This window comes from Diadema setosum, chromosome 12, assembly GCF_964275005.1.
Source record: "Diadema setosum chromosome 12, eeDiaSeto1, whole genome shotgun sequence".
NCBI lineage: Eukaryota > Metazoa > Echinodermata > Echinoidea > Diadematoida > Diadematidae > Diadema > Diadema setosum.
Genome location: NC_092696.1, coordinates 26,076,863 through 26,148,951, shown reverse-complemented (window position 1 = coordinate 26,148,951; position 72,089 = coordinate 26,076,863). Strand labels below are relative to the sequence as shown.

The 72,089-nt window shown below is 36.7% G+C and overlaps 2 protein-coding genes across 2 annotated transcripts in view; one reads left to right on the top strand and one right to left on the bottom strand.

Moving 5' to 3' along the window:
- The window catches only part of LOC140236156 (tumor protein p53-inducible protein 11-like), a 257,396-nt gene extending 246,880 nt beyond the window's left edge, over positions 1-10,516 (top strand). The window contains exons 3-8 of the mRNA XM_072316124.1: positions 3,385-3,478; positions 4,630-4,688; positions 5,388-5,436; positions 7,541-7,640; positions 8,889-8,990; positions 10,141-10,516. Of these exons, the coding sequence (XP_072172225.1) occupies positions 3,385-3,478; positions 4,630-4,688; positions 5,388-5,436; positions 7,541-7,640; positions 8,889-8,990; positions 10,141-10,325 (589 nt within the window). The 3' untranslated portion in view covers positions 10,326-10,516. The remainder of the gene's footprint in view (positions 1-3,384; positions 3,479-4,629; positions 4,689-5,387; positions 5,437-7,540; positions 7,641-8,888; positions 8,991-10,140) is intronic.
- A 10,613-nt stretch (positions 10,517-21,129) lies between these two features.
- Positions 21,130-47,850, bottom strand: LOC140236002 (uncharacterized protein C05D11.1-like). The gene is made up of 22 exons (XM_072315989.1): positions 47,687-47,850; positions 44,615-44,697; positions 42,523-42,681; positions 40,843-40,998; positions 40,018-40,194; positions 38,831-38,971; positions 38,031-38,141; positions 36,305-36,396; positions 35,036-35,213; positions 34,328-34,438; positions 33,505-33,648; positions 31,382-31,564; positions 30,496-30,598; positions 29,523-29,653; positions 28,586-28,766; positions 26,953-27,038; positions 25,909-26,060; positions 25,227-25,413; positions 24,559-24,702; positions 23,111-23,271; positions 22,382-22,534; positions 21,130-21,596 (listed from the first exon to the last, which is right to left on the bottom strand). Exons 1-22 carry the CDS (start codon positions 47,826-47,828, stop codon positions 21,545-21,547), a joined length of 3,027 nt encoding a protein of 1,008 aa, XP_072172090.1. The 5' UTR covers positions 47,829-47,850; the 3' UTR covers positions 21,130-21,544.
- Positions 47,851-72,089: the final 24,239 nt, after the last annotated feature.

The window sequence follows — 72,089 nt, the reverse complement described above, 5'->3', positions numbered from 1 at the left end:
AGACTGAGCTGAGCACTTACAGCTGAATAGAGGTGTCCCTTCTCACCCCACCCCAATTACACACACTCACACTTACACTAACCCCCCCCCCCCCCCCCACACACACACACACACACACATAAGACTTGCTTTTTATTTCTTTTTTTTCCCCTCTCCCTCTTTCTTGTTCTTTTTACCTCTGGCCGCCTTCTTTTTTTGTGTGTGTGTGTGTCCAAATGTATTTTTTCTACCCATCGAAGACTAGTCCCCAAGAATATACTCAGGTAGGTGTCTCTTGGAATTGCATGCTTTAGCAACATCAGCATGTACCCCGTGGGTTAATGTCTTTATCTTGAGTGTGGTGACATTTCATGCAGTCTTCTAGCCCATATATGTGACTACTTTATTTCAATACCAGCTTACAGTACTTGGCTATGTTTAGCTGATACATTTTGGCAAAAATTGGTTTATTATGTCATGGACATGTGTACAGGGGGAAAAATGTTTGACTTTTTCTTCAATCTATAATGTTTCTTTTTATAGTTACTCATAGTATTAAAACAAAATTGAAATTAGATACAAAATATCATGATCATGATATTAGGTTCTGCATACATTTCCTATTACTTTCTCTCCATGTAAGTTGGTTACATGGAGTTAACGCTCCCTTTATGTCATCAGTTCTGTATTGTTTTGATGAATCTGTGGCTAGAATTGAATTGTAAATTGAAAGGGTGCTGTGTGAAGTGGTGAGGGGGCATATGTTTACCCCCTTTAATTCTTCAGAAAAGGCCGATGCACAAAATAGATTGAGGAAATCTCTAACCAGCTGGTGACTAAAGGAGAAGAGAAGTAGACATGAAATTGCTTTGAGATTATGCACTCTTTATGTGCCGCATCGGATATTAAATCTGATTCAAGACTCTAGGAGGGAGGGGGGTGAGTGGGGAATAAAAATGCATATGTCGAAAGAAGGAAAGAGGCAGGTCCGAGGAGCATCTCAAGAAGGTAACCTGGAGGTATATTTGAGATGGCAAAGCGGATAAATCAATACCAGAAGGCAGATGTTGCATTCAATCATGCAGACTGTGAGATGTGGGCACTTGCCTTTGTCCCGCCTAGACAGATAACTTCTTATTCTTCTTATTTTGGAGAGAGAAAGAGAGGAGAGATAGATAATAGAGAGATAGAGGGGGGAGAGATAGATGGAGGAGAGAGAAAAAATGTTTTATTAAAACTTTTCCCCAATTTGTCTGCAGGAAGCTTCAAGCGATGTGTGTTGATCGAAGGAAGATGCGTTAATCTCACAGAACACTGAGGAATTGAAAAGCTATTCTGGGTGGATTCTTGAATTCTTTTCTACTATCCTGTTATCCTTTGTCATTATGGTAAACTTCCTAAAGGTATTCATACTTAGGCTCATCATTCAGTATAGTTATGATGACATGTTGTTATGTAACCTTAAAGCTTTAGAAAAAAAAAACAGTATGGCGTTCTGTCCGTATGTGAGTTTCACAAGAGAGCGGTTTAGAAACTAGGTTATGAAAGAGTGAGGTGTGAAAGCTAAAAGGAAATTTTCTCTGCTCACTATTGCAATAACTATATACAACAACACCAAATGTGACAGCATGTCTTTCTTTATTTTTCATCATAAATGTATAGTATACAGTTGTTCATCAAAGTATTAAAGCTTCATTGAGCAAACAATTTTTTTGTGTGTAACATAGGTGCAAGGTGTGTTATTTTTTTTCAGTTACCTATTGTTTTCAGTACTGTAAAGAATATTATGTGAATTTTAAAGCCTTTCATGTTCAAGACTTTGAAGTTTCAGCAAGATAAATTTTGTATAATGATCTAACAAATTGTCATCAAAATCCTCTGGTGATTCAAATATGACACTGGTGTATGAATTGATGATATCTTTCTATATCGTAGTGACTCCCAAATAAAATACTCAGTTGAAAAAAAAAAAAAGAGAATTTTCCATTGATTTTTCTCAAACCAGGTGGCAGTATCTTGCAAAATCTGGCACATTCCTTTTTTGAAACACTAATTGCTGCCTACCGGACTGGATTTCAAGCAAATTGAGTTTACTTTTTAATAGAGGGCTCTCACTTGCTACCTTTAAACCTATTAAGGGGATGCTTCTCCATTGATCCTCTTGGGAGAATCTCAGGTAATGGGGGAGCCCCGCCCCTCAAGTCATCCCTATTCTGATAGATGGATGAGGACTTTGGACAGCAGGTGCATCGTTTTACTGTGTGCTCCATTTTATTGACAGATTTATGCAATTGAAGATTTATGTAAAGCCATCAAGATGAGCTATACGATCATAAATTGCCAAAGAACAAGCATATTTTTTTTATCACATGACTGTTTGTGTTCTTCATTGTTCGTAGTAGAACATGAGCAATATTTAAACACAATACATTAATCCACATACTTGCACATATAAGGTGATAAAATGAAAGATCCTGATTGTCTCTCGTTATTTTGTTTTTTAACACATGAAGCAGCATATTTTGTTAGGCGATCAATATATACTTTATGCTTCATTCTTTTTGAAGAAAAAATCAAATACTTTGCTTCTACCAAAGCTCCCATTATCTTTATAACATCTGACCTGGGGTCATCCATAAGAAGCAATTTACTTGGTTCCTCTTTCATGATTGGGAATCAAGTAGGGAATACAATATTTTACTTATATGCGCTCACTCAAAAACACTCTCCATAGCATTCAATACACGTCTGCACCATGCATATGGGGCTGACGCATAATGCAGTCAGAAATTCATTAGTACTGTACGAGCTGAAATTTTCGCGGTGGTTTTATTTTCGCGAATTTCGCGAATCGCCTTTGAATCGCGAAAATAACAACACGCGAAAATAACAACGCGCAAATAACTAAGTTCAGTTAGACCCTCGCAACCGCGAAATTAACAACACGCGAAAATGTCCTCGAAGGACCAATTCGCGAAAATATCTGTACGCAAAAATTTCAGCTCGTACAGTATTCTTAAGTACTCTTCCTGATTTGTGTCAAATGTCACTGGAAATACTTCTTTTGACTTTTGATTAATTTCATGTTTTGGTTTTCTCTCTTTCCTTTCCCCCACTCCCTGTCTCAAAAATCATCTTTCTCTCCCTCTTCATTTCTATCTTTTTTTATTTCTTCTGTCAATCTTTTTGTCTGTATTTTCATATTCCATTCTCCAAAAATCTCTCTTTTTCTCATATTGATATATTTATCTATCAATCTCTCTATATATCCGTCTATTTATATATCTATCTTTCTATCTGTCAATCTATCTATCTATCTTTAATTCCCCTATCTACCTGCCTTCATTGCTGTCCTTCTGTCTATCTTCTTATCAATTGTTCTTTCTACCGCTGTCACTTCTGCAGGAAACAGAGTAGTGGGGACCTCCAAAGTCGCCTGAAGACGAGAAAACTCCTGGGGGTTGGAGAATGTGAAGATGGGTCCGTTCCCCTCTCAAAAGTGAGTCTTGTAGTAGTTTTATCTTGAAACCTGTAAAGTTGAATGTGTTAGCCTCACTGGATAACCTATCTAGATCTCATTTGATTGTTTGGAACATCTTGGCATACGTGAGGAGGCTGAGGAGACAAAAAGAAAACAGAAACTGTGGATCTTTATGTTGGAATACATGTGATTCCAATTGATTTAAAATGTCATCATCTGCATTCACGTGATTCCAATCATATGACTGTCACCATCTGCATTCATCCCAGGACAAAGTGTTTTACCCGTAAGAATGAATGCCATTGATTTCAGTTATATGAATGTCGAAACCTGCAGTCATCCCTGGACAAGATGTTTTACCCAAAATATCCCTGGATGAATGCCAGTGACTCCAGTTATAGGAATGCCACCAGCTGCCAGCAGCATTATCCGTGGGCAATAAGTTTTACCCATACTGTCCCTCTTGATACAGGTGTACAAATTGGCATTAGACAATGCCGGGGTATATAGACCAATGTTCAGTTATATTGTAGCATTGGTTCCAGTGACCTCAAGTTCTAAATCATCAAAGCAAAAGAGTTGTAAAAGCTAGAGATCGCTAACCTGTGTAATCCATCATGTTTTTGTTTTGTTTTTTATGCCTCCACCCAAAGGGTGCCAGAGGCATTATTTTTTTCTGTGTATGAGCTCCCTTGAATGTTTAAAAATGTCTTTCACTGCATCATAAAGGAACTATTCATCCACTGTCCATGACATTGCTCATGACAACTCTGTGTCTAAATATATTGTTTTTCTCAGATGGCCTTCATCTCCTCATGAGCAGATTTTAACTCTAATCAGGCTTATTACAGTACCAGGGTGTTATGGTAGACCAATGATAAGTGAAACTGTACTCGTATCATCATTATTCTATTATTTTTAGAATAGCAGTTATAATTATTGTAATGATGATGACAGTAATGATAAAAAATGTGACAACAAAACAATAAAGGTGATGATAATGATAGTAACCATTATTGTTAGCATTGTTATTGTTGTTATTGATGTTATTACCATCACTATTGAGAATGCACCATAATTTTTTTAGCCTATAATGCCGAGTCATGTACAAAAATTAGGATCATGAATGGTAAATCCCTTGAGACTTTCATCTGAAACTTATTTTACAGATCAGTCAAATTCTGGGAAGTGATGACCATTATCTCATCAATTTTCCTGCAGGTTTGAGGTAAGCTGTCCTCTGTCTATGAAGATTAATAATAGGAAAGAAAATGATAATATAGGAATTGCAGTGTAATTAATCATCACATTAATTTTGTATTTAGCATAAATGCTGACCCCTGTATCTGTACAATGTGGCAAAAATGTCAAATAAGATGTTTGTGAATTCATAGTTTTGAATTTAATTTCCTTTTTATTAGTGTTTTTATTTTGGGTTTTTTTTTTAAGTATTTACTTTTTTATGATCAATGACCAATCTCAAAGACATGATTACCCACCATCTTGCATATAAATATTAATGCCTTTTTGTTATTTGTTAAAGCTATGTTTCTTGAATGATCAACCGTCACACCATTTCTGAGTTACAATTTTGGAAATGAAATGGGACAAACTATAGTTTCTCAATACTTTATTGAGAAAATACTAATGAAACCACTATGGTTTCATTAGTATTTTGTTTGGGGGAGAGTAAATTGTTTTTTCTCCTTTTTTTTTTCTTTTCTTTTTTTTTTTTTGTAGTCTCTGTGTCAATTTTTCGGATAGTTCATTTGAAGTTTAGAGTCTGAAGGGTTTCACAGTACTAAACTCAGGACACTGCTGCTCCACAAATTCATTTGGCTTTCATGGTAATGTGTCACATATCATAATAAAAAAAAGACATTGTGCTTTAATTTCACTCTTTTTCTCTTTTTGTATTTGTCTTTAGGTTATGGCAAGTGACAACAGCTATTGTCTTCACATCTGTATCACTTTTGGTAAAGAGATGATGATATATGATGATGATATTTATGCATCTTTCTCTATCTCACCATATATAAGTATATATTTCTCACTTTATGTAATATCTTACTATATTCTTATGTGGCAATTGCCCCATGCCATCTCCATATATATTATATGATCTACAAGACACACAAAGAAAAAAAAAATACTACAAATTACTGGTCAGGAAGGAAGGGAAAACATTAAACTTTTGAAATTTGAACAAGTGCAAATTTCTTTCTCTTTTGACCATATCATATTTTCTGCTTGAATGTCTGCAACCTTGTCACCATAAATTTAGCATGGAACAGTGTTATGATTCAATTATTTATCTGGATGTTTGGGAATTCCAGCTCCATGTCTTCTGTATTCCTCAAAGTCAAAGGAGAGATGTAAGTTATCCAGACAAAACTAGATTTGGTCATATTACATTCCTTTGCCCTTGACCTGGGAGAACAGCTTAATTTTCTAATCTCACTAATGAAGTGTCCAGCTAGTACTGCATCCCGCCCATGCGGAACATAATTTGGCTGGCGTGCACAGCATGTGGGGGTGTTTTCGACACTAGAGATGTATCGTGTTTGGACACGACATTATAGGGTCATCGTTCTCCCACACTGCTCACCGGTGCGGGAATGTCTTTTCTACCGTGTAATCTGGGGTAATATTGCTGTGCAAGCACTGTATCCTGGGTATGCCTGACAGAAATGAAGTAGCAAGTTCAATTTGAAACATTGTTAGGAAAATGTGGCTTCTTGCTACTTAACCCTTTCCCTGTAGGGACTAGGTCAGTGTGTACAATGCTACGGGGCTTTCTGTACCAAATGGCACTCAAAAGGGCAGGAAGGATTAACAGTGTTTTCAATTTTACGAAATTTAAGCTGTATGGTCCCAAAGCTCGACCCAATGTCTCTGATATTTTACAGAAACTGAAGCTATAGAAACCAGTGCCCTTTAGAATGAATGTTGTAGGCTTCAAAATGATATGATATATGAGTCACTACATTGTAGATATGTCATCCATAGAAACATGTGAACTGTCATGGTTGAGCAGTTAGGACCCTACGGATAGGAGCTCATGCTTCCATGCATGCATGAGGTTCAAGTCTCAGCTTGGCAGGTTATAGTGCCCTTTTGCAAGGCACTGTACTGTATTCTCATTGTCGAGCCTTTCAGAGGAGACTCATTGAAAATCCTTCAGTCCCGTGTATAAGAGAGTCATACCCAATGCACATAAAAGAACCCACTTCACTGCTCTTGTAAAGAGCAAGTTGAAATCCCAGTGAAGTGGTCAAACACACGAAAATTGGCTGACGAACCTCAGTACTCGGGCAGTGAGGCCTATGGGTCGCTTACACTAAGTTGACTTATCACTGCCCTAGGTAGCAGGCTATGAGATTGCTAAAGGACAGGCAGCAAATAAAAAAGCAAATTAAACTCAAAATATTTTTATGTGAGGTAGAGATCAACTCATGATGATAATGAATATTTAAAGGCATAATTTACCATTTGCAGATGAAACAAAAATCCAGCATTAGTGCTTCAAAATAGTTCTAAAATGTAAGTTAGTTATAGAAACAACCAATGTAAAAATTTGAACCAGCATAATCACTGTTAAGTATTGTTAAATATACAAAATGTGAACAATAGTTATAATAAAGATGTTTCTAGACTAAACCTTCTATGGTTATGGTTTAATGAGAAAAATAGTGATATCTCCTTTATATTTTAGGCTTTATTGCAAAAATTTTATATGGTAGTATGTTTTGTGATACAACTGACCTACACATATGCGTCAAAAGTGATCTCTTGAACATTTTTTAAATCACTGCTCCCAAAGGTAAACAGGACCTTCAAGCAAGTGATCTGCCTTTGAAAAGTGCTTGAATGAAGAAATTTAAAAAGAGAGGGAGATGTGTGATGTGTGATTTCACTTTTAACACAAGTTGATGTAATTATTGTCACTACCACTATTTAAAGGGTTTTATCATATGCCTCTTGCTGTTTAATAGTCAAATAATGTTGAATTAAATCAATGTTTGGTGTAAACAAATCTCCCCTAATTTCCCGATCTTGCTTTGTTTTAATCTCCTGCAGTGCATATTTTTTCCTGTGAGTCTCTTCAATCTCCTCTTTGCCAGTGAGTGTGGCCGGGATGCAGTTCTACCTATTAGGCTCTTCGGAGCTGCCGTCACGTGTAAGTGGTAACGTGATTCCCCCGCTCGATTCCGATGCATGCGACACGCACGAACATCACTCATACACTCACAGAGACACACGCACATACAGACACACTCATACACACATGTAGTCTGGTTCACCCTATACTTCTGCAAGCACTCAACCCAAATACGTACCCCTTCCCCCCCCCCCCCCCCCCCCTCCCAACTAGAATGCATACACTGCTCCATCTTGCTCCTAATGAACAGAAGAAAAAAAACACACTCACACACTTACACAGGTACAGCACTTGCTTTTCCCCTCTCTCTCTCCCTCTCTCTCTCCCTCTCTCTCTCCCTCTCTCTCTCCCTCTCTCTCTCCCTCTCTCCTTCCCTCTCTCCTTTTCTCTCTCTTTCTCTCCTCATCTGGGGCCTTCCATGGAAACAGTAGTTGTGATGACAAATGGCACACACACACACACACACACACACCATTGCATTCATGTTTTATAGCGCACTGAGGTATATTAACAGATACTTATCACAAATGATATTCCTTTCCCCTTGAAGTTCAAAGTTTCTTGATATTCAGGTATTGTTGTTTTTTTTCCAACCCTGATATAGCAAAAAACAAAACAAAAACAAAGCTTTGATATCAGAACAAGTTTAACTACCAGCTGGTTCAAAGTAGTTTGATATAATTAGAGCCAACTGATGTATCAAGGAGTGCATGATATTCACTGTAAATATCTTTCCCATGCATCAATTAGGGAAATGTCTACAGAACATGACATTATAACACATGAAATTGTTAAATTTTCAAATTTGATAGAAAGTTTGTTGTGTACAATGTGGAATTCAAAATCAAAGTTGTACAGTATTATGTAAAGTTATAGACCCTTTGAAATTTGTCAGGTATTTTACTCCTGCCTGATACCATTAGGCCTAACTACAAAGTGATTTCTGATTTCAGTGTGTACTTCTTACTGAAACACCTTTCCCTTGCGAATCACAGAATAAACTGCGTAGATGATAATTATGTGGAAACCTAGCTTGCTTTACCATATGACTTAATCATTCCGGTATGAATAAAAGAATGTTAAATCTGAGACCTGTGAAAGATCTTGATAAAATTTTACAAGAACTTCAAAAGACAATGATTATAATAGTTGAAAGAGCCATAGCAACAGCTTGATAGTAGCCTGTCATCTCAGAGCTTTCTAAAATGCAGTTTGTTCGCAGTAATGTCATTTTCAATACATTTATCTTGATTCTTTACCCCCAAGGTCTTGCCTTGCTGTTTTGGAGTGCCGTGAAATCGGTCAGTCGATATGTCATCAGGTGGACGTTGCTGGCTGAAGTTCTCTACCTGTCAATTCAAGTAACTGGTGAGTAAAACTAGCCGTCTTGTCACAGGTGCCCTTCCACTGTAATGATTGCAATTAGAGGAGCAAGCAGGGGGGATAAGGGATATAAAGGGATAAGAACCGTCACTGGCTGTTGGGTGATAGTTAGTCTAGTGGATATGGCGCCTGTGTAGTAATCAGAAGATTGTTGATTCAAATCCAGTCTGATTATGTATGCCCATGATTTTTTAAATCATGACTGCTACTACTACTTCATCATCCATGCATATTAACACACAACATGGGGCACTCTGTCAGCCAGTTGCAATATAAACAACTTGATGCAAGAATTCAAACAGCAGGGTGTTACTAATGAGACTAGACAAGGCATCTCCAGCAAGAGCCGAGGCTTTTTATAGTGAAAGGGCCTCTTAATACTGACTTTTCTTTCTGAACTGTAAACATGTGGTAGCCAAAGTCTTGACCAATCAGCAGAGTGCTGTCTTAAGAACCCTGTACAAACACTATTGCATACAACTGCAGTGGGCAAATTGAGCAATTTCATTGGTCGAGATGACTCGCTGAATCATTCTGTGGCTGAATCTTTTGTGGTGAGCAGATTAGTCTTTCTCCTAGTCATGAAATGTAGTTAGAATTTCATACCTCAAAAGGCCCAATAGCACTAATGCACTAGGCTTTGGTTCCATAGCTCTTAATTCATAATTGCCCATGACATAATAATTAAGTAATAATAATTAACAGTGCTTATACATAAGACATAGTGCATATGTCCCTATATGCTCAAAAATGGAAAGATTGATATAGGCCTACTTCATAAACTGAACATAGCAAGGGCACATTTGCTTCTTTTTTGGTAGGTTAGATATTTATATAAATATTTTTTTGTTAAGTAGAATGATGACGGATGGTGTGTAATATTCATGCTTTTGTAATTTTGGTAAAATATGTGGTAATATTTTGTGCAATATATTTATATCAAACCAGCAGTTTTGATGTAGATGTTATGTATGACAGTTCAATGCGTTTTATTCAATTTGAATGTATTTTTATGTCATCGTAATGTATTTTAGCCTTTGGGCTACAAGATTGCAAGTTTGTTTGTTTTTTTATCAAATAAACCATTCTAATAATAATAATAGTAATATTTAATCTCACATCTCACCCCAAACAGTGATATGGTTTACACTCTGGGAGACCACATTCCTCTCCTTCACCTCTTTCCTCATCCTCGCTACCATGGCGATGGCCATCGTCATCAGCCTCTACTTCTACTGCACCCTGGCGGGCATCACCTTCAAGTCGCTCCTCAAGGGCAAGATGCTCTTCGCTGACTTCACCCAAGACAAGTTTGACTGATGGTCGGCAATGGGTCGCAGAGGCTCCGACAGAGAAGCAGCGAATTGAAAGTGAATTCAATGAATGGACTGGAAATTTTCCATTGGAGAAGAACTTCACCTCTCATTGTCATAGAAATAACTATTACTAGAACGTGCAGCCGATTTTTGTTCAAATTCCCTTTGCTGATCCTAGGTCGTGGTTCTAAGAGATGGGTAGCATCAGAATTTCTCTCACAGAATGCTGTTAGTCTGCAATGAACAATCATTCAATGCGAGATCTCTTTATTTCATTTTCAGAATCGTTCTAATCCCACAAGCCACTGCACTAAAGATGTTTGGCTGAAGTGAAATAAAATCATAGGGAAAAATAGAGACTAATAAACATTGATTATCCACCCATGCAGTGATCAAATGAGCAATTGTGATAATTTGCATTTTCATCTAATCAAAGTCTGTCATTTTAGTAGATTATTATTTTATTGGGATCTGCGTACTACAATATGTGCCCATTGATACCAATCAATTTAATCCAATAGCACACAATGAATAAAATCACATGTGCAGATTCATGAACATATGTGACCCGCTACAACAAAAGGATCCTAAAGTCGCTGACGGCTGAGCCGAGAAAATCGAGATTGAAGTCGCAGCATCAAAATTGGTCAAAGCAGTTGGATTTCTGTTTTTGGCATAATTTTGTAGTCTCATATGTTTTGTCTATCATCTGCCGAAATTTCGAAGCTAAATGATCAAAGGAAAGCCAAGAAATCAGCATTTTTCTGGCCCATGATTTTCCGACTTTCAATGTAAGAGAAACAAGTCCGAAGATTTGGTTTTAGCGCCCTAGCTAGACTCCGCCCCTAGCAACGAGGGAGTGATCTTATTGGTCAGTGCGTTGCATCCTGATTACTGATTGGTCGTGCGTAGACCGCCGGCGCTAAGCTTGAATGAATATCGCGGAGGTCGCTAGGAGCATGCCTTCTATTGTAAAGCGGTGAAAACTGATAGCGTCGGAAGGAAAACTTTGAAGGCGTTTTTCTCGAATCTCTGATTTCCTCAACCACTTGACATGCGCTGATAAATGTAGAAGAGTAAGGGAATAATGTCATGCCATTTTCAGAAAATTGTCTTCCCCCGACTTTCGGATCCTTTTGTTGTAGTTGGTCACATATAGAATTTAAAAAAAAAAAATGACAGACCTGTCCACAACAATTTGTTCATATTCCATGATTTCATTCATATTCCATGATTCCATTCATTTTATTCTCAGAGCTGTACGCACCTTCCAACACATCATCACCACACACACACACACACACACACACACACACACACACACACACACGAAATGGAGTAATGGAGATATAGTGTTCTATTAGATTTGACATATTTTGTTGGTATTAGTCTACATTCAATTGTATATTTAGTTATTGTTATTTCTTTTCAAAGTCCACACTATTGGTGTGTTTGTGTGCTCTCGTAAAGCACACCATGCCGTAACATACCCATGCCAGAGGATTTGCACTTTTCGAAATTATGTTTCACCCATCATAATACAAGAATGTAAGAATAGGGCATAGGGAAAACAAGAGGAAAGTGTAGAATATTGTGACAAAAGTCTTTAATGCATATTATTACTAATAGTAGCTGGGAAGATAAGTTATTAAAAATGCCTGCTACAATATGCCTTTTCCATTTTCTTTTTCTATTCAATAATACTTGACAAATTGTAAGTACATAATTGAGTTTTATGTCATACGTGTGTATGTCAAAACTCTGCTTGATTATGGTTAATTTTGCTGCAAATGACTTGTTTTCACCTCATGAGTTTGAAATCAATCTTAACGAACATTACATTTTTGTGCTACTGAAAAGCTAGGGCTGAGTGGAAAAATGCATATGATTACAATAATGGAAGGTTATTAATCAAATTTTCTGAAGAAAGATCAGAGTGCAAAGAAGATGGAGGAAAGTGTTCTATATTTCAAACTCTAAGTCAGTTTGAAATCTACGTCATCTTGAATTTCATATCGTCATGTGATGTTTTGCTCTATACACAAACGATTGTGCCTACAATGAACAAGACCACAAACAATATGACTCTCTACAGCGTATTGATGTACTGTGAGTATAGATTGTATGTAAAGTCATGCACCTGTTTAATTGGCTATATTTAAAGGTTCTTGAAAAGTATTTTAAAGAAATTGTTGAATGCTAATTTATTGAATGCTTCTTGCAATGAAAATGATTCATGTTGAAGATGTAAAAACAAATATGAGCCATTATTCTTTTCATTCAGATTGTTTGCTACTTCTTGCATTTCCTTTCGTAATTGCTTTATCTGAAAAGAGAAATTATTAAATGAGATGTTCTTTCTATCCTTGAAGTTATCTACTAAATCTATGATATGAGGTAATCTTCTCTGAAGCTTTTTTTTTTTTAAATATATATTTAGCTGTCCTATCTGTCCAGGTACTATGGGTTTGCAAGTAATATACCAATAGGTAGTAGTAGTATGGATTAATACATGATATTGATTTCATCTGTAATTGAATCGGCAACATTTAAACTGTCATAGAATGCACAGACATATATATGTCAATATGTCAAAAAACTCTTCAAGTTGCAGATATTTTCTCTTTTAAGGCCAGAAAAAGAAAGCATTTCAAAAGTGTTTGACCCAAGACTTTGATTAACAATGAATTTGAGAGTGACCTTATATTGAGCATATTCACCTTATATTGAGCATATTCACCAACAATTGGAAAAATGTCCCTGTTTTATCTTATGCTCTTTCACAACTTTCCTCATTAAATGAGGAAAGTTGTGAAAGTTTGGTTACATCCAGTTCTATTTGTTCTTAATTTCTCTCCTCTCCAATACAGAATTAATTTTCTAGAAATGATTTAAGGGATGGCATAGTATTGGTTGAGGTGAGGATTCGGCTTCTAACTTTTTACCAGATACTTAGAAACCATGTTATGAAATGTTAAAGAGCATACAATTCTAAGAGGAATTCAAAGTTTTTTGATAAAAATCAGTTTTGAAATGGCTAAGATATCCCAAAACAAAGTGAAACAAAATAAAAAGTGGGTCCCACCTTTTATTAGGATCACTCTGTTTTGGCTGTCTCAGCCATTTCAAAACCAATTTTCATCAAATAAAGTTAACATTGAATTCATCTTAGAATTACATGGCTCTTTCATATTTCATTTGTAAGAGGTTTCTCATTTTCTCACCAAGAAAAAAAAAATGTTAGAAAACTGAAGTTAGGTCTAACCAAAACTTTACGATCCCTTAACTGAACCCAATCTTACAAATGTTAAAAAGAGGTATGATTGATCAAATACTATCTCAGCCTGTCTTGTAACAGTGTATCCCATGAGCCACTCAAAGTATAACCAGCTTTGTAAAGTAACTCCTGTGCACATTCATTAGTGAGAAACTTGTCTTGAATTCATTCATGGAGAATGATTTTGTCAGTGTTGAAGGATACTTTACATTTTCATTTACCCTTCATATTTCATGAAAAACATGATTTGAAATTTGAAATTTCAAAAAGATGAAAGACTTGCTCCTGCCAAGCAGATTAAAAATTGATGAACTTTGTATGGGCTCATGTTAAGCAAGAAAGGAAAGAGATCCAAACAAAGTTTTTGAAAGGAAGAAGGATGAGTTTCAAAAGAAGAAGAAGAAGAAAAAGGAGAACTCACATGCCACCCATATCTATCATAACTCCTCAATTTTGTTGGGTTGTTTGTCCATGCTATTTATGTATTTTGTTCTGTAGGCTGTTACTTTTGCAAAGAAATGTTTTGAATTGTTATTTTTTAATTTTTATGCCTCCGCCACGAAGTGGTGCCGGAGGCATTATGTTTTCGGGTTGTCCGTCCGTCCGTCCTTCCGTCCGTCCGTCCGTCCGTCCGTCCTTCCTTCCGTCCGTCCGTCCGTCCGTCCTTCCGTCCGTCCGTAATGAATTTTGTGGACAAGGTAACTATCGAAACCTGTTGAGGTATCCTTATGAAACTTGGCATGTACGTGTATTAGGGGGTGAAGTTGTGCCTATCAACTTTTGGGTGCACATGCTCAAGGTCAAAGGTCAAAAGGTCAAGGTCAAATACATAAAATTTCACTATTTCCACCATATCTATTGAATGCCTGAAGATATTTTCTTGAAACTTAGTGTATACATGTATTACCCAATTAAGATTCTCTGGTGAAAGTTTGGGTCATGAGGTCAAAGGTCAAAAGGTCAGGGTCAAATACATAAAATTTCACTATTTCCACCATATCTATTGAATGCCTGAAGAGATTTTCTTGAAACTTAGTGTATACATGTATTACCCAATTAAGATTCTCTGGTGAAAGTTTGGGTCATGAGGTCAAAGGTCAAAGGTCAAAAGGTCAGGGTCAAATACATAAAATATTACTATTTCCACCATATCTATTGAATGCCTGAAGAGATTTTCTTGAAACTTAATGTATACATGTATTACCCAATTAAGATTCTCTGGTGAAAGTTTGGGTCATGAGGTCAAAGGTCAAAAGGTCAGGGTCAAATACATAAAATTTCACTATTTCCACCATATCTATTGAATGCCTGAAGATATTTTCTTGAAACTTAGTGTATACATGTATTACCCAATTAAGATTCTCTGGTGAAAGTTTGGGTCACGAGGTCAAAGTTCAAAGGTCAAAAGGTCAAGTAAAAATATTAAAACTTCTTTTTTTTCTCCGTACCTTGGAAAATTGTTCAAGGTATCTTCATGGAACATAGTATATACATGTACTGACTGGAAGTGATTATGTAGAGAATGTAGGGTTCATGGGGGTCAAAGGTCAGGGGTCAAAGGTCAAGTGCAAGACTTCAAAATTTTACTATTACCCTCATATTTATGCAATGCCAGCAGGGTTATTTTTTTACACTTGGTGTATGCGTGTGTAACCTAATAGAAATTCTCTGGAAAGTTTTTTTTTTTCTCTTTTTGCCTCAAAGGTCAAAAGGTCAAAGATCAAGTGAAAGTGCTGAACTAACTTTTTCCTCCATATCTCGGAAGTGAATCAAGTTACCTTGAAACTTAGTACATATTATGCATGTTCTACCTGAAAGTAATTATCTTATGAAATTTAGGGTGAAGGGCCAGATGAAAATGGTAACAATTTACTATTCATTTCAGAAATTGCACTTTTTCTCCACACCTGTACCTTGAAAATTACTCAATGCCTAAATGTATGAATGGGTCAAAGTCAAGTTAAAGTCCTTAAATCCCTAGATACATGCTCTCCTATTCATCCAATTAAACCTACGTCAAGGAAGGTGAACATTCAACACATTTGTGACAAACTTGTCATTCCAATATTTTGCCAATTTTGTGAAAATGTAATCACACAGTGTCCACATGTACTATCTAGACCTATTGGGAAAATCATGCATTATGGCGGAGGCATACCAGTCGCCAAAGCGACATTTCTAGTTTATAGATACCAAGAATACATGAAAGTCCTCATGCATTTCATAGCCTAGACAGCAAAAATTATGGAGATAATTGATATACGACATTATCTTCTTTTTTTTTTCTACAGATTAGTTACGTAATATAAATGTTGTCTGTGCTTTCTAAAATGATGCATTTACATGTCTGTGGATTCGTTTTCTCTGCACACTTTATTTATTTCTCGTACTTTTGTTGACATCACTTTGTAATCTAGACATGCCATCATTTGTATATGCCTGTAATGTTGTGTAGACCATCATGAACATTTGAAAACATTCTATCCTTCGGGACAATTTCCAGTTTTGTCTTTCGATATTATGTGTGAGTGTGTACATGTGTTTATGTGTGTGTGTGACAGACAGACAGAAATAATGTACAAAAATACAGCTGGCATATATAGCCCATCTTTACATTTCTTGAATAAGAAAAAAAGGCACCCATACTTCAAAGTCACTGTATAATTTTGTCATACATATCTACACAGTGCATCTTAAAATTACGAACACATCTTTGAAGTTTAAAGGGACTGTATAGTTATGGTTGAGACCTAACTTCAGGTTTCTAATAGTTTTAGGTGAGATGATTCAACATTTATTTATGATGAAAATATGTATTGGTTTTGTAATGGCTGAGATACCCCAAACGGAGTAATCCTCATAAAAGGTGGGACCCACCTTTTATTTTTTGTATATTTGCTTTGTTTACTTTGTTTTTGGATGTCTCTGCCATTCCAAAACCGATTTTCATCAAATAAACTTTGAATTCCTCTTAGAATGGTATGTTCAGTATTATTTCACAAGTAGTACCTTGTTATCTCACAATATTATAAAGTCAAAAGCCTAATCCTTATCTCAACCAATACTATACCATCCCTTTAACCCGTTCGGGATGGGCTGATTTTGCTACAACACATTTCCCATAGATCCCTGCCCGAGTATACTCGGGACTCGTCCTCAACGGGTTAAAGACATGTTTGTTGCATGGTGGCTTAGGTGGTTTCTGGTCCATCGAATCCCATCAGCCATTATTGTCAATATATTAATCCGTTGAGGACCCTCGAGTCCGGAGTATACTCGGGCAGGTGACTATGGGAAATGCGTGTTGTAGCAAAATCAGCCTGTCCTCAGTGGGTTAAAGATACACTGACCCAAGATTCGAGAGGGCGGTGTTGTATGTGGTTATCACTGCTGTCTTGTATCTTGTTTATGTAAAACTAGTTAATGTTAAAGTAAATGATGTGAATTCATTTTATTTGGATGATAGGAACATGTCACATGCAATAACAACCTCTGGAATTCTAGGCTGGTTTAACTTTCAGTATTTTATAAATTACTCCATTTAGGTTACTTTGTGGTTTCAGGTTATTGCATTCAATTTTTGGGTCCAATTGTCTTACAGATTTTCAAACAAGTTCCAATGCAAAAATGTATGACATATGCAGTAAAAAGTGACATCTCTAACAACCTTTACATATTACACACAAACACTCATGCACAAAGACAATCACACACACACACACACACACACACACACACACACCTGCACATGCCCATATAAAGAAGCTGCCACTTTCAGTACACAGAGCTAAGACACACTGACTGCACTTTCTAGTGAACATTTATTCAGAAAAAATGAAATAAATGTGCCCTCTCATTCATACAAGTGTAACAAATTAATGTTGACTAAACAAGTGGCGAGTGATGCATTTGACTAGTCATATTACATTGTTTCAGGCAACAACATGAGTCAAATTATCTAGAATTACAAAGTCCAATATTGAATGAGAGAGCGTACATAAGAGAAAAGAGAGAGAGAGAGATAGATAAGACAGATGGAAGAGAGAGAGAAATATATACATTGTATTTCAAGGTCCATCATAAAGTTGTAACAATCCCTAAAGACTTCATTGTTTTAGTATTGTCTAATGTCTTTTAATCCAATATTCTGATCTCTTCTCAACACACAGCCACAAGACTGCATCATCATTTGGGCTTGTACAGCTGATTTGTAACACTAACAAACAGACAAGGACTTTCCCTTTCAAAAAAAAATATATTACAAATGTGACCCTGCATCACAAAACCAACAAAAAGTCGCCAGACATGGATTTTTAGTTAAGGGCAGATTCTGAAAGGGCAGACTCTAAGCTTTAAAATGATGTACATTGTATAACTCAATTCATATGGCCTCCCCTAACCAATATAACTACTGGATAGAAAGCACACACTCTGGAAAATTGAGAAAAGAGGCTCTAAAGTGCAGAGTCTATTCAAGCGCTTAATCTGTACCAAGCCACCCTAGCTGTATGATAAAAGGGACAAAACACAGGATGTAAACTACTGGAGCAACAACAATGGAGGGATTATGAGATTAAGCTGAAATAAAGCATGCTCTATTAACACACACTGTCTATGATTAATGTCAACTTTCAAAGCAGTAACATTATCTCTTCAGAAGTTATTAGACTTGAAAGTAAAGTGTATGCAAAGGATTTCAAGAAATAAAAAAGGGCCTCTGAAACATACCTGATTATTCTACTCTCCCCCCAAAAATGGGTTGTGCAAAAACTGCTCAAAACACACTTTCCCATTCATGTTATGATCTCAAACTAAAGAATATATTGTAGAAGAAGGATAGCTTTTTCAGAAAATATTGAAAAACTCAAGATTGCTTCAGTTGACCCATTTCATCTTTTTTGAGTCCCCACATACAATCAAGGGGTGCGACTTTTTGTTCGGTTTGTGATGCACGGTCACAGATCAATAGCATTATGAATGGGAGACAAAAATAGGCAAATGATTCTACTCAAATACCTTTTGATAGCATTTGAGAGTAAAATAAAATGTGCTTGAAGATATTAAAGTTTTCAATATCTCATATGAAAGCAGTGCAGTGAAACTCAACAAGATTGATTTCAGTCAAAGTACACAAATTTCAAATTATGACCACCCTATAACAAAACAAAACAAAAATGATAAAGTGATAACATAGCCATTACAGCTGCCTTATAGTCTGAAAACTCTTCATTCAGCCATTCTGCAATCTTTCTTCTAAAATAAAATATCATCAATGTCACACTTTGTTAAAGTAAGGTCTTTTACAGTTTTTGTGGATCTGATTCTGTTGGATTTTTTCCCCCCTCCTTATTTCCAGCCCTAGAGGCTTAAACTTTCTTAAAGTAGCCTCTTTATTATAAAATATTCATAATTATCACAAATTATCAATGGAGCTGCTGATTGCTTTTCATTTTGTTTTGGTTTTACTTATTTCTCTTTTAGTAGGGCTTTCGTGGACTCTTGCATACGCCTGTAGGGCAGAAAATAAAGAGGGAAAACGTCTGACAGGAGAAATGGGTAAAGAAGAACCGTTAGAATACTTACTTACCCTCAGTGTTATGCCTCGAAACTGCAGGTTTTGATCCTTGGCTATATGGAAACCACAATTTTACCAAAAATGTGTACAATGTATTTCAAGGAGTATTAAGATATTACAACTTTAAGGAGTTTTGTGGTGGAGGGTCACATTTGCTTCATATCTGATATGCAGCTTTTACAGTTGGTCAATTCTCATGTTTTAAACACGATAAACTTATTTGGGGTGATTCTCTGAATATTAAAAAGCATAATTCAAATTGTCCAAGGAAATATATACACCATTCTATACTAAATGATAGACAATTATTAGAAATAACTTGAGCTCATGTTGGCTCATGATTGTACAACAATATTTGCATAGAGAGGGGAAAAAGAAGCAAGACTAACGTCAGGCACGTAGATTCAAATACACACACTTGATACAAACATGCATCTACCGTTACATCACAATCTGGTTGATAGCATTTCATACTTCTATGGAACAATAAACAAAAAACGACAACACCAACAAACTGAAAAAAAAGACAAAAATAACACTGTTGCAATAAGTATCACATTACTGCTAGTCAGACATGCTCTGCATTTCTCTTGAATACTCTTGCTACATGCAAGCATCCAAAATGAAAGAAATATGCTGCCTGGTTTATACCAAGGCACTACAAAGTTAACACACCAATGATATCTGGGTGGAAAACATTGCACATTCTCTGAAATCAGAAGTATTCTGTGTACAGTCAATATGACTCAAGTTTGTGCCATTACCACTACCTCACAATCACTGCTGTTCATCATAGTCATGTACTTTTCTCGTTTGTACCAAAAATACAAAGCGCAAGTTTAAACATGGGTCACGTATCATTTGAGTGACCTGCATAGCAGCAACATCAAGTCTAAAATATATTTATTTTTTCACCAAAGGTGCTGCCAAAACAGTCACAGATTGCTTGCTGCAACAATTGAAATGACTAGCAGACCTTATGAATGTAACATGACACAAAAATATCTGCTCCTATGTTTCCAAGAAATTGAAGTCTCATAGATAAGAAAACAAAAAGACATTCCTACTTTACAAAAGAAAAGGCCATTAAAGGGTAGTATACATATGAACACATCTCATTCAATTCAAATCCCACCTCAAAAGTGAACTTTGAAGACTTGCTTAAAAATCTTTCATGACCTTTGATCATATTCAAAGAGAGAAGGTTGATTGTAAATGAATCCTCAAAATGTGTCTTGAGGAATGAACACCAAGTACTCTCCACTTGCCATCTGTCCCAGGTAGTCATCAGCTCTCAATGCAAGCTATTAACCTCTAATCTCCTAGTTTAGAATTCTTAAAATGTTTGATACATGGCATACCCAATTTCCCTAAGTAGTGGGTTAATGAAGTGGAATAAATGGAAGATTCAAACCAATAAATAACTAATTGCAAGAAAGTTGAGTTGCAATTTTTTTGCAAATATCTAAACACAACTCGGAATCAATTGCAACTTTTTGTTGCAAGAAGAAAGCTTCCACTCAGCTGCAATTTGCAATTGATTTGGGGAATTTGCAATTGATCGCAACTTTTATGCAATGTCCCCTATGTCTCTTTAACTACAAAGTTGATTCCCACTGAAACTGTTTTGTGACTTGAATAGTGTACAATGCCAAACATCTAAGACTGCTGGAATACATTAACACCACTTTGCTACAGCTCGTCTGATTTGCTCAAACTTTAGATTACATGATACAAGATCTGTTTCTATGCTCTGACTTACAAGAGATACACTTCCACAATTACATTACTCGGAGCTATATGTACCCTCCTGCAGCCTTAACAGCTTCCTCTCCTTACAAATAAGGGTCAAACCTGTCTAGAGTGGCCACCTGTTTGCAACAATCTGTGTGGTCTTACCTCAGTGATGGTTTAATTTTTCTAGACTTCTGTGAAAACAAATGAGATGTCTTACAAAACATGTATGACTACTTTTCTTTGCTGTTGTAATTATACACAAAACAAACTCATACTATCTAATATGCTATTTAGGAAGTTAAATATTTCATTCTGTCACACATACATCAAACAAGATACTATTAACCCATTGAGGACGGACTGATTTTGTTATAACTGGCATTTCCCATGGACGCCTGCTCACGTATTCTCCAGACTCACCTTCAACAGGTTAAATCAAAGACAAAAATACCCTCTTATCATTCTACTTCTCTATTTATTCTTCATTCATCTCTATGCCAAACATTAGAAAAGAGTGGGAAAAAAAATGTATACACGATGAAAGAAAATAGAATGTTTTCGGCCAGATGTCTTTCACAGTCAGCCTGTTGTCATGGCGATGTACTGGATGACATCCTCATGGTTTGTTTGCCAGTTATTGCAGTCCCTCCTCCAGTGATGGCATCACAGAAAGTTCACGTCCAAATCTAAAATGAATAAATACATAGTATAGTGAGAAAATATAACTTTCAACAGTGACTAGAGCTTGGACCGTCTAATTAGATGTATGAGGATCTCCAGTTTCCTAGCGATTCCAAGACATTCATACATCCAGGAAACATACATACATTAATATATTACATACATACAACCAAATACTATTTGTAAGATGCCTTACCATCATCAGTTAGAGGGCAATGAGAATCCAGAAGCAAATATTTTGTACACGAAAGATAATTCACTGCTGGTTTAGCTTTACCAGGAGCACTGGGGGTTGATTTGTGCATAGATATGCATATCATCAACATAAATATGATATTCAATGCCATGACTCTAGAGGATGTCTTCAATAAGATGAATGGGATACACAGGACAGAAAGACACACACAATCATTCAATGTACTTTTTTTTTTTGTGTGCAATAACAGCATACAAACTTGTGTGCCAAACTTTAAAAACTAGAATGGTAATAGATCACACATCAGAGACATAAGTCATATTTTTGTTGTTGTTTTTAATATACATATAAGCTTCACTGAGAAATGTACACAAACATACACATACACAAATGTTTGAAGATGCAATGCTCAGAAATGTTTTCTCCACTGTTTCTATTATGGCTGTATGAAATTTCGTCTTCAAATGTCAACCCATAATAACGGGAGAGATGAGGCAAAATAACAAAATATATTTTGTCAATCAGTTTCAATAAAAACAACTCAACGCAAGATTTCATTTATTTAAATAATTCATCGGATTGAAGTAGACTTACTCCTTGAAGGCCTCTCGTATCTCGTCCACCTTTGATGGCTGGCAGCAGAGGGCGCACTTTGCCTTGCTGGGGTCAAAGAGAGGTCGGAAGTATGTCTCGCCTACCCGCATCAGGTCAGCCACTTTCACATCAGAGATTTTCTTCAACAGCTCCCTGGATATCACAGGAAAAAAAAAATATCCTTAAATATGAAACAACTAACAGACATGCAAAGGCTTAATTACTGTTGAATTTTTGTTTGTGTAATTCATTTGTAGACATATTTTTTTGGTATCATGAAACACATTTACAGTGACATTATCATAGAAAACAAAATGGTTGAAAACCTGGTTTGAGTGGACACTGTACGACCTGATTTCGCCATGAACAAACTTGAAACTACCATCATTGATGTACTAACTCACAGTATCAACTTAACTCTATCACTTCTTTTCTAGGGAAGAAGACTTTAAAGATTCCTTAATTTTGGTGGGGACATGGTGCCCATTTGAACAAACTGACATCCTATGCTCCTAGGCGTGCTACCTGCCAAGTTTGATGAAAATTGGTAATGGGATTTTCAAGAAAAAAATGAAAATGTAAAAAGTTCATACACAATGGACAACTGATGACGGACGATGAACGCCGAAACGCCGGACGAAAAGCGATCGCAATAGCTCACTTGAGCCATCAGCTCGGGTGAGCTAAAAACCGTGACATCATCACTTCCATACTCTATGAGAGGCTCACCTGTTGTAGCTCTGACCTACGCCCCGGAAGTAGTTCAGGAGTGATTCGTTGGAGGTAGATGCCACTGTCTCCTCTCTCTCAATGACCTCATAAAGGACACTACTGATGGCCGCCTCCAGCTGGTCACTAGTGAACTCAGTCTTGCCATTCAAGTACCCCTCCTGCAGTGTGAATTAACATTTGTGGCTTTTTTAACCTGCTGAGGACGAGTTCCACGTATACTCATGCAAGTGTCTATGGGAAAGACGTGTCATAGCAAAATCAATGCTCAGTGCATGGAGAGAATGCATTACAATATCTACATTACAGGTCATGGTCTAAATGTTAATCTACAGGAACAATGTAGGCAGAATGATGTTATAAGTTAAGGCAAGATACCTTCCACACATCAAACTGAAATTAAGTGCATTTGAAGCCCTTCCAACCCCTCTTTGAAAAAGAAAAAAAGGAAAAATAAGAGCTAGAAGAGCACTCGGACACCGCAGACCTCCGCCAAGCAGCTCATTTCCACCCATACACACATGCTGAAAATTGCCAAAGTTTCAGATATAGAAGCCTTTTGTTTACCTAATCAGCTTCCAGTTGCGCGGCGCCTCACCCGAGCAGAGCACGCACTCTAGTGCGTGTATGTAAGCTTCAATTACGCACAGCTTGAACTCCCAAGTTTACTGACCCTTTCTGCCAAATGAAAAAAAATAAATAAATAAAAAACCCTTCAAAATTATCTGATCACACCCAAATTTGATTATCTGTTCCTTGAGCCACTATCAATTGTTCCTGCAAACTTCATTCAAACTCGTTCACAACATTTTGAGATATTTTGCCTATAGACAAACGAACGCCAATAAAAACAAAACCTCCTTGGCGGTGATAATAGAGGGGGAACTTTTTGCCCCTTCACAAGGTCATCATCAAAAAAGGGGGAACTGTTTAATCCTTTTACAAGCCCATCACAAAAATAGAAGAAACTGTTAAATCCCTTTTTAAACCCCCCCCCCCCTCAAAAAAAAAAGAGGAAGCTGTAATACCCTTCTTCAAGCCCATTTTAAGAATGAGAGGAACTGCGAGTTCCCTTTTCAAGTCCACCATGAAAACAGAAGGAAATGCTTCATTCCTTTTTCTAATCCCATCCGGTAAAAAAAAGGACAAACCAGAAGGAACTATCACACCCTTTTTCAAGCTCACCACAAGAATGAGAGGATCAGTTAGACACCCTTCAAGATTATTTTTTTTTTCAAAAAGAAAAAAGAGGGAACTGTTATCGTGTTTAAGGACCACGACAATAATAGAGGAAACTGTTTTACCCCTTTTCAATTCCACCACAAGACTGGGAGGATCAGTTAGACCCCCTTTCAAGCCCATCACAAACACAAAAGGAACTGTTTTGTCCTTTAGGGGTCTTTACAAGCCCATCACAGAGCCAGGGGGGACCTTCTTCCTAAGCTTACCACAATCTCTTTAGCCTGCCTGTAGGCACTGACCACATGGGTACACTTGAAGAGCTGGAAGTAGAGCAAGCCCTCTTCCGGCCTGACATACATCCGGTAGTGGTAGGCGAAGCCCAGGCCTCGGATCTGACGCCACATTGGGCCCTATGAAGCAAACATAAAAATTTTCATTTAACCCTTCTTATTCTAGATTCTTGATATCCTCATACACTTCTTTACAGGGTTCATAAGATTGTTACTGGTAATAGGTTAATATGTCAAAGTTGCAATATTGTATAAGATCCTGCAAGCATATCAGTAAGAATGAAACAAAACAAAAACCCCTCAACTACATGTACCTACCCATGGTCCTTCCATCCACAGCCCAACTTCCAACAACCCTCCTAAACTACAGACAGTACAAAGGAAACAATTAAAATCACAGATTTAGAGTTGGATTCAACCATAAGTTTGGGATTGCTGAGTACACAATTTACAAAATGTGAGTAATCCTAAAGGCTGACGATGTCAAAACTTGAAGCTGACATTAATGCTTCCAGCAGCTCACAATTTGACTCAAATTTTGCTGGGTGACATGTTACAAATTATTTTACATTGTTGTAAAATTTGATGTAAATTGATGAATTGGAACAAAACTGCACTAGTGCCACAAAGAGTAAGAGCCTTACCTCAAGGGCACACAGACATTCCATGTAGACCATGATGGCTGGTAGATCTGGGTGGAGGAAACTATCCACACAGGGGGCAGTCTGGACAAAGAAAGCAGACTCCACTGACCCCACACCAACAATCTGACCGAGGGGCTTGGACGATGACTCATCCAGCAGTTTGTTGGCCCAGGTGACTTGCTTGGCACTGTCAAGTTGAAAGTGAATATTAAAAAAATTAGCATCAAAACTATCATTTCTAGTTTTTAAAATCTGAGCCCCATGGTCCTGCATGCTTCCAGTGTTCAAAGGTCTTTGAGACCTTCAAACACATTGCAAGTCATTGCAATGCGAGGCTTACTTCAAATGCCTCAATAAGTGAAATCTTTGATTGACTTGGTTCGGTTCACCACATTCAATTTTTCAGAAAGGAGGTGGTGTTAAATTAATAATTCTGATTTAGTTTTAAGCAGAATATTTGTTAAAGATATCATGATATGACAAAGTAATTTTCAAGTAATACTTTTTTTTCTCTCTTCTTCTCTGATTTTTTTTTTTCCTTCATCCATTAGAACATTGTTCTACAGCTCAGACAGAAAAGTTTAACATTTTCAATCACACCACCAAATATATCAACCTGTGTCTACACATGAACGTCATTACTGGGTTTGGGCAGGAGGGGGAGACTAAGATGGCAATGCACCTTTTGGTGTCTGCCGACACTCCTTTCTGGATGAAGCTCTGTTGCCATGGGGCCTGAGGCGTCGGAAGATCCTTCACGTTGGCCGTCATGTGAATGCGCAGGTTGGACGGTGATGTGAGGAGATCGCGAAGCTTGTTGAACTGCTTGGTGACCTACAAACACATGTGAATGGATTTGACAACATGACACTTTCAAACCAGGATATACGTGATTTTCTGGTTTTGCTTGGTGTGGTAGTTAGGTTTTCTGAGCAGCCAAGATGACAATATACTACTTTTATACATGTGTGAATAAATAGAGATTCTTGGGGATGGAAGACGACTCATTTAATACACATCAAGAACTTGGCCTTCATTATGCTAAAAATGATCTTTAATGTCCAGCGAAGTACTTCAACTAAAACAAAAGTCATACAGGATGATACAATCCAGGTGTGAACATGTGATCATGGTCACCAAACTTTACAAAGTTAGGTGATCTTCCTTACAAGCCTTCGGGCAAGTGAGGGCAATAGTCTTTGTCCTAGACTGTCATGTTAATTCATATCCAGACATCAAATTTTCTATAATACTGTTTGAAGAGATGTATGGTACTTTTGTTTGGTATCCATTCAGGGCAGTCTTAACACTGAACACATAGAGGGTGCTACAATTATAATCAAACAAGGTACTGAGTACCTCTGAACTATGCAGTTAACATAGAACTATGTCATTAAACTGGAAGGAAAAGAATCATGCAACAATATGAAGCATACACATGGTAATATACCAGTATTATGTGGTAAAAAAGAAGGCTAAAGCAAGAAAACACAACAGAGCTCATTAAAAAAAAAAAAAAAAAAAATTTGCATACCATATCTGGAGGATCCAAATTCGTGAGATAATTATCAAGTACTACGAGGGAATCTATTGATTTCTTGGATAGTTCATAGAAAGAAATTAAAGTTAAAGACTTTGAGATCTACACTCACAATCAATGAAAGAAACATGGTTACAACTCTGATCTGAAACTAGAAGTATTAACAAAATAAGGACCAGGACCTACTTCTGTTTGGTCTTCATCCAGTTTCTTCATGAGCTGAGTGAGGAAGCCATGCTGACGGATCATACTTGACACATGGTGATTACTCTCTGTAAAGGTTGAAGACAATTTGGTTGATAGTTTGGATCTATCGTTCAATCGCTGAATAATGGTAATGATAGAATGTAATGCCAAAAAAATAATGATGGAATTAATATGAAAACAAGAACAATCATTTTGAGAGAAACTGTCATTACATTGTTTAAAGGGGTTTACCACACTACACAGCACTTATCATGTGGTTTTCAAAAGCCGTTTACTGGTATGATTACCATTTCCCTCCAACTACATGTAGGTACCCTGAAAAATAACTACATGTAGGTACCCTGAAAAATACCTCATCCAACGGGTATGTGGGACTATTATGTTTGTTCATGTTCTACTTCTTTGGTTTGGGTGGTTGTTTTGTTTTGTCTTGTTATCTTTTAGTTCAATTGCAAGAAGTGTTGTCCAAAACTTGATGTTCACATATTGGTTTCTCAATGACGATTTGTCCTAGGATCATTTCCAGAATCCAAGTTTTATCATGAATTTTTCTCTTCCATGCATGACAAACGTGACAAGAGTGCAGTAAAAATTGGGGAGGAGGTAATTTCATTGAACAGCCCTAAAGAGCTAACAGGAGTGCAATCTTTTTGGCTAAATCAGAGAACAAAACAATTAATCTTTGCACATTCAGCATTTTTTTTAACATCCATGGAACAAAAGATAAAAGAATAATACAGACTGCACAAGAAGAACATCTATCAAACAAAAATTAGATTATTTCAAACAATAAACAATCAAACTTATATAAAGTAGTCTTTTCTCATATGTGACCGTGCATCACAAAACGAACAAAAAGTCACACACAGTGATTTTTTGTAAGGACGGAGAATAGGTGAAATGGGTCAACCTAACTAATCTTGAGTTTTTCATATTTTCTGAAAAAGCAAGTCTTTTTCTATACTATATTAAAATTTGGAATCATAAAACAAACAGGAACTTGTTATTTCAGCAGTTTTCCTTGAACACTTTTAGGTGGAATAGTGTGATTAGTTGTTTCTCATGGAACCCTCTTCCCATTTCTAAAAAAAAACTCTGTCCATACACTTCACTTTCAACTCCAATATCTTTGGAAAGAATGATGATACTACAATGAAAGTTGGCATTAATCATGTACAGAATGTGCTAATGAAGCATACCCAATTTCAGCTTAATCTAATCATCCCTTCATTGTTGTTGCTCCAGTGGTCAACATCCTGTTTTTTGTTCCATTCATCCCACAGCTAGCATAGCTTGGTAAAGATTATGCGCTTGAATACACCCTGTACTTCAGAGCCTGTTTTCTCAGTTCACACTTTCCAGAGTGTGTCCTTTCTTTCCAATATTTGGATAGGTTAGGAGAGTCCATTCGAATGAGTTATACATCACTTTAACTCTTAGAGTCTGCTCTTTCAGAATCTATTATTAACTAAAAATCCACGTCTGGCGACTTTTTGTTTGTTTTGTGATGCAGGGTCACATATATTATTCTGAATGTTTTTGTGTATTTGGGTTTTTTTATTTGTTGTTTTACTGATTCTAATCTTGCCAACAATCAGAATTCCTCGCTGACCTTTGCCAAAGTTGACGTCCCTCAGGACGGTCAGTGCCACGGTGCGGCCATCGCGCTTCAGTTTGGCCACATCATTCATCATCTTCTGGCCGACGATCCTGATGCGGTCAGCCGTGAACTGGACGTTGTAGAGGATGTCCTGCAACCACCGGACACCACTGGCATACTTCTCCTTCTCCACCTGGGAAAAGGTTTGGGCCAAATCAGGAACAATGAATTCTTGTGAAACTATGAAGAGATATCTAGAAAAACATATCAATATATCTTTTTATTATTACATTTTGTATATTTAACAATACTTAAGGTCGATTCTACTGATTCAATTTTTTACAGTGGTTGTTTCTATCCCTAACTCACATTTTAGAACGATTTCAAAGCACTACTGCTGTTTTGTTTGTTTTTTTTTTTTGATCTGCAAATGGTAAATTATGCCTTTAGTGGAGAGTGAAACACAAATATATACATGTGAATTGAGGGAATTCAGCAATATCAGCAGAACACATCTGCGAAAGCTTGACAAAAATCAGACAATCCATGAAAAAATTAAGAATTTCTAAAGTTTTGGTGCTGCCATCGCTGGACAAAAAGACCACTACATTGAACAGTGACATCACATCTATAGGGGAAAAAATATACAGAAAATGTACAGAAAATCCACCATATTCTTTTTTCTTTCTTTTTTTCAAAATTATCAGGCCCACATGTTTGACTTCCACTGTTTATTGTTGTTATTAGGTTTGGAACATTCAATTGTGATGATGTACATGTACATTATAGTCTACAGCACAGAAGTTCCTCTGTCATGTCATAATTTGACTTGAGAACTCACTCATGTTGATTGGTGACTCTGTGTGGATTTTGTAAGGCAGGGTCAAAGGTTATTGCCATGAACACCAAAGAAGAGGTGGGGAATAAGACCAGTTCTTTATGGTCTTACCTTGAGCACAACACTCGCAACCTGGGAGAATTCGCCGCAGCGGAAGCGGTAACCCCGTATCCCTAGCGACGTCCTGGTTGCTAGGGTGTCGGCTGCCAGCTGGTTAATGACATCCTCATGGGAGATCAGCACTGAACAGGGAGGAGGAAGAGATATGAAGATGATGAGGATGATGATGAAACAACATTAATAGTGCCATTTATCTGACGTAGAAACATTCACAGGTGCCCAGCTCCCACAATGTGTAACACATCATTTACGAAGTTGTTGGGGGAAAAAAAAAAAAAAAAAAGGTCTTTAGTTCAGATTCAAGGTTTTGAGGTTGTTACAATCCAAGGGTTATAGAAATTGAAATGTCAAATGAAAGGTTCTACAAAGTAGCTACGAATAAAGGGTTGTAGAAACTGCTCTGCCCAATGAAAGGGTCTACCAAGTACTGAGAAGCTGAGATTAAAGTTTCATAGAAATTGTCTCGTCAAGAAATGGGTCTCAAATAGCTGGGAATAAAAGGGTTATAGAAACTGTCCTGCCAAATGAAAGAGTCGACAAAGGACTGAGACCCTAGGAATAATTGGGTTAAATAGAAACTGCCATGCCAAATGAAAGCACCTACAAAGTAGAAGCAGGGAATAAAAGGGTAATATAAAAATTGTCCTGCCATATGAAAAGGGTCTAATATAAGAAGAGATAAGAAGATCTAAAGAGATATCCCAGAATAAAAGGGTCATCTAACCCTTTGAGCATGCCAGGGGGGCGAGGTGCCCATTTGAACAAACTGAGATATTTTGCCTCTAGGAATGATACAGGCCAAGTTTGGTGAAAATCCTTCATGGGGTTTTCAAGAAGAATGTGAAAATGTAAAAATTTTAGGCACGACAAATTACTCATGACATACAATGCCAACAGACACTGGAGGACAAAGAGCGATCACAATAGCACACTGCCTTCGGCTCAGGTGAGCTAAAAACCTTACCTCCGTCTCTCATGACAGGAGATTCAAAGAGGAGCTCAAGGTATATCGGGAGGAACGGCTTCAGCTCTGGACCGATGCAAGAGGTATCCATCAGCACACATAGCTGGACAGGTGAGGGGGAAAGTGGTACAAAGAGTAATGCTTTGTTTAATATCCAATTAAATCCTAGTGGACAGTTTGCTGTGGAAATTATTGTCATGTCATCAATAGATTTGGCAACTCTGAACTGCAAATACTACATTGGACAAAAAATAAGATGACGCTGGCTCAATTTATCAAATCTGCAGAAAATCATAAAGATTTTCTTTTCAAATTTGCTGAATGGAGAGAGAAATGTCTTGGTAATTTAAGAACCAGGTACAAATTGAGCTTAATTTTCAAGGCTTTAAAAAAAAAAAAATCTGAACCTTAAAAAAAAAAATTATATGTTAATGATAAGGGGTTCAAACGCAAGAGGACTGGTTAATTCTGCATTACAAGACAATATCAACAAAATGAAACTGTCACAAAAAGACATAAAACCAAACCAAAGAAATTCTTCTGAAACTCTGTGGGTTAACTGACAAAAGATGGGCTGTTCTTGTACTGTATCACTTTGATTGATTTAGAAAATAAAAGATAACATTTAAGATTTCTGAAAATAAGAGGCTTTTGACCAATACAATTGCTTGACTTCATAGTTTAATAAAGCATTATCTGTATGGTTGGTTACTCTCACAGATTATTCTGCTTCTTCTCCCAGCTTAACTTGTATCATATTCAATAGACAGCATTTTTCCTTTAATACTGGTAGAAGAATGTACACAAAGACACAGACTAGTTACATGTGGAAGAAACAAACAGTACAGAAAATGTTCTTTAAAAAAAAAGAGCAGGTGTCTCAAACCTTGACAAAGTTGGAAGGCATATCATCCAGCTGAAAGACAAATGGTATGGACTGAACGTCCAAGGGGCAGCTCTTGTCCCCTGCTCCGCCCTCCATGTTGCTATGCCGACAGCAGGAGTGGAAGCTGATGGACTCGGTTGATGGGACGGGGAGCTGGGTCAGAATCTCTTGTGATGCTTCTTTCTGCAGACGTAACAAGGTATTTTGAGTAAATGTGGCTGTGTCATTTGCAGAGGTATTTTTCAAAGAAAAGGAAAACGATTCCTGGCTGCTTGAAAGACTGTTTTAACAATGTTTCCACTAAAGAAAACTTTGACCTTTACGATCATACACTGTACATGCTGCCCATGTCTCTGACATGACATAAATATAAAGCTACAAATCAAAAGTCATGATTGAAATCAAATGCTAAATCTTGGAATGACCTGACTTACCATATTCAATAACAAACCATTTTAACCCACTGAGGACAAAATCTGAGTATACCTGGCCATGTGTCTATGGGAAATGCGTGTTGTAGCATTATCAGCAAGTCCTCAATGGGTTAACAAGTTTTAACAAGCCATTAAGTAAATGGTTCATTTGCATGGTGATAGCTGTTAATAGATCTCTCAAAAATGACAACATACTTCTTCAAACTTCTGCATGCTGGAGTGACTATCATGCCATTGATCATTATCAAACAGGTCTGTCAGCAAAGTTTAAGACAGTATAAGAAATTTAGCCATAACAATGTTGAACAGTGTATTTCATACATTCCTGAAGAAACAAGTTCACCATCATATACATGTGAATCAAAAGAATGCAGCAATATCAATAGAACACGAAGTGAAAGTTCGGGGAAAATCAGACAATCTGTTCAAAAGTTATGAATTTTTGAAGTTTCAGTGCCACCACTGCTGGATGAGAAGACTACTACAGCTTGTACACTGTAACATCACATTTGTACAGAGATATCAAGAAAATAAAAAGAAAATTTATCATATTTTCACAGTTCGCGCAAAATAAAAGAGCACTTGACTTGCCCCTTTCAGAAAGCAGAAGGATTAATATTACCCTTAACCCTAACTTACCTGGGCTATTTAGCAAGCTTGAATTCCTGGGGGGGGGGGCCATTATGGCCCCCCCTTCAGATCTCGGCCGTTGATCGCGCGATCGCCGCAAAATTTTGCATGAACATAAAGCCGGATGTAATCTACAAGACTGTTAAGTTCAATTTTCAAAAAATTTGCAGTTTTTATTTTAAATTAATTAATTATGCAAATATATGCAAAAAAACTCATTTTCGTCTATAATTGGCTTATAAAAGCTTATGGAATGCTGATTTTTGTTTTAAATTTTCCTAGTGACATTCCGAACATTTGTACGTAAAAAGAAAATCAGTATCAAAATTAATTTCCTATGTTTTCTATTGTTTTATCATTTTTTAATGTATTTCTTTGTTTTTTCGAACTTTTGTTTTTGTTGTTTTTTTCAGCAGAATTTGTCATACACATCTTTAGAAGCATAGCTATACTAAAATACATTTATTTCAGCCATTAAAATTAAAAATATGAATCTTTATATGAATTAATTGAAAAAACACAATTTGTATTGACTTTGTACACAAAATCACGTTTTTGAGCAATTTTGGGGTGGACGAACATTTTTTGAAGGGGCGTGGCTTCGGAACGGTATGCCCGGTCGCGACAAATTTGGTCTCAAAAGTTGCGCGAGACTTGAAAGTAAAAAGTCAGTGAGCGGCGCGGTCAAAAAATTTTGCGCGGCGGAATGGTCGCGGAATTTGTCGAGGGGGGGGGCCATTATGGCCCCCCCCCCCCCCCCCCCCAGGTAAGTTAGGGTTAACATACATCAGTGAGAAGTCGGGGGAATGTGTACTTTTTTGCAAAAAAAAATAAAAATTTGAATTTTGTGAATCTTGGCTCTGGCAAAAATTGTGAAATTAAAATACACGCAAAATATTTATGGTTAACAGTAATTCTTACTGTACCAGCACTGACTGCAACTTTTGAGCCATGTTTTTAGATTACCTACATTGTAATGCATGTATTTCACAAGGACAAAAATTCATATTGGATGAGAGTCACCAAGATTAATGAGTCTGAAGTGAGTTCATTGCAAACCTCGTTTTCCTCGTTCGCATTCTCGAGGATGGTGTTCTTCTCCTTCAGCCCCGCCTCACCAAGCGTCTCCCGTTGCTTAGCAACCCTCTCCTTCTCACCCTTGGCCATGTCTTCAGCCAGCTTCTTGCTGGGTTCTCCGACAATCTTTGTGTTAGGAAGGGGAGGTTGTAAGGTTAGTCTAGTTCACTGTGCATACCTCATACACACTTGGACATCAGACAATCTTTGTATCATTTAAGATAATCAGTATTCAAAGTAGGCCAAACTTTATGTTCATATACTGGTATGATACAGCATAAATTAAGAAAATTTGACAGGGCTGCAAGCGTCTTTGACTTGCTGAAGTGGCACAAGATGCCTGTTGATAATATGCGATATATCCTGTAAGGTTTTTCCAGCCAAAGTACAAAGACACACTAGCAATGCCTGGAGGAAGAACATCAAAAAGCCTGCACACAACACACCATGGTTCTTGCCTATGAAAACATGGCTACATCCAAGGTAGGCTATAATCCCAATCCTTCAAATATAAATGTTGCTCTGTATAATGTTACTAACAGAGTGTATCAAGGCTATGCAGAGTAAAAATAAATTTCTTTAATTTACCAATTCATTTGGCATAAAGCTTTAGAATGAAAGCTTACCATGGGCATAATGAAACTGATTGCAAATGTAGGACTCTGCCAACAGCAAAGGCAGACGCTTTACGGTGTATTACACTTGTGCACTACTATCACTTTGGCTTGAACAAAAGTGATGATTTCCATGATAGATCTACAAGGTAATAAAACTGACAAAATGTTTTCAAATTCTTTGAACTCACTGTGACAGATGGAGGTCCCACAAAGTACTTCTTGAGGAGGTCAGTCCAAAAGGTCAAAGGCTCGGAGTTTAATCGCTTGAAGCTGTTTACCTGGTTGAGGCGTTCGTCCAACTACAAAACAAGGGAAGACAAGAAAACGAGCAGGTGTTTTGAATTTGTATTAGTGCTGCTTGTGTCTGTGACAATTTTAAAACTGTTTGCTGATACAAACTTATATACAAAATTTGGAATATGTTCCATGCACTTGCAATGATTAAAACTCCATTCAAACCTGCAAATCAATTAAAATGGCAATATTATAGGAAAGTAATTCAGAAGTGAATAAGGTGTCCTTGTCATCGAGCTATGCGCAAACTAATCAAGTGATTTATTGCCGGTCAGGCGCATCAAAGATAAACTGCAGTTAACTGACCGAGAGAGAGTTAACAAGGTCCCTCACCAGAAGTAAAAAACCATTAATGGCACGATTTACTTTCGAAAGTACCTTGTCCCTGAAGGGTAAAAATTTGTAAAATCCACCAGACCTCACACTGAGTTTCATGCACCCTTTTCTCTTCCTACTCTTTCACATGCTCCAAGCAGAAAAACCATAATTTGATACTCAATGTAAGAACATGTATATTTGAATGATGTTCACATAACCCACATTTCTCTGAAATTGATATCAAGCCTCCTCACACCTGGAAGTGGAGTAAACAAGTGACTAACCTGCGCCTCCGTGTCGTCGTACAGGAAATCTCCGATGCACATGAAGGCAAACGTCTCATGGGGGTTGTCCTCCATGCTGTTCAGTGCCTCCAGGATACGGCGGTGAACCACAGTCTGCATGCGAGCCATGTCGATGGCCTCAGTCCCACTAGCAAGGTTTTGCAGTAGGGTTTCTGTTCTGTGGTAGTAAATTACATGGGTTCATATTATAATTCACTCTTCTCATAGTTCCACTAGCAAATTTTGATGTAGGATTTCTGCTCTATGGTAGAGAATTATGTTATATTCACACCTCTATAAGTCACACTAGCCAGATTTTGCAGCAGTGTTTTTGTTGTTTTAGTGAATTATATCCATACCACGTTCAATCCTCTCAGAGTCCCACTAGCAAATTTTGCAGCAGTTTTACTCTGTGGTAGAGAAATACATACACTTAATTCATGCCCCTAATAGTCACCCTTGCCAGGCTTTGCAGCAGGTTGCTGTTGTGTGGTATATTAATGAAATACATATCATTAATAGTCATGCCTCCATTACTGGTAGTTCTATTAACAAAGTTTTGTGGCAGGATTTCTACTTCATGGTAGAGAAATATTTTCATAAATATATTCTCACGTTTAATAGTCTCAATAGCAAGGTTTTGCTGTATTGTTTCCATTCTGTGGTAGAGCATTACATTCATATTACATTTACAGCTTACATTTTATGTGTCCTCAAATCTTTTTGACACAGCACTGCAGTACAGAATAAGTACTATTTTCTCTTCCATTCACATGTCAGAGTAAGTTTTCCTCATCTTTGAACTGTGCTACATCATCCGTACTTGGAACTCACATAAAGAAGAAAGACACAAAAAACTACTACTGTCATTGCGTCAGGAGGAGGGAGAAGGAAAAAAAAAATATTCCACTGAGCAACATCTTCAAATGTATAAGTTTATGTGATTGTGCAGTTGTGCAATACATATAAAGTTCACTATTAGGCTATGAATTCTTGATAGGGAAAATTCAGCATTTCATCTTTGCAGGCATTATGTATCTTGCAAGCAGAGTTAAACACAAAAATGAAAACACTGCCAATAAGTTTTTTAGTAATTGTAGGAAGGGAGACACAACTACATCAAAATTATTCATTTGGTACTTGTAATCAAAAATACATATAAACATAGTTAGAAATTTGCAGGTGAACTGGTCTTTATTGCAGAGAGACGTTGTCAGAGTTGAGACTAGAGACAGAATATAATCGTACAAAATGCTCTCAGATGCTCACTTTCCATGGATGTCCTTCAGCTTTGCCTTTGGCACATTCTCAAACTTGAGGTAGAGACAGGATGCAGTAGCCTCAATCATGGAGTACCGTACCTATACAGGAAAAGCATAAGGGATTTGTAACTCACCAAGCACAAATTTCTTCTTTTTTTTATGTATACACTCAGCTAATTCATAGACATGTGCATCCATAATCTTGGACCACAAAACCAACAAAATGCAAAATAGATATCCTTTATTTGCAGGTCAGGTTTTGAATGAGGGAGATTCCCATCTCTAAAATGATCGGTGACTTGCTGGATTATTCTAACCTATACAAATAAATGATGGAATGTTAACCCTAAAAAGACTGGGGGGGGGGGCCTAAAAGGCCCCCCCCCTCGACATTTCGCGCGATTACTCTGCAACGCGCAATGCTCTCGCCGCGATGCTCTATGACTTTTTTCTTTTGAGTTTCCCGCACATTTTGACACCAAATTTGTGACGCCCGGGGGTACGGTTCTGAAGTTACGTAACTTTTTGTACATGCACGTGAGGCCGAAAATGGCTCAAAAATGTGATTTTGTGTACAAAGTCAATGCAAATTGAGTTTTTTCACATGGCTCATATAAATATGCTTATTTTTACTCTCAATGGCTAAAATTAATTTGTTTTAGCAGTATTATGCTTCAAAAAGTGTCTGCCACAAATTTTGTTAAAAAAAACAACATAAACAAAAGGTCGAAAAAACAAAGAAATACATAAGAAATTCATAAAACAATAAAATAGATAAGAAATTAATTTTGATACCGAATTTTTTTTCAAGTACATTTGCTAAGAATGCCACTAAGAATATTTAGACCAAAAATGAGCACTTTTGGAGCTTTATTTACTGATTTAGATCAAAGAGTCTGATTTCTCGCATAAATTAGCATAATTAATCAAAATAAAATAAAAGAAGACTATTTTGTAAAATTTGAATATAGGATCTTGTAGATTACATCGCACACTACCATTGTGCAAATTTTCGCGGCGATCGCGCGATCCACGGCCGAGATCTTAAGGGGGGGCCCTTTAGGCCCCCCCCCCCCCCCCAGTCTTTCGAGCTACCAAAATAGCCCAGTCTTTTTAGGGTTAAACATGCAGAAATTCTACTTTTGTTGAGTTGAAGCTCTGAAAGATATTCAGGGCTTCATAATGATTTCTAACTAATCAGAAAGCGGTGTTCCTAAACTGCTAAAATAAAATGATGAGAAATCAAAGATGTAAAAATGATGACTTCGAGAAATTAGTCTTTTGTGATGACAGCGCCACTTGAGTGCAGTGTCATTGTGTATGGAACGAAAAGGGAAGTTAAAACTCCAAGGTAAACATTGTGAAGGGCCCCATTTTATACAAGATGTATAGGATAACAACTCTTGCTGGAATGGCGACGTCCCATATCCCTTTATCTATTGTCCATCCATGTCATACTATGTTTCTTCATTATCAAGGTATTTTGTTGTTGCCATTGTTTGGTACTCTCCATAGCACAGAATGGCTCCTGTACCATATCTACAGAAGCATTAATTTCCTGCCAACGAAGGTTTTAAATTTAATTCTTAAGATGCATTCATTGTCTCAACTATGTCTTACACACTGTACACTTGTGGCATCAAAATTGAAAGTGACTTAGAATAGAAATGAAGTGAATAGAACTGAAGGTTTTGTGTTACATAGAAACGTCACTAAGAGACTGCAGCACTCACCTTACTGCAGAAAGCATCAGACACTTCTACGAAGTCTCTTTGGAGAGGTGCCACCGAAGTGTCCGTCAGATACTCAAGCAGAATGAGGACAGCGGACATACCGTACAGGTCCTGTGGTGTGGAAATAAAGCAAGAAGATATGGGAGAAGATCTATATCAGTGGGGAGTGGGGTATTGCTTAGAGTCTAAGGCAGTACTTATAATGTTGAGTACAGCAAAAAACCATGCCATAATGTACCTCTCCACTGTGTGCCACAGGGGGCACTCATTCTCAAGTGAAGCAAACACACTATAAACTGACAGCAAATACAATATTTCACAACAGAGCATAAAGTGATGTGAAGCAATATTTGCTAACCCTGGTCTTTGCCAGTACCGATGTCCTGAATTTCAATGGTACACGTATGAATTTTCAAATAGTAGTATATCCTATCCAATCATCATGAGAACATGTGCAAGGTGTAGTGGAGCATGTTTAGTCTCTTTTTCTGATATAATTCGGGATGGTAAATGTCATCACTCATACTTGAAGATTTATTTACTTTTTAAAAACGTTTGGGAATCATTTGCAGCTACAATTTTTCTATAGCTTCATTCTCACACAAGATCAGTGACCTTGATAGCATTATAAAGACATGCAGCTCAGCATTCTTTTTGGCTGGTGACATTGTTACAGTAAATAGTACATGTCTATCTATCATGGTGCACAATTGTCTTGTCAGGGGATTGAACCTCAGACCTTCAGAATGAAAGTGGACTGTGCAAGCCACTAAACCACAGGACCTCTTTCACCAACTTACCTGTGCTGCCGGTCCCCGCCATGCCATGTAGACCATTCCATTTGCCTCATCGTCAGAGGGGTATGGCATGGTCTCTACCACTTTCTCGGGGAGGGGTGGGACGGGTGTCTGCCAGGGACGGACATGGGGTGGCAATGCTCCCTACAAACAAGCACGAAGAGACGACGCACTTTGAATTAGCTCAAGGAAACAAATGTTATTGGTACTCTCTTGCACTTCAAAAGCACAGCACACATGCACACACACACACGCAGACATATGCAAATACTTTTATTTGTTGTTTTTTTTTCATAAAAGTTAGAAGCAATTATAGCAACCTGACTGTAAATTAGTGTATGGTGACAATGTTCAGGTTTTAATAATGATGTGTAATGGATAAATGCAAATGATATAATCTCAACATTTGAAACAATCTGGCAAACAGTTTTTGTGTCACAAATAGGAACAGGCTTTGAACAAGGCCTTGATGTTTCTTTGTTTGTTGTTGTGTTGTTGTTTTTTTCAATGCCTTTTACATTATGAATGAGACTTTTATTTATACCTATTTGAGTGAGTGTGTCTGAAAGCCACTGAAATGCACTATTACCTTAACATCAATCACAGTTATGAAAAGCATACGGCTGTACGTTGTCTCTGAACAGTACATCAATTTAACCATCAATTTTAGCCATCAATCTTTACATAATATGCCGTGTCATTTACTTCCAATGAGAATGAAACGAATGCAGAATTTTGTGATGCAAGTCACACTTCAGTTGGTTACTGTAAAAGTTGTTATTTTCCTGTACAGATATTTCGCGAATGAGGAAGAAGGTACCCAATAGACATTTTCACTAGCTGTTGCTTTCGCAATTTGACACTGAGGCTTTTCGTAAAAGTGTACTAATGCCTGTCGATGCACTTCGCCACTTTGTACTGTACATGTACTTAGTATATAACTGAGTGCTTCAGGTGTCAATATTCTTTATAGCTAAGTTCACAGCCCAACAGTGATTCGCAAAATCAAAATTACACCCTTGCGAAAATAGCAGCTTTTACAATAATCAGAACTAGTCTAGCATTATCACTTTTAATAGTTTGTCAACAGTAAGATTTTTCCGTCTCTTCTCTAGAATCCTAATTCCCATGCACCCCTAAGCTCACCTCTCCTCCCCCCACCTCCTCCTTCCTCCAATAAAAAACCTCACCTTGGAGATGATCTTCTCCTCAAAGGGTGCCAGGCTCCTGAAGACATCCTCGGCCTTCACTTGACCGGTGATGATGAGGCAGAGGTTGTCGGGACGATAGAAGTCCCGGTGGTACTGCCGCACCTTCTCGTTGGACGTGCTGTCCCGGAGGTTAGCCATGATGCCTCCAGTTTCACTCTGTTATTAAAATCATTTTCATAAGAAAGATGCCAAAGCTTCATCAAGGTGCATGAAAATAACTCACCACATCTAAAACTCACATACCAGAAGAAATGTACAATGTATGTCACCATGTATTACTGAAAAGTATTGAAGGGTATTTACAGAAAAAAACAAACACACAGATCAAAACCTTTAGAAAACAGGGGAAAAAAAGAAAAGATTAAAACCTCTAATCCTCCAAGTTGAACAATAATGTACACATTTAGGCTTATTGAATACCTAACCCTTGTAATCTTTTTTTTTTTAAGGTTTTGTGACACATGGTCAGATTGTGCAAGTTTTTAATAAATAAATAAATAAACTTTCAATAACATGCAATTCAGCTGAGCCTATATCATTTCACAACTCTTCCATTTAGTTCATGCTCAAGAATTTTATATAATTGAGGCTTTTTGGTCAATAATTAGGTCTTCACTGTCCTGTTAAGTTAATAGAACTAATCAAGCAAAAAACTCCACTTTAACAGAACAGTCAACGATTCATGAATAGGGACGCACTAACGTCTAAGACTTCAAATTATCAATGACTTTCATTTTAAAGATGATCGTATTCATAATATATCATATTCCAAAATAGCAGAAATTTTGCAGGATTACTACAAACCTTGTAGCCACAATGACCGGGATACATCCTCCTGAGCATGGTAAGATGACAGCGTGACTCCCCAGAGTTCTCCCTGGCCTGCATCTCACAGTAGACCACGCCCGCATTCTCCCCCTCCCCATTGATATGGTGGACCTCTGTGATGTAACCAGCATCCTGCACAGCAAACAGCCAGGCATCCACAGTGAGATAATCCCAAAATACCAATGATTGAGCATCCCACCCCTCCCTCCCCCCCCCCCCCCCCAACACACACACTCAGTAGGCTATCATTAACCTGCGGAGGACAGGCTGATTTTTCTACATCATACATTTCCCAAAGACACCTGCCCAAGTGTACTCAGGACCTGTCTTCAACGGGTTAACTTAAAGGGGATGGCTAGTAACTGATCAGTCGGAATCAGTGGGAATGCTGGGGATGATTGTTCCAATCCTTGTGGGATTCATTTAAGAGTACATTATATATCTATTGTTGTGTGAAAATTATTTGCTTCAGAATGGTGTCATATTCAAGAAATGTGCAGTTAAATATTTCCAGGTTAGCATGCCTGTACAGTGACGGGGCAATCGTTGATGGCCCGTTAACGATATGACACCATTCTGAAGCAAATAATTTTCACATAACAATAGATACCGGTATATAATGTACTCTAGATATATAATGACCCCCACAAGGATTGGAACAATCATCCCCCAGCATTCCCACTGATTCCCACTGATCAGTTACTAGCCATCCCCTTTAAGGGTACCCATATACTCATTCCCTCCCTTTGAAAACATCCATGTCAGAACTGCCCATTTCTAAACTCCCCTCCCCCCCCCCCCACCTTTTTACAAGCTTTCCACAAGCTTATTCTACATTGTAGACTCCCCTAAATCCAGAACACTGCTCAATGCACCCCCTAGCTCAGGTGAACTCTAACTCCAACTTCCTTTAACCCACTGAGGACGGGCTGATTTTGCTACAACACGCATTTTCCATAATCACATGCCCGAGTACACTCGGGACTCGTCCTCAACGGGTTAAGACAGACACCCAATCTCATCTCAGGTAAGTTGTCATTATACAATACCTTCGAAATATTTTGTGTGCGTGCATGTGTTCAAAATGAGATTTCAGAACTCATTAGAAACCATACAAAAATCAAAATGCCTGCGACTTAAATGTCTGAGGAATTTTTCTATGATTTTCAAGATATTTTATTATACCCTTTTTTAATTTCTTAGAAGTCCAAAGAGAAAGTGAGAAAAAAAATACCCTCTCCAAAAAAAAAAAAGAAATCTCCAGGTGAAAAGTCAAATACACTCCTTTTTTTACAATTATCAAGATGGATTTTGTCGCGTGAAATGTATATCATCCCTGAAGATTTTGAAAACATTCATGTGGTCCCTCCAACCCCAGAATGGGGGGGCAGGTTGAGAATATGTAACTTTCTTTCTAAAGCCTTTGCTTTTGGGAACTGGGTGTACCATCAATTGATCCTGTGAAGTATTACCAAATTCCAGGTTAAAGACCCCATCCGCGGGAAACCAAAAACCACATCCTGTTTCTCTGTGCTTTCCAGCAGATGGTCTTCATTTTTCAGCAAAAAGTATCTATTTGACAAACTCAATAAAACATAAAAACCGTAATCACTGATCCTAGCTGCATCCTAATAAGGACAGCTTTGTCCAGCTTACGGTCAGCGTCGGGTAGACGACGTGGTCCAAGTAGATGGGCATGAGGTTGAGAAAACCTTCACCCCCAGCAGTCATCACGGTGTAGCACGTGTGGTCAGTGTCTGTCCAGGCATTTGTACCCTGAGCCAGGCATCGGTTGGCCAGCATGTCCAGCACTCCCTGTTGAATGTAATTCACAAAGGTTCAAGCAACACAATACCTTTCTCCTCAGCCACACAATGTCCATATAATGGATATGGTTTTAAGATCATGAATTTCCCCTCACATAAACAATCTAATTCATACACTGCAGGTACTTTGTGAACCTACTAAATATACATACTGTATTTGAAGAGCTTACATTATATAGATGATGACTGGCGGGGGAGGGAACATACCGAATGTTCCACCCGAAGGGTTTGAAATGCTATTGAGGGAGGTTATGAGTCCCGAGACGAAGTCGAGGGACCTATAGCCTCTCGAAATAGCGTTTCAATTCAAACCCTGAGGGTGGAACGTTTGGTACATGTTCCCGACAACAAAAGTCATCATCTGTTACATTATATGGGTTAGTCAAATACCATCATCTGTAGGCAAATTTATCCTATCGATTGCGTGAAAACTATGATCATTCAATCGTTTGGTATCGTTTGTCATTTGTTACGTGAAAATGTTTTCCCATGGGAGAACATTACAAAAATGTTCTGCCCATGGGCAAACATACTGTAACCAATGTGCCTCCATCATGTGACTGTGTTTAGCCAACCACTAACCGGTGTTTGACTAACCCGTTGTATGATATGATATTGTATGATTGGTAAAGTGCAGTATAAAGAGGCAATACAAAACACACATGGTATAAAATACGAAATTGGAGATGTACAGCATATGTACAATATATCGGGAAATGAAGTGAATTAGAACTTCGTGCATTAGAAAAAATCACGAGGCCGGAGGATAATCTGGAGGATGTGCCATGTGTCGATCGAGAAATGCATTCTATGTGCTGACAGCTAAGCATAAACTCATGTCACCACTTTTTCTTTTTAAACATACTTCATGAATGTGCAATGAGCCCCCACAAGTGGCCATATGTTCCTAAATTTCTACACAAGTGTACTTTTGTCTCACTCCAGGAAAAATACAGGCAATTACTGTAAAACATGATATATTCGTGGCATGAAATTTTCACGAATTGGAGCCGACGGCCTCTTTTGTGGCATTAAATTTTCACAATTGCCACTGACGTGCAATGCATACAGTGCAGACAAGAACTTTTGTGTGCATTTTATTTTCACGAATCTTGGCACTCACGAAATCTGCAAAATTAAAATGCATGCGAACATTTCCTCGTTTTAGAGTAACTTTTTGTCAGTGTACAAGTGTACCAGCATTGCACCATTTCATAGACAGGTTTACATCTTTCTATTTGTTCTTTCCTACAAGAGGTTCCATATGCCACTCAACTTGGAAGTGCTTGCAGGTTCCAGAATTCACATCAGAAATATATCCATGAGACTAGAGTATGTGAAATGTTGTGTCAAATGCAAGAGTGACTAGTAAGTCCATTGCAGTTTGTTGTAGTTTGTGTACAGTGCTAGGTGAGCTATAGAAGAAAGTTCATGAGATTATACCTGTTGATTATTATTGTGTGATCAGGAACAGTGCCATTTACAATGTACATGTACAGCGACTGAAGTGGTTCTACTGTACTGCCACTGGGTTCATGAGAATAAAGACTCTCACAAAAGTAGCTCCAAAATAGCTCCTGAATTATCTGTTTTGTATTATCTATTCTTTGCTTGATACTGGCTTTAGGGGTATACAGCATACAATGTACATGTCTCATTGGTGCTATGAATATTGTATTGCTAATTATTTTACCACTCCACAAGCATAACAGATGAGTATAAAAACTCATCTCTAAACACAAACCAGCAGAACCAAGTACAATTCGGAGGCAACTGTTCAAAGAATAAGGCATGTGCAACTTAGTTTTTAACTTGGTCAACTTCTGTTGGATTGAAATAAAGACAATCAGTTTAAGGAGAAAAGTACCCAAAATTTAAATTGCAGAAACACAGCAAATGGAGAAAAGAAAAGACACTCATACCTTAAAGGGGTAGTCCTCACTACCGAGGAAGATGAGATGTTCCAAAGTGTGCGGTAGACCATCATCATCATGCGCTTCGGTGGCTGTACAGAAGGACATAAAAGAGACAAACACAAATTTTAATACAGTATATCAACAACAAAAAATTACAATTGATCGGATTTTCGCATTGATAACTTATAATATGATTTAACTGTCTAAATGCTATTTCAAGGTCTTAAAATATAACATCTTAGTTAATTGAAGACCTGAATATAAGAACGACCCAAGTCCAATTTTTGGCCAAATTCAGTTTGACATGGGAAATTGTAGCTTATGCATGGACTCATCTTGTGTATAAAATGATAAATCCTAATTACCCCCAGAAGTGCCTGAAATGAATGAGTTAAATCTTATATGAATGTAAAAATGAAGGACTTGGGTCATTCTTACATTCATATTATAGCACCCTCTCTCATCCTTCTCTCATCTCTATAGCAGAATATCACGTATACGATTCAAAGAACAACCCAAGTCCATATGATTCAAAGAACGACCCAAGTCCATCACACAAAATGGCCTCTCCACAATTAATGTAGATGTTAACTGTCATAATAATATATCTGTTCTAATTTGTATATACAATGTTGCCTTCCCATCACAGTTGAATAGAATATTATTAGACAAATAAAAAAGATATGAAGTTTTTTTTTTAAGTTTACTCGAAATGGTCTTCCATGGACTTCGGTCGTTCTTATATTCAGATACTCAATTGTATATTGTGCAGAAAACCCCATTTAATATGGTTGAGTGGTCACAGAGATGTCATGTCATGGGTCCCATTCTTCCAAGTTAGGCACTTGGATGCTCTTGGAACTGCATAATGTGTGAACACAATGGACAGAACTTGGAGGGAAGGGATTCCTGACATGCTCTACAAAACTCCTAATTTCTCTTTGACCACTGAAGCATGGGGTTTTCTGTAAGATGTGGGTAATAAGTTATGGTTTCATACCCTGAAATTGTATTTGAATTGTATAACGGTTCTATTTTTAGAGTTATCAGTGTGGAGGTTCCCGTTGTAATTTTGTTGGGGGACATACGGTATTGTTGTCATGCACACCAAATGTTGTACATGTACATTGTGTGCACAGTACAATAAGTACATGTAAGTCTACCATCACTATGGACAGAATTTGTACACAGCGATTTTGTTGTACAGCATTGTTGATAAACCTAGATGGACGGAAAGAGTTCCTTTGTTACAAGTGTACTGTACCTCTGCTAGAACTGAACAAAATGTACAATAATCATACACACTCCTGCACCCAAATTATTTCTTGAGAAGTTGATTCATATATTTTTCATCTTTGAGGGGTGAGAAAATATTTAGCGAACAAAATATTTCATATTCACATAGTTCATGTTTTATCTCATAAATTCCACATTCCCACAGTTGTAAAGTACATGTACAGTACATAATAAAACTGCAATGTGTGAGTCTAGTACCATAACAAGGCAATAGAATCTCCAACCACTTTGAGTAATGTCCCTTCATGAACACACTGGATCAAAATACACTAATAGCCTGCACTTACACTTTACAGAATGTTTCATCCCTTACCTTTACAGTGAGCAATGTACAGTTCCTACAAGTACCGGTACACGAAAACCAAAGTTTTACTAAGATTATGAGTATTGATAGTGGGAAAGCTATGAAATGAAATTCATCACCAGTTGGTTTTCTGTTGTTGCGATTACTACTAGAGACTAGAGTACTTCTAGAAGAAATGAGCATCACAGCTAAAGTACGATGGTGTAGACCGTCTAGATATAGAACTACAGTGTAAAGTGAAGGAAAAGCTAATTTTTAGAACCGGTAATGAATTTGTTATTGCCTGGCTATTGCTCAAGAAAGTGATCTTCGAGATAAGATTCACCACCCTTTGAAACTATGAAGAAAGATGAAGAATTTGAGCAGATGAGGTGGTCTATTAAAATCAGGATCCCCAGTTAATGTCTACAATTAATACTGGTCCCTGCATATTCCCTTCCATTTGTTGATTTGGACAAAATCTGGCTATTCAAATTTAAATGGATTCCACGACTTTGGACTCGATCTATGTAACTGTTAAAGGTCCAGTTTACCTTTGGGAGCAGTGATTTCAAAAATGTTCAAGATATCACATTTGATGCATATGTGTAGGTCTGTTGTATCATAAAACATCCTACCATATGAAATATTTGCAATAAAACCTAAAATATAAGGAGATATCAAGGTTTTTCTCAGTAAACCGTAACTGTATACGGTTTAGTCTGGAAACATTTTTATTATAACTATTGTTCACATTTTGTGTATTTAACAACACTTAACATCGATTATATGGATTCAAATTTTGACAGTGGTTGTTTCTATCCCTAACTCACATTTTAGAACTATTTTAAAGCACTAATGCTTTCATCTGCAAATGGTAAATTATGCCTTTGGCTTTAAGCCCTTACGGGTAGTGAATTATTTTAAGACTCCCAACTTAGAGGTTAAAATTTGACATTATTTTCGTCTTTACCATAGCATAGTGCAGATAACTAACACCCTTAAACTCCAGAGCGCTGTAACCAGGCAGTATTGTTACATAGAACTTGACTACATATTTGTAGTATCTGAACAGCCCGACACGAACGTGTTGGGGTGGCAGGCGAGGCGAGGCCCGACTGGAGGTGCGGCTATAGGCTAGTACACCATCAATCAACAGTCTTTGTCATTTTTTACTAGTATCAGGCAAGTTGCAGGGATGCAATTAAAATCACGTGGCAGACCAGCGCGTCTAACAATGTAGAAATTTTCAATTTAATTGTAATGCCCTTTCAATTACACTCGGCATCGGTTTCTACTTGACTGAGTAGATTCCACACAGTGCCCTGCATCTAATTAGCGGCGGCAGCACCGAGCCCGAGTCTCCGTCCGTGTACGTCGGCGTAGTGAAGAGGTAAGCGTCCCTAGTCACCTGTGCCAACACAGCATGCAGGCTTCGGTGCAAGCTACCACGTACAAATGTGCTCTGTCATTCATACAAATTTGAACGTTTTTCTTACCAAGCACAAAGAAACCGTTCACCAGGGGTCCCCCGACTTCTGCAAGGCACACCGTCAGTCCTGTCCGCTTGGACTTGTACTTGGTGACAGGAACAATTCCATTCGAAACCACACTGGACACCTTCTCGAAATTAGCTGCCATTTTTCGCGTAGGGATGAACAATCAGCTTGGTGGATAAACTCAATGGGGAAGTAGACCACGCTAGGAGGTGCATACGCTAGCACAGTCAAGTCTAGTCCGCGTCCACCTGCTAGCGCGCTGCACGCGATGAGATGTGCATTGAGTTAGCACCCTGTGGTTAGCACGTGTGGTTTTTGCAAGCAGCGCCCGCTATTGTCAGAAATGATACAGGTGATACTTCCAGGGTGCCGTTTCACGAAAGTTGTCAGCGCTGACAACTTGTCAGCGCTGACTAAATTGATGAAACACCCCCCAGGGGGGCGTTTCATCAACGAGTTCGTCGGAGGTTTTCACCGACAAATTTGCAATCAGCCAATCAGACGCAAGGATTTCAGTAGCTTTTCAAATTTGTCGGTGAAAACCTCCGACGAACTCGTTGATGAAACACCCCCCTGAACATCAGAAACTTCTCACTTTTCAGCAAAATCAGAGCTGAACGAAGTGACAGAAGATATCAAAAATATTCTTTCTCTCACCACATTAGCATTCATTGTTAGAATTACAGAAGGTTCAATGTAAAAGCTATTCTGTTGTATTTTTCTGTTGCAATCTTTTTGTTACTTTATTTTAAGACGGGATTTTAAGGCATTAAAACACCGTTTGAACCTGTTGTGGTTGCATACATTGATTCTTTTATTTTTTTTTTCTCATTTTGGGCGAAAAACTCTATAGCTCTAAGGTACGAAAATAAATAAAACTTTGTTTAAAAAAACAACAGTGATGCACGTTGGCCTAGACGCTTTATTTAGAATACCCGATTATAGCTGTGTTTTGTCACATTATAAACGTTCACTATCTTGCTTACTGGGAACTCAAAATGAGATTAAAGCAATAAAGTACGTGAATATATCATAGTAAAAATTATGGAAAATCTTGAGCAGGAAAAAAAAAAGGAATACATTACTTAAACTAGTTATGGAAAATAACAGGCATGAATTTGGAAGTCAGCAATAGTTAGTGCAGTATTATGCCAATCAAAGTATAATACTTCTATCGAGAGATTTTTTTTTTCATGTTTACTACTGTTCAGTACCATCAAACTCTTATGATCAGAATTCCGTGGTAACATTGAAGATTTAGAATGATCGTAGATCAGCCCTGATGCAATTAATGAAATACAGGGGTGGATTCAGGAATTTCGTAGAGAGGGCTGAAAAAAATATATACGCCTATATTATATTTTTGGTGCCACTTTAATCAGCTGAAAAGCAAAACAAATAGCAAAAACAAAAACAAAAAAGGCTTCTTTGTTTTAAGAAAAAATAAAGGGGGCACAAGCCCAGTGTGGCCCCCGGATCCGCCACTGAAACAGGTAAGTTTATAAATCGATCCTATTAGGCCTGGCCTGATAGGATTTGGAAGTTCCATGTAAGAAACATTACCACTTAATAAAAGTCACAAGACATGTCTGATCGTATAAAAATATAAAGATAAGTATTTTTAGAATCAATAATATTATGGCATGCTCCGTAAAGTCATTATTTTCCTTGCTATCGGTATCAATGTTATTATTATCATTATTATTATCATTATTATTATCATTATTATTATTATTATTATTATTATTATTATTATTATTATCATTATTATTATTATTATCATTATTATTGTCATCATCATCATCATCATCATCATCATTATTATTATTTTCACCATCATCATCATCATCATCATCATCATCATCACCATCACCACCACAATCGTCATCGCTATCAATATGATTTCTACTGTTAATATCATCATCAATTTCATTGCTTCATGATAGCGATGAATTCTATTATATACAGTTATGAGTGAATCCCTTTTGCGTCTATTCGTACATTCATCTAGACGGGCTTTTCCGAATCAAAAAGTGTCTTCTTGATAATTATTTTGGCAAACCGCAGTAATGGATACACAGTCCTGTGCTGAATTTCGAAACAGAGCCCTCTATAGAGCCAAAGAGACTCAAACCCCTCGGGCATTTATATTTGCACAAGAGTAAAGAGCCAGTTCGTTGTAGTTCCACGTTCATTGCGCATGATCAGAAGAGATGATGTGATATCAGATGATTGTGGTGGTTTGTAAATTCAATGAGAGAAGCATCTATGATGTAACAATTAATAACATAATCATAATAAACGGCTTTTGCCAACACGTCCACTTGATAGCAACATAAGTGTTCATTAAAGGGATGCTATAGTATATACTGGTGGAGATGAGAATTAAGCTTTTAACTTTTTGCGAGATACAAAGAAAACACTTCTAAAAAATGTTCCAGAGCATACAATTCTAAGAGGAATTCAACGTTTATTCGATAAAAAGAGATTGGCTGAGATTGACTGAGATATCCAAATAACAATTTATTCAAGTAAATGAAGAAACTCTTATAAAAGGTGGGTCCCACCTTTTATTAGGATCGCCTTGTTTTGGATACCTCGGCCATTTCAAAACCAATTTTCATCGAATAATCGTTGAATTCCCTTTGGAATTACATGCTCTTTCATATTTCATAAGACAGGTCTCAACCAGAACTATACCATCCTTCTCTTTGAATTCCTTAGATTGAGATGAGGGACAAATCCAAAATTAGATTGAAAATCTCAATCTAATAGATTTAGAAACCAAACTATTTTCTCAGTTTTGGATTTGTCCCTAACCACAATCTTAGACTGATTTCCCATCTAAGGAATTTAGAGAGTTTGTAGGAAAGTATGATAACGCATGCAATGTATTACGGTGAAATTGATATGTTTCCTATAGATGGGCCATTCTAGTCACCTAGGAGGCATTTTATCAAGCGATTTGTCAGATTTTTTTTTCTTCTGACAAAATGTTTATGCTAAGGAAATCCTTGCATCTGAAAGACTTACAGACTTTGTCTGAAATTTGTCAGAAAAAATACCTGACAAAACGCTTGATGAAATCCCCCGGTCTACGCATGTTCATTATCTGTTTCAACATGAATTCCATTAATTTTTATGCATTATGTGGCTTTGACAGCGAGTGAAGTGAACAACAAACAAAAAACAAGTCATTTTGTCAAAAAAAAAGTAAATCTAATGCATTCCTCAAAACATTCCAGGTGTATGTTTAACAATAATTAGATTTCGTATATTTGTATATAATACATTATAGGGTGAAACGCATATTAAAGTATGTATACTCCTCACTGTGTAATGCTGCGCTCTTCCGATAGGTATTATAGGTCAAATCAGTCTTGGTCGAAAAGTTATTATTTCCAAGAAGTCAACCTCATATGGCTTGAAAGTTTGCTGAATGTCTGAGAATTTTTAGTGATTTTTTATTTTTTATTTTTAGTGTCCAAAAACAAAGAGGTTCTGAAAAAAGGTTGGACCCACCTTTTATCAAAACCATTTTGTTGCACTTTTGTTGCACGTATTGATATATATATATATATATATATATATATATATATATATATATACATATATATATTGGTTTTTATTGATATCTCGGCCATTTCGAATCCGATTTTTGTCAAATTAACCTTGAATTCCTCTTAGAATTGTATGCTCTTTAACATGAATAGTAGTTTTTAACTAGCTCGCAAAAAAAAAAAAAAAAATCGGAATCCCCCATCTCAACCAAAATTATACCATCCCTTTTCACAAATAGGCTACCATCATGTGATTTCTGATAATGTAAAATATGTACCAGCAAAGTCTGAGAGTGAAGCATGCACTCTATTATAATATATACCATGCGTGTGTCTGTGTTGAAAATGTCATTCAGTTTCGAACTGATGTCGACCTTTATGTATTAACTGAACCAAACCTTATATCTCTTTCTCCACCAATAATTATTACCAAAACTTTATTGAGACCTGACTATTATGTTAAATATTTGTCACAAATATTTTGCTTCCGACGAGCAGACATGATACACAAATGCATGCATAAATTAATAAATGAAAAATAAACTTATATGTATATAAATGTATATATTTACATGTATACATACATATATATAAATATGTAGATATGTACACACGCACACACACACACACACACACACACACACACACACACACACACACACATATATATATATATATATATATGTATACATATATATATATATATATACATATTATACAATCATGTGAAAAGTTTGAACAGGAAATCAGATAAACACCATTTTTATTTTCGAAAGTAAGGTCATAATCAAATAGCGAAAAATTATATCTTTTGAATGATATCGCGCTTGTTATGTAACAAGACATAATTTTATCAAAATTATCACATACATTGTAATTATTTTCTTTTTTTTTTCGGGAGCTTTAATCGCAAAGATCTCGAACTGAAAAGGATGGATATACTCTGGGGTGTTGTTTGGTTTTTTTTTTACTTTGTGAAACTCTTGATATATATGTATGTATATATATATATATATATATATATATATATATATATATATGTAGTAATCAAAATATGAAAGTTCTGCGTCGGTGTGTAATAAATAGATATCAAGAGTAAAAACTTGGGAGTCAAATAAAAACACCGCAGGAGCCAAAAAAATTGGACTGACGTTTCGGTCAAAGACCTTTATCAAAGGCCTTTGATAAAGGTTTTGATATATATATATATATATATATATATATATATATATATATATATGTATATATATATATATATATATATATATATATATATGTTGATAAGGTAGTCCACGTGTTGGCAAGATAAAAAGATAAGTAACAAAGCTGCAACAAAGTTCATGCTGTATTCACCAACGGTTTATTTCTTCAAACAAATTTTCGAGCGTCTCGCCGCCCTTTCTTATAGACATCAAGAGTAAAAACAGTCGTATAGTGTTCAGACTTACTTTGATAAAGGTCTTTGACCGAAACGTCAGTCCAATTTTTTGGCTCCTGCGGTGTCTATATGACTGTTTTTACTCTTGATATCTATTTATTACACACCGACGCAGAACTTTCATATTATATATATCTATATATATATCTATATATATATATATATATATATATATATATATATATATATATATATATACATATATATATATATAATTATATACATGTATATATAAAGGGAGGGAGCGAGCGACTTGTCATCACGAAGCCGGATAAAGTCGTAAACATTCGATTTTCTTAATCTGTGCATTTTTAAAATGTCAATACGCTAAGCTTTTTAATGAAAACATATATTTTGTCCCAATTCATTTCTAATGTCGACTAAAACTGAATGATTAATAGCTTAACCGCAGGAAAGGGTTCAATATACTGTATAATACAGTCAAACCTGTCTTAGCGGCCACCTCTCTATAGCGACCACTTGCTTATAGCGGCCACTGAAAAATCCCCCGGACGAAATTACTGTATTGTAGACCCTTTATATAGCGGCCACCTGCCTAACGCGGCCAGCGGCCACTCATTTTGTATCCCGTGGTGAATATCTACCTGCGTATAGCGGCCACAAAAATTCAGCCGAACCGTTACATCAGCCATAAATACGATATCTTTAACGTTCTACCGAGTCCTAGCTCAGTCATAATCACACAGACATCATTGCCAAATTAATGCAGCTCTTCGCTACGAAAAGCCATCTTACCACTAACTTGACTAGATTAGATCAAGGCTTCAGTAATGCCGCCCTGAATAGATGCTACAAAGGCAAAGACAACTCCTAATAACATCTTAGAATTTTACTAAAATGCCGACTAATTAATGTTTAAGTTCCTTTGAATAAGGACAATATGGTACTTGTCTAGGTATTGTTTATTATTTAAGTAAGCTTCACACATTCAATCTCCATCGAACTCAACACTCGTGAACCCCGTTCATGCAAACGAAACAGAGCAGTTCCTCAGGCCCGAAATGTTGTTTTTTTTCTTAATCAAAAGAACAGAAGCAGGCAAAGAAAAAAATAAATAAGATAAAGTGAATTGTAAAACAAAAATCCCCATAATAGCTACACGTGCAAACTTATATTCTGGTTGTTGATTCTTTTAGAATAACATGCGATATTTTCTGCTATTACAAAATGCAAGTGTTTAAATTTAAAAAGACCACCAACCTGTCTAGAGCGGTCACCTGTCTATAGCGGTCACTTTTGTTGTTTCCCTTGGATGGCCGCTATAGACAGGTTTGACTGTATATGTAAACACAATATTTCAATTAAAAACTCCGTAAGATGTTTCAAAAATTCAAAATATTCCCAGGATTTCATTTTGGACAGTGGGCGGATGAAATATAAATCTTCCGAATTTTAAGCGAACGTGAATTTTCATATCATTTTATCATTTTGTCGTCTGTTTATAGGGTTTGCGACTTTATGAGGATAAGATGATGTCTGATCGCCTGCATATTTCTACTATTAAAGGAAACCAACGCCCAAATAATATGTGAATGTGGATTGAGTGAATTATAAAGCAGCAACATCAGTAAAACACATCAGTGAAAGTTTCAGGAAAATCGGAAGGTCCGTTAAAAAGTTATGAATTTTTATATTTTCTGTTCAGACATCATGGATAAGTATATAAACTAATCACTTCATGACATCTTTATGGACGATAATAATATACAGAATATTTATGGAAAATTGCTCAAAATTTCATTTTCATGAAAAGTACTCATTCCATCGACTTGTTACTGACATGATGTTAAGGGTACTATTATTCTCCCTGCTTTCTAAAAGAGTTGTGATACAAGTGCTCTTTCATTATGCTAGAGAAATAAAGATGTGTTGAATTTTTCTTATATTTTCTTCATATTGTTTTCATAATGACGTAACTACTGATTCGATTGTCCGATTTTCCTCAAACTTTCACTGATGTGATCTACTAATATTATTACTTTCGCTCAATCAACATTTTATATGATTGGGCTTTGGTTTCCTTCAATATATCAATCACACAGTTTTTCTCTGCAGAAATCAGAGTACGACACAACAGTGATATTCGTAGTACTGCTGACAAGGAAATATTATAAATAATTTATTCATTTCTTGGCAGAAAATAACAGAAAAAATGTAAGACAGTACAGCTACAGTAAAGCAAGTTACTCCTGGACAAGCAGAGGAATCGATAATAATATGTTTAGTTATTTACATCATGTACATCTGCATAAGGAATAAGGAATTCAAATACATCGATTACTAAACAGAATTAGACAAAATAAAGAATAAAATCTTGTATAACTAATAAGAAAGAATAAAGATTCACTCTTGGTATTAATTGCACAACCCTCGTAACATACTTGCTCTCGTAGAACAAAAGAAACTGATATGTGCGGCGATGGTGAATGGCATTCTTTATTCCTGACTTAATGTGTAACGGCAACGCCTCATGCCTTCTTACCACAAAATGTTGCATTTCATCCTGGCTATTAAAAATCATATTCACTCTCTTTAAGATCTGTTGTTGTTTTTTTCCGTTCTTGTCTTTTTTCAGTAGAACAAACTGTTCAGATTGTATTTTCACAACAAATTCCGTTAATCCTTCCGAGTTACACACACATTTCCGTTAATATGATGTATTTAACGACATCATTCCTATTATATTTTCCTATTGTTATATAGCAAAATGTGTGGTTGTTGTTTGGGATTGAAGGGGATGTACTACTTCGTTTATCGTTCGTGTGCTGAACAATCATATTTCCTTTATTCATTTTTTTTAATTGATACAGTAACACATTAGATGTGGAGTCCAATGTCACGTTAAACATCCACGAAGAATACATGTGCTTGGGCCGCATTCAAGATTTTTCTCCTTTTCTCAAATCTGACTAAAATACCTGCAAAATGTGATAAAGAAGTGAGGTGCAAAGAAAGGCAGCTGTGTCAACCACTCTATGAATTAAATTTAGTCTATACCGTTATGTCAGCAGTTCACGATTTCCTACCATACAGAACGGAAATATCACAATGGGGAAAATTTCTTTCACTCAAACATCCTTTAGAAGTGACAAAAATAATGATAAGACATAAAAATGCGGGATGCCCGCTGGCCATCAGAAACATCTGATATTCGTACTTTGCAAACACGAGACAAAGTGCTAATAGACTGCAGCAGTGGTTCACATAATTTCCTTTCGACATTTCACACCTACTCTTTTCTTTCTTTTCTTTTCTTTTCATTTAGTCATTGATAAGCAGGATTATAATAATTTTTAGAAAGCATTTTAAAGACCGAGTATGTCATCAAATTTCACCTACAATAAACAAACAAACAAAAATAAATCCATTCTCGAAGTTCAAAGGTCTCGTATTTAACTAGATGTGACACAGTCATACGCATTTTTTCCAACGTCAAAATTTCCTACATAGTTCATAATCTCTCTCCCTCTCTCTCTCTCTCTCTCCCTCTTATCAGGCATAGATACTAAATATAATCACAAAGTAGAAAGCTGTAACATTTCGGTCCATTTCTCTCTCATCTTCTCCTATCTTCTGTTATTCAAAAACCACAAAACAGTGTAAGCTACACTTATTACGTGCGTCAGCCCAGCAAAGCCCTTGTTTTTTAATTCTTTATAGAGTTGTGTAAAAGTGGAATAGCGATAAAGCAGAATACAGTGTAAGCGTTGAGCCTATCACATCTGACATTTATATGTTTTTTTTTCTTTTACCGCTTATTTCTCTCTTTTTTTTTGTGGGGGAGGGTGTAATTCTTCATGGTATAATTTGAAACGAAATGGCAGATTAATTTCTTAACAAACCTACAAATCTCCACGAGAAAACTAGAACAGCGTTATAGACGAGTAGCAATGAATACAAGCGAACATTATTTCCGAAATATTAACTATTCACGCATCAAATGCAAAAATGCAATATTCTATGGCGCATGCTCCGTGAAATTATCTGCCCGAGTCTCCATGAAATTTGAAAATGTGACCGCCCTGCTCAAAACCAAAAAAAAAAAAACTTGCAGATAAATACTCTCTGTAATGGACAAAAATATGTCATATGGGTTGACCGACTCAAATTTCAAAAGTTTGTCTTACATGGGCGAACAATCTAATCTCTACCTATACTGTCAAATTTGGCGACAAAACTAAAATCTATATATTAGCAGTTTTCTAGACCATATTTTGAGAACAGGTGCACAGTTTCACTTGGAAAACGGTACCCGTGGACAGCACCCCGAGTGACCTTAATCTTTAAATCCCCCTTTCTCTCTTTTCTATGAAACTGTATCACCTGACTCTTTCTTATTTCAACTACTTTTGGAATGGGCTAGGATGGTGCAATTACAACAAGTTAAATATCATAAAGGTTAGAGCTTACTCTCTTATACTGTATATGGAAAAGTGGACACTCACTTTGGTCTCCTTTTGTGGGTTTTGAGCTGGGCGATCACAAATAATCAGAATATTTATTAAATCATAAACCGAATAAGTTGCTACACTGTATACATGACGATATGACGTGGAAGCAGCTACTCTCGAGTGGAGATTAAACGATGATTAGTTTGACATATAAGCATCTTATTCAAGCACCGATTAGCCAATCAGAAATTGTCATACTAATCAGGTATCACTGCTAAACGGCAAACACTAAAATGCTCTTCACAGTTCAATGACTTACCCGAGATTAAGTGCCATGGAAACAAAATCACTTTATTCATACATCTATTATCTTCGAACGACTTCAAAGTCTGGATTATGTGCTATAAGTTCCATCAAATAATCTCTTTTTTTTTTAGCGACATTCCCTGTTATCAATATCTTAAGATCAATATTATCATCATTACTTGTCTTTCATCATCATCAACACATGGCAAAACAAAAATTCATCTCTTAAGCATTCAGAGGACAACAACCTCTAATGTTACGTTATTTGTCTTTGTTTTTGTTTTTTTGTTTTGTTTTTCCTCCGTTTGCTTCATTTTCCCTCGGGAAGGGGAGTCATTTGAAAACTTTATGAATTAATCATTGTAAAACACCAACAAAACACCCACGCAAGCACATAACAAGCATACACAACGAAACTTTGCCATTAAGGAGGGGGAAAGTGTTGGTAACATGGCTTACGCTAAAAGCCTGGACTTTGTTGAACTAAACCGATAAGTCCTCTGCTTAGGCAATCGAATTTATCTAAAAGTGATATAACTATAATACAAAATGTCACCTCATGTGTATTGACCTTCTAGACTGAGTGCGTTCTTTTAAAACATGCTATGTATACCTACAAACTGGCATGACTATTATACGTTCTGTCTCGCTGGCTTTCTCTCTCTCTCTCTCTCCTTCAGTTTCTTGCATTCGTTCCAAAAGCTGCCATGAAACACCACTTTTGTTGGTACCGCAGGACGTCTCCAATGTTTTCATTGTTTCTTATACATGAATCCTGATGAACACTGCAATTCTCTGATCAATACTTCAAACACATTAGCGGGCAGCGCGATTCGGTGTGATTTTGTGTGTCAGCGTTGACGAATAAGCAACTACAAATGCGTAAGGTTTTTTTTTTTTCAGCAAATCATTTGAGAATTGTGTCCTTGACCACAGCTAGCTATGCAGTTACAAATCTAATGTTTACTTCAGAGGCATCAAACAACTGTTGTTTATTACAACATTGTATTTCTCCAAATCAAGAAACGGGTTTTACAAAATGGGTATCTGGTGTACAAGTGATATTTGCCTCACTAATCAAAACATACTCAATGATTCCATAATCTAAAAGGGTTGCAATTATGCAATTAAATAATAAGGTGGTGACACTATAAAGTAGAATACGCGAAGCTCAATAACCACGCAGCTCAATTTAGTCTACCACATGAATGAAATGGCAATGTTCCGGTAAAGAGGGGGTGTAATGTTGCAAGATTGCAAGATGAGTCTTTAATGTATATTTTGTATTTACAATATATACAAACAGAGCGAACATGGTTCTTAATATTTGCGACAAGGAAATAAATCCACTGACTCCTAGAGAAACGAACTAAACAAAACTGACAAGTTGGAGAACTTTAGTGTAAAGGTAAACACTGCAAATCTGTTTACAAAATTCAGTTTGCGCAATGTTATGACGAAAGGCATCGCTGATTTCAAAAGCTTCTAAATTCCACATGTCTATATATACGCTTGGCATTTTGCGATCTTTAAATTTATCGATTGACCAGGCTACGGAGTTGTAGCTTGGTAAACCTCTGAAGAGAGTATGGGATTAAGGATGCGCTGTTTGGATCGTTTTCCTATTACGAACGCAAGTTTTTTCCCCCTTTTTTTTTTTTCAATTATCACCTTTCAGCATGGAAATCGTGCATATACAGCAGATGAGATGGCAGTTTTAAGCGGTTAGTTTAAAAAAAAAAAAATATGCCATAAATCTCTTGGAACAAGGAGTAACCCGATTGATTGCATCAGGTTCCAGCGTCATATCGTATCCAAGGAATGAAGCCAAATATTTGTCAATTTATGACATTCTCTCTACTTTAGTAAACGGGGGCCGAATTGATCTAAATTAATGCACTGGTCATTCGTCACTATCTTGTCCGAGAGCCCCAAACGTAAAATTGCCACTTGTGAAACATCACGAACTAATTTAGTGATGAGAGGACATTCAAACATGAAGAAAAGTGACGGATGGGGTGAAGAAATTGATGGGGGAACTTCCGCGCGTAAATATGACGTAGAGAATGACCGCTCATGAAGTGTCGACATTTTGAGCTCAGAGCCTTAGAAACATTGGCAATTATTATACGCTTGCAGGAGGGAAAACGAGAGACAAATTAGTGACAAAGGTAATTTTGTGAAGTAACAACACTTCCGTGCAAAGAAACACACCGATCGGTTTGATAAGGCATCAGGGCTTGCACATTTATTTGGTAAAAACTGTCAGAAGTTACAATGTATTCCTGTTAGGTTTGTGGACCGTCTGCACACATAGTGGTGAATCCAGTCGGATGTATACTGCACATTAAGACGATGTTGCGTGGTACGCTTGCGGATTGGCATGTGTTGGCAAAGCTTGTGATGAGATTCCCGACGGGTGGTTTATGTTGCAGTAGAAGCTTTCTAGACTGATTTTCAACTGCAAAGGTGTCCTAGTACCCCTGTAGATAAATGGAAAGTACATTTGAAATCAATGACGTTATACAATGTCCTTGTCATTATTACTGACAATTTTGCTTTGATTCTCATTTAATATTTCATAGCTGCCTATTAAATAGAATGCAGCCTATACAATATAGCGATGAATGGGATAATACAATGGCTAACATTGTGATATACAATAATCAATATCATACAGTTGAAGGTATATAAATACATACTTCATCTTCATAATAAGGCGTGACAAACCCTTAAGTACTTTTATGTAATATCATGCCAATTCATGTTTTATTACAAGTAAGAAAGAGAGCGAGGAGAATTTGACTAGGGTGGCGGCCTCAAATCGAATGCAAAATGAACAAGAGGAAAAAAAAGTGTAAGGCGAGAGATTAACAAAGACAGCGAGTTTGAGGTATGGCCCTGGAAAAATGGTACGCAGGACATTTGGAGTGCATGAAGTATAACGGAGAGGAAAAGAGGAAAGACTTGCGTTAGTAAACTTGATGAAAAGTAGGATGATCAAAAACTGCACAACAAAGAATATGCATAAAGAATATCGCTAACGAACAACAACAAATGAAAAAAATGTAAACTTTTAGTATTGATAATAATAATGTGGCTCTTAAAATTGTTTAAAAAAAATGCATTGAGTTTAGTTTGTTGGTTAATGTCCGTCAAATGTGGTAGATACTGTATTGCAAATAGAATTTTAGCTTAAAATCTAACTGATGTCTAAAGACTAAACAAGAATTAAGTATGTTCTGCATATCATCTAGTTGAACACACTAAAACGGATGCACGTCACGAGTCCGATACCCAAGAGTCATACAACCCCTGAGTCATGCAGTCCGCGAGTCGCACAGCCCACGAGCTAGACACTATCATAGGCAAATAAGACCCATGAGTCCGACACACATAATTATCAAGTGGCATAATAGGCGCAGTGTCTGTCTCGTTGGTCTTTTTTTCCTTAGTGTTCGACTCGTTGGCCTTGTTTGCTTGTATGCTGTCTGACTCGTGGGCTTTTATTGCCTAGTGTATGAATCGTGGCTTGTATGACTCGTGGACTGTATGACTCATGGTCCTTTTTTTTTTTTTGCAATGTCGAACTCGTGAGCGTATTACTCGTGGGTGTCGGGCTCTTGAGATGACTACTCTCAAACGACCCAGTAACATACCACATGATGACTTACCAAAATAAGCATTCCCAGAGCAGGTTTTTCTAGTTGTTAGTCATTGTCGCTGGCAGCAGGCAGTTGAAATAATTCACTTATTCGTTTCCTAATCATCGCTTGTCGCTTCTACAAGACAGAGAGGGAAAGAAGACATAAAAGTGATAATTTTAAAAGTGATAATTCTGAGGGGGAAAAAAAAATCCCACACAATATGACCAGAATAATTATACAAAACACACTTCAAAACTCGTATGAATACGTAACGCGGTTTAATTTAATCCAAAATGCATCTAAATTTACGAGAAATGTTCAGATACTGAAATTAGGCTCCTGGCCGACCTATGATTTCAAACTGCATAATCAACGAAGACTGACTCAAAATATTCATCACAAAACCACAGCTTCAGAAGTTTCTCCGACGCAATATCTTACGACGAAACTCACAAGTAAATCAGTATTCTGAATTTCTTATACATGTTATACAGGCAGCTTAAACCTCGACGCAATCACACTTAAAAAACACTATATCGTATGTTTAAAAAATTACAACAGGAACCTCCGCAATGATAACTTTAAAAACAGTCAATCAATTCAAATACAATTTCAGGGTATTAAACTATAAATAACTGCCCACATCTTCCACATCATCCGATTTGCTTCAGTTGTCAAGGAGAAATGAGGAGTTTTGTAGATCATGTCAGGATTCCCTTCCCTCCAAGTTCTGTCCATTGTATTCACACAATATTATACGTAGTTCCAAGAGCATCCAAGTGCTCAACTTGGAAGAATCAGACCCGTGACATGCTTTACAACAATCCACATTTCTCTGTGACCACTTAACTAAATTCAATAGGGTTTTCTGCGTAATAGAGCTAAGATGTTGTGTTTTAAGACCCTGAAGTTTAGGCGTTCAATCATATTGGGAGTTATCAATGCGAAAATCCGATTGTAATTTTATTTTCATTTTGGGGGGACATACTGTATTACATCCTACACAGCAGAGTAAGATTTTGCTGCGTAAGAAGCGATCCCGAAGGAGAGGTATTTCCTTCCAGGTCATACCCCATCTTCCCATAGGGTTTAGCGAGATGTCAAGGGGTACACGGTCGTACGAGTTTAGGAAGTACATGGGGACAAACAGATTACCCTACCCCGACCGAACGATCAGATAAGATTAGCCTTTCATTTTTTTCCCCCAACAACGGAAGTATCAATTTCATAAGCTTCCTTGGAAGGGAATAACTTGTCATAGATCGGCTGGGTGAGCAATATCAGATGAAGATGATGTCAACTGTCACGTCATCTTAGATACACACAAAATGTGTCTTCTCTGTCGAAAACGATTACCGTTTACTGATGAAATACGCAATAGTGGCTGAACAAAACAAAGAAGTGTACTTACGCGTCCAAACATGTCATCTTGAAAACTCTGTGAAGGCGGAAGGGAAATAAGAAATAAGAAACGCACTGTAAAAAGATTGCAATTATTTCAATTTCACGCTGATAACAAATCTGCTTTCAGTATGTACATGATTGAGTGAGAAGTAATATCCAAATTGCTAAAAACCTAAAAAAAAAAACCACACAAAAAAAAAAAAACCACGTGCCAAATAGCAAAGGTTTGTTTCGGTCGGAATATTATAATCTTCCGTCATCGGACCCATTACTTACAACTTAAAATGAAACCAAATATTAAATGTACACAACTCATTATTTGTGAACGTAGTTTAAAGCACGAACGCAGCTTAAAGCACAAATCCTCCCTTTTTTGATATTCATCTTCTTTAGAATTATGTAGTTGCAAAATGTTATTCGCTATTGCGTAGAACTCACTCTTTATACAATTGAAAAAAACTTGCATGCTGAGTTAACAGTACTTTACTCACTACATTATCACATATACGAGGTACTGAAATAGTTAGGGAGGTTGATTACTAATAGTGAAGATCATCATAGTAATAATGATAATGGTAATTTATCATGATACCGATACGAGCGCTTAAGCAATCACAAACTGTTTTCTTCAATCATCTCTTTCAGTTTTTGTTTTATTTTTAATTTACATTTTTAAAGGTGTTTTTTATTTCTTGTCTCTGTTATTGTTTGTTAACTTACCCCTGCGCAATTCTGTGTAAGGGAACGAAGGGCCAATCGTAGAAGAGTATTTGAAAACAAAGAGAGAGAGAGAGAGAGATCTATAAATATTCCATCCATTTCAAGTACACTCAAGGTCCAAGTTGGAATACAATGCATGCGTTTCTTATACATTTACGGTAATTTACGATTTAGGATTTAATTTGAAAATCATTTTGCAATTTGCAATTTCATTTGCAAATTAAGTGAAAGATTTGTGAGTAATATTTCTTTTTTCCTGTCTCATATTTATTTTGTCAAGTCACACTAATCATGCACAGTAACAGATCAACGCACTGAAGACAACAATTATGTTTACCATTATGTACAACATTTACACCGTACTTCTGATGGACTAATGTAATATCGATTTGAGTATTACTACGGTAGTTATTTACTGAACAATGAATGTTCATTTCAGCTCAGTGTCATTACATTAACCAACCAACGACATTCATTAAGTTAAGATAAAAATGAGATCATTTCAAAACAAAGTTGGGGGCAAATCTCTAAAAGTAATGTAACAAGTGAATTATAAGAAATGTTACAAGTGAATAAGAATGTTTTAGACACATAGTGTTTCCATGATCATGAATTGAAATCAACAAATAAAGGGGGTTTTTTTTTTGGGGGGGGGGACAGAGTAACATAAGCAGCTTTCCTGTCTCGTTCGCTTCCCTTGGTGATGGATCGTTATTTCCTAAGCATGCTGCAATCAATTTCTTGATGAAAACAACAACAACCTTGGGGTAGAGACTTTTATATGAAATTAAACAAGAGTGCTCACCCGAGGATGCACCTGATCACCAAGAGACGTGATGAGAGGGAGGGGGAAAAGAAAAGGAAATATACAACATTATGATCCCAAAGACATTAATTACAAATCGCAGTATCTCTGTCATATTTTCTTCTGCTACTACTACTACTACTACTACTACAATACATTTATAAGGCGCTTAATACGGATGTTTCTAAACGCACAGTTTACCGAAAGTCCTGATTTCTTGTGCTGTTAGTCGATGTCGCTGGAAAAGCTTCCACACAGAATTTCCTCTACCAAACAGCACCGGACGCCAGGTTTCAGCTCCACCCAGGTATGTCACATCATGATTAAGATTTTATTCCACTTATCGCCTCTTAGTCATATTCTCTCTCTCTCTCTTCTAATCGGGGTGAATAGCTTGCTTTCAGTCCGAGTCTAACTAACAGGTCAAATTACAGGTCAAACTACAGGTATATCGTTATACTTGTGACGTCACAGTACATCATTCTAGTCTGCAACCTCACGATTTTTATATTCCGGAGTATACATTTTGCACATGCAGACATGCATATATACATGATTTACACGTTAATCACTTTACACTGATAAGGTTGCAGACCAAACTTAAAATGCATAGAAAACAATAAAATATGGTGAAATGCTTATTTACACATCAAAACTTTGTCTAATAATATAATGGATTCCCATTCGAATGACAAATTTTCAGCCTTCCCGTTTATATAGAGCAAATCACTAGAATTAAATGCATTATTGTTAAAATGTCAGCTACCAAAATCATGACATACCTTAATTAATTTAAAAGCCCATTTTCTAGAAACCGTGTTTACCTGATAGACGGAATTCCTGTCTTCTTGGTGGTATTTTGAAAACTTAAGTAAGACAGTTGACATATTATTGAAAAGGGATATGGGGAAATATCCAGGTTAAATCCAGAGTAGTCAGACAAAATGTAAAAGAATATCAATTGTCGTTTATTCAAGGAAAAGGTAATCTCGGTTAACTATATGCTGCCCTATAATTTTCATCAGCTGGCGGAGTTTTTGAAGCACTCAGTCTTAACGGTAAAGTTCTCTTCCCCCCCCCCCCTTTTTAAGGTCATATATGATTTGAGTACCTATGATTAATATATTGACGACAAAACGGTCGATATTTACATTTTCTATCAAGACCCATTTCACCCACTCAAAAAGATATGCAAAGCTGGATTTAAAATGACATATCAGAACGATCTTCTTTCTTTTCTTTTTTTTTACTGTATACACTCCCATACAGTTAATTAAAAAAATAATAGATTAAAAATAGCATTTTGTTTACCTGACACATCTGATGTTGCAGCATATTGTTCATCAACATGTAGGAACAGGACAAAGGATGAAAGAGTGAGATAAAATTGTTACAAATAAGCACATTTCTCATTTTCGAACAGCACTATTATTTACATCATGTTAACATTAGTGGTGGACCTTCAGGAATACAGTAGCAACTACCCTGCGATTTTGTTTTCATGTTGCCTTTAACTAGGGTTATTCTATAACGTATAGCAGTAGAATTACAGAACACTTCAAATTGAACATTACTCGCTCTCTCTGTGACGTCATGTTTGGTTGCTGTCGTAAGGAAACTTGTAAATAAAAAGTCATGAGCGCCTTCCAGCAACTGTGATGCCCTTGCATCAAATGTGACATAAACTGAAACATAGAGTGATGGACAGTACATATAGGGCAGTGACCACCACTAAACTTTTTGACAAGCATGTAATCGACTGTGATACGTATAAACGCATCTGTTTAAAGGGATGATACAGTATTGGTGGAGATGAGAATCGGGCTTTTATTTTATTTTTTTTTTTTTTTGCGAGATACCAAGAAAACAAGAAATAGTACAAAGCATATCAGGAATTCAAAGTTTATTTGATGAAAATCGGGTTTGGAATGTCTGCAACATCTAAAAACAAAGTAAGACAAAGCGATCGTAATAAAAGATGGGTCCCACACTTTACTATAATCGCTCTGTTTTTGGATATCTCAGCCATTTCAAAACCAATTTTCATCAAATAAACGTTGAATTCGTCATGAAATTACATGCTCTTTCATATTTCATAAGAGGTTTCTCATCATCTCACCAAAAAATGTTAGAAACCTGAAATTGGGTCTCAACCAAAACTAGACGATCCCTTTAATATCTCTTTCATATCAAAGTGCAGCAAAGAATGTGCAAGAATACACACAAATTTAAAAAAAAAATCAAAGCATACTACGAAATGAGCAGACCTTCAAACACATAAGCTGTCTCAAGGGATGGGAGAGATATCTTATATTTATTATTCAACCGCGATAATATCAGATATATTAGGTATTGATCAGACGCCCACTTTCATTCACTCTGTTCTGCGTGGGGGCTTGTTATATCAGACAGCTACTAAGATCAATAGGCTGTCACTCCCGGGAGCCTCGGGGGAGGATCCCCGGAGGGAAATCGGTCTGCCCTCGGGAACTTAATCATCCTACTTCTACCAATCGAGACATTTTCAGATGTTTTGGGGATCACCACTCAAACTGATCACATTTCAATCGACTTGCAAATTTTCTCCGTTTTAAAAGCTTTTTGAGATCAATTAATGACTATTGTATTTGCTTGGGTTTTGTTTAGTTTTTATCAGTTTCTTGTACACTTATCATCTTTTCCCAAGAAATATAACAACAGAATAGAACTCATTTTCGCTTCGTCATCTACGAAATTTACGTAATCATTTTAATTTACGTAATCATTTATCATTGAAGGCCAAAGCAATAGCATCAAGAAGACTGAACAATATGCGACCCTCCATTATCAGACAGCTATCACACTGTAAAAACATGGGTGTTAGATTTAACACCACGGGTGTTAAATCTAACACCGATCAAACTTCAATAAAGGACCACACCCACAGGTGTTAAAAATGCACTGTGATGGTGTTGAAAAGTGTTCACCTGACACTTCGTGGTGTTAATTTGACACTGTACCAGGTGTTATTTTGACACTGTACTGGTGTTAATTAAAAAATGACACCACATGGTGTTGATTTGATACTTGTTGGTGTTAATATCAATGGTTTAACACCCGTCCAGCTTCAATAAGGGACCACACCAGCTGGTGTTACTTTGGTGTAAAATTATTTTCACATTTTTTCAAAAATCTAGTATTTTAATGTAAAATTCTTGATCGTCTTGTTTAAATTAAAAATCAACAAGAAGTGCAGTTACTAAGAAACTCTTAAAAAAAACAGTTTAAAATTTGGAAATGACACCCGGGGGTGTTAATTCAACACCATAAATGAGCACCGAAAATTTAACACCAGCTCGGTGTTCACTATTTAACACCGGACTTTTTGCAGTGCAATATATAGGCTGTCACTCCCGGGAGCCTCGGGGGAGGATCCCCAGAGGGAAATCGGTCTGACCTCGGGAACTTAATCATCCTACTTCTACCAATCGAGGCATTTTCAAATGTTTTGGGGATCACCACTCAAACTGATCACATTTCAATCAACTTGCAAATCGTCTCCGTTTAAAAAACTTTTTGAGGTCAAATAATGACTATTGTATTGGCTTGGGTTTTGTTTGGTTTGTATCAGTTTCTTGTACACTTATCATCTTTTCCAAAGAAGTGTAACAACAGAAGAGAACCCATTGTCGCTTCGTCATCTACGAAATTTACGTAATCATTTTAATTTACGTAATCATTTATTATTGAAGGCCAAAGCAATAGCATCAAAAAGACTGAACAATATGCGACCCTTCATTACAAAACCAACAAAAAGTCACCAAAAAAGTGTTTAGAAAAACAGCTATAAACACAATTTCCCATTTGTTTTATGATGCCAAACTTACGATATCGAACAAGTAGACTTCCTCTTTCATAAACTGAATAAAACCCAAGACTGACTATCTGGACCGGTGTCACCTATTTTAAGCCCTCATGTAAAATCGGTGGGTGCAACTTTTTGTTGATTTTGTGATGCACGGTCACACAATGTGTACGATTGAATAAGGTTATATCATTCAATTGCAGCTCGCCCAATAATTTTTGTACAGAAGAGACCTCGTCATCAAGTCATTTCCAAGAAAATTCACATCCAGGCCAAATGGAATGGTAAAATTTATGTTAGTTTTGTTTGTCGTTGTACTTTTAGATATTTTGTTAACAATTTATTTTTACATTGGTTGCTTTTATCCCTAACTCACATTTAAGAGCTATTTTGAAGCACCAAATCTTGGCTTTTGCTTCATCTGCAAAGGACAAATAGTAATGTCTTTAAAGAAGGAAGCAGCAGGCGTGGCAATGCGACAAATAATGAGGGTACTATACAAGAACAGTCAAATAGTGCCGCACTCGAAAGTGTATTATGATATTAAGTGCGCGCTCATACTGAAAAAGAAATGTTAATGAGCAGAAACTTCTACAATAGAGTTAACAAAAAATCCTTAAACCTAATGCCATCATTTTTAGTGATTAATTGTGTGATGCTCTCGATCGTTAACAGAGTAATAATAACTAAAATTCGGTGGTCTACTACAACTCCTTTGGCTGTTTCGGATGCAACTCCATCAGGGCATGACCTACGCAATTACGAAGACAGTTCGGTGAATTACGTAGATTAGTGGTTCATAAAGCCCTGCACCCCCTGACCTTTCAACGAGAAATGTGTTCAGATTATTTTCAAATTACGTCGTCGTTGTTCCGATATTACCCTAAAAAGCCTGTCAAGGTGTAACATGGTCATGACAAAAAATCCATCATCATCTCACGTAGTCATATATTGCCCTTACACAAGCAGACTCTAACGTTTCCGACTTTGTCCGAAGTGAACATTATCCAACTTTGTTACCAGCCAAGTTTGTTTGGTTTTGGCTTTGGGTGGTGGTTTTTTTTTTTTTTTTTCAGATGTGGTAAAGAATGGACTAGAATTGTTTGTTTGTTTGTTTTTTTGCTCCTTTTTTTCATCATTTTCCCTCAATCATATGTTCTAAATAAATCACCGTGCTCCCTTTTCCCCAATATCTTTTTTTTTTATTCTGTATTTTATAATTTTAGTATTGTTCAGATGATTATATAGCCTATATATTTTTCATGATGACATTTCATAACAAATATGAACATAAATTGAATTTGAAAATTGAAACCGAAATTGACATTTCAGATGCTAGGTTAAGACGTTAGATTACGCTAGGTTTAGAACTTGAATAATAATTTGACAAGTGAAAAAAAATTGTTCATATTACAAAGAATAACCTCTGGCACAGAAGCTGAAAAAATAAATAGCGAAAATAAATTTTCTTAAGTTTACACTCACAATAGAAAGAAGAAGATACACAAGTGATTTCAACCACGCCCCCTCCCTCCCCCCCCCCAAAAAAAAAAAATCCTCTCCACATTAACTTATTTTCTTTGTGTGTGTTTTTTTTTTTTATACTGCTCCGTATAAAATGACAATCAGTCACAGAGTAAACAGGGTAATTTACCGGGTAAAATAGGGTAATCAACACCTCGCTTAAGTTCTTTAGAGTGTAATTACACTTCGACTTTTGATCATAAAGCACGCAATTTAGCTTTTCGCATTTTTGTGATGAGTTACTCCCCATGGCTATTTCATGAATATCTATAACTTGGAAAATGTATTTTCTGAAATATGTTGCATCATGTTGTACTTACCAGCTGTGTTAATGACCCAATGGTGTGCGACGGCGTTAAGTATGGAAGGAAATAATACAAAAAAAAAATAGTTATTATGTAAATCATCTGGTAGGGAAGGTGAAGGTTAACAAACTCGATGATCATCAACATCAGTTCAGTTTCAGATTCAGTTTATTTTATTTCGACACGGTCACTCACTTCAGCCAATGGCTGTTCTTCAGTGAGTCCGTGAAGAGGTAAAAAACAGTTCAAAGTAACATAATACAACATTTTATACTTTGTATAAAACGTATCTATAGCACTTTTGAATGCAGCTAAAGAAGCACTTTGTTTAACATCGCTTGGCAAACTATTCCACATTAGGGCACCACGATACGAAAAACTGCGTTTTTTTAAAATCTGTGGTTGGTTTGGGTATATCTAGCTGGAGGGTTGTCTTCCTCAAACCATACAAATATTGTCTGTACATCGAATTCATTGTCTGTACATAAATAATTCATTTCATCAAAATAGAAAACATGAAATACAAGTGTACAAACTTTGTTCAAATTCTTGTGGGATTCATTAGAGTACATTATATACCTATTGTTGTGTGAAAACTATTTGATTCAGAACGGTCTCATATTCAAGTAATGTGCAGTTTAATGCCCCGTCACTGTAAACAGGCGTGTTAACCTGGAAAGATTAAACTGTACATTACTTGAATATGAGACCATTCTGAAGCAAATAATTTTCACACAACAGTTTAGAAAACAATAAATGAAGAAATTTTTTTTTTTTTTAAGTTTGAATGTCAACATTAGCAGAGAAACGTACGTATATTCATTTGATACTCTTGATATTTAAATTTTCTACTCGTTTAAGAATGTACATGCATGGTATTACTTACGCTTCTTCCCTGTATAGATCACACCGCCGATGGAATATAAGAGAGAGAGAGAGAGAGGGAGGGAGAGAGAGAGAGAGAGAAAGAGATAAACAACTTTGCAACTCCGATGACTTTATTTAGGTTTTTGTCATAAAAGTTACAACATACGCGTCTTAGTTCACAGTTTATTTTTATTACATCATTGTACTGATTTCGTATCACTGTGTGTATTTTAATGTTTCATTGCCAGTAAATTTTGTTGGAGATGAAATGAATAACTTGAACTTGAACTTGAACTTGAACTTGAAAACATACCAATTAGTTATACTCATAGCATTAGCGTTAAATAAATCATTGTTTGTTCGTTTTCAAATATTACAAAAAAAAACTGAAAGCTTGACCTTGTGAAGAAAAATATTACATTAGATTAAGACATCACGACTGGTATAGACCGTTTTCAAGTTGACTGCCTATTTTCATTGACATTTGTGTTTGATAGTGAAATGATGGGTATACAATGCTGCTCTCGATTTATCAACATTTCAATCAAATTTCCCATTCAATTTTGCTAATATAATTGAGGTATCTCCCCATGACAGGCTATAGTGTTTGAGCCGTGAGTGTCTTGTGACTGAATTACACTGAATAGTTGAATAAATCGTGGTTGTTGTTTGTTTTTTTTTTAATATCCTCTTAAGGATTGACTCTTCAAAATTCAATTCAGCCTTGCTCTATGAAATTTCTCTTTTTTTTTTTCAAACAAAACATACCACGTAAAAAAATAGTATATAATTAAATCATTTTGCTGACAATGCATGTAGGCCCTAAAGCGCTACAATTATCATTTCAAGCAAGCAAAAAAAAAAAAAAAATCATTGTGAAACAATGTTAAATTACAACTACACAATACCTTTATAACCCCGTCTCTTTTGTAGTCTCGTAATGTATGGCTCTTTCAATATTCAAATTTACAATTTCAAATTTCGACCAATCAGCAAAGTGAATTCATTACAGTCACACATTTATAATCTGCTCAAGATCGTATACGTCACACAATATCATCTGGCTGGGTCAGCTTTGTTGACTTAATTCAGACTGATACATCGAGTTTGATACATACTGACGTCACATATAATGGACGAGAGAACCAATTAAATATTTTTCTTGTAGCCATCAGGAGGTTCGAAGAGAGGGAAGAAATTATGCATGCAAATGAATAAATCAAAAACATTAAAAGAAACAGTAACTGCATGACAATGCGTCAATCTGTAAATATGTTGGTGAGACAGGATCTATAGTGGAATTCCCAACCGAGGACTGTAGGGGAGAGGCACAGTTTATGTGAATTCGCGTACTCTTTAACATGTGCCTCCTTAATATGATTCGATAATGTCTTGCGATTGTTTCGTTTTATACATCGACGATCAGAAAAAGCATACAGGGCAGTTCGCTTTACGTCGCGACACTGGAGTGAACAGAAATAAATTTCCTTTCTCATGTGTATGGCACTAATAATGATGTCGTCATCAGCAGCTTTATCAACGCACCTGGGCCCACTGCAAACACAATTCTG

Coding starts and splice junctions, on each gene's coding strand:
- LOC140236002 (XM_072315989.1), bottom strand. CDS start 47,828: ATGGCAGCTAATTTCGAGAAGGTGTCCAGTGTGGTTTCGAATGGAATT. Junction 40,999..42,522: donor TCGTCTACCCGACGCTGACC/GTAAGCTGGACA, acceptor TTTGCTGTGCAG/GATGCTGGTTACATCACAGA. Junction 30,599..31,381: donor TGCCTTCCAACTTTGTCAAG/GTTTGAGACACC, acceptor TCACCTGTCCAG/CTATGTGTGCTGATGGATAC.